The sequence below is a fragment of the Ptychodera flava genome, chromosome 15, assembly GCF_041260155.1.
Source record: "Ptychodera flava strain L36383 chromosome 15, AS_Pfla_20210202, whole genome shotgun sequence".
In the NCBI taxonomy this organism is placed as follows: domain Eukaryota; kingdom Metazoa; phylum Hemichordata; class Enteropneusta; family Ptychoderidae; genus Ptychodera; species Ptychodera flava.
Window position 1 is genome coordinate 6,047,947 of NC_091942.1, and position 72,089 is coordinate 6,120,035.

A 72,089-nucleotide genomic window follows, 5' to 3' on the forward strand; every position below is an offset into this window, starting at 1 on the left:
GCAGAAAAAAATGCTGCGAAAGTAAGTACCTACACGTCTTATAGATGTCAACAGGTATGGATTTTTGTCAAAATATAATAACATTTATCACTTTGTTTTCTATTTTGTCGAATGGAAAAGAGCATACTACATACCGATATTGCCAGAGATCAATCTTTTCCAAAACAAGATGGCTAGCGCTCTTCTGTTTAGCAATACTGCCCACAGGAATAAATGTTTATTTGGATCGGAGATCTCTTTGCCAATATTAGGTTTCTCTTCGTACAACGCCCAATATTCTTCTTCAGTCACTTTTCGAAGGAACGAGTAAACTTTGTCCAGTACCTTCTCCTGAAGGAGGTAAAAAAGTAAGTGACACGAGAGTAAATTAACATGGCATAGTGATAGGACATGAATCAGGACAAGTTATTCACCGATTGTAGCTTTCTGACTTCTGTCTCGAGGTTGTTGAGTGCTAATTCTGATGTCAGCATCACTAAAGTCCTCATTTAGAACCTGTATCACAAAAATTGCCACAAGAATACTTTCGTGTTGGTTTCACGATGTTCATTCATAGCTATGTTAAGCCGGTTTAATTGGAAATATTACTCTGACATATATTAATAGTTTTTAACCGTGTCCTTGTTTCAACAACTGTAAGTTGAAGCAAGCTTTTACAAAATATGGGAGATATGGAAGGAGTATTTGCGAAACTTCGAAGAAATAATGCAAATTTCGGGAAATCTTCAGGAAAATAAGAACATATCCAAATAACAGTTAACTTTTAAAAGATGAATCAACGTTTAGCGTTTGCAATATATGACCGTAAAGTTTTCAAATCAAAAAAGAGTGACACGATAGTAAATGATAACATGGCATAAAGTAACGGGACATACATAATGATGAGGTACTCACTGAGTTTTGGCTTCGAATTTCTAATTTCTTTCTCAAGATTTGCCGAGTGCTAATTCTGATGTCAGCATCGCAAAACACCAGTTCTCCATTTATAACCTGTTTCACACAAGTTGTAAAAGTAATACCTTCGTGTGACTTTCACGATCATCATTGATAGCCATATTTAGCCGTTTTAAATAGAAATTGCTCATACATACATACTTGTTAATCACGTTCTTCTTTCAGCGACTTTGCGTCGAAACAAAAGTTTATAAGAAGTGGAAAATATTGAAAGAGTCTTTGCAAAATATCAAAGCAACCGTACACTTTTTTGTGAAGTCTTCCGTAAAACAATAATATTTCGAAATAATACTTAACTTTTAAAAGACGGATCAGACGCATAGCTTTTGAAATACATGACCGTAACGTTTTCAAATCTGTCCTACAGATTGCTAGTTATAAAAAATTATGTCAAACATGATGATGAGCAATGAATACCTCTTTGTATAAGCTGCAGAGCTTGTTGTAGTCTAAAACTCTGTTCATGTCCACGATATGAAAGAGGAAAAGCTCAACAAAATCTGCCTTGTTCTCAATTAACGCCGACTTCACGATTTCATACGGGTATTTGATGCCCTTTTGAAACAACCATAAAATGATAAATAAAATCATCATGGGTATCTTATGCTATGTTATTCGGTAAATCATAAAATACCGTTAACTTCAACAGAAAATGATTCTTGAAAAAACAGCGAATCTGATGAGCACCTGCAAATCAAATATAAATGTAAGTGCTACTGTTGATATTCTCTAAAAGTTAACAGTACAGTAATAAATATAAGAATGACAGAACTTGCCAACAAGTAGTGTGTTAATTAGGATAGAGTCATCGGTAGATTTTTATCAACCACCAAGGACACTATGAGATAAGATAGCTCACAGAAGATAGAGTCTGATCGAAATTAAAAAAGTTGGTGCTGAAAAGTAAATTTCACTTTTGCTGGTATTTGTATGAGGTTAATAATGGCAAACTTAAACCAAAGTTGAAAGCAAGTGGAAAGGTAATTTCAAAGAATATCGGTTTGACAAAAATCTAAAAAAACAAAAGCAGAAAATCACCCAGAGGTTTACGTTGCAAATAATACTTTTGATGAATATGCGAGGGACCTTGTAAATCATGTAAAAATAAACTTTGATAAGCTGGAAAGGTATAGATTGCTTGGCCGATATTGAGTCTCCATCTTAAAGTATGCAAAAAATAGTCATATACACTAAAGGAACGTCGTCTTCGTTGACACGACAAACTTGTGACATAAGGCTACTAAAGGGAACAACCTTTGAGAATAGGTACACTTGAAATCAGGTGCTTTTAATACAGTATTCCTGGGGTTAGTTACCGAGTTGATGTTGCTTTTTACCTGCCACTCTAGTCTTCTTTTAGGCGTTATGATCTGATCTTTGGCGATATCACATCTATTCAATGCAAGAGCAAACTTTAGTTGTTCTTCAATGTTATCATGTAAAGATGTATCTGTAGTTAAAGCATTAACGTTGTTAGGCAAATTATTCCAAAGTTTGTCGATGACATGAAAATGAAAATATAATGACGGCTAGTTGCCGATGTTATTTAAAATCTGTCGAATATCAAATGCTTTCATTTATCTTCCATTACCAGTTACTTAGTGCTGTACTTCAGCCACCGTTTATATCTAGAGCTTTCAACTGCTATCCTGCCGTGTTTGACACAAGTTTGTATATGTGATTTACATCTAGACTAATGGCAATTTATACCCTTTGTACGTGACAATTCAAACGTTGGTTTGATTGCACTTGTACCGTTAACTTCTTTTACAACTATCGGCGCCCCCTAACAATATTTACGATCGGCTGGGTATATAAAAGTTGGAAGTTATGGATATGTAGAAAACACATCAATACGTAGTACTTTCCTACGGAAGACTATCTGTGTAAATGCTCTTGGCAGCAACCTTATTATCCCGACTTAAATTCAACTTAATTTGTCACGGTTCGACTTTATAAGCGCTGTTTTTGAAAGCCAAATGTTGCCGTACAACATATTCTAAAGAGTACGCCATGGATTTTAACCAATAAACAGTACTAAAAATATTGAACAATTACCAAAAGCTACTGGGCTTCAGGATTGTTTATATTTATTTTAACAGTAATCCGCTCACCTTTTAATACTGCGTGTACGATGGCTTTGTCTAAATCTTTGAAATTCGCATCTCCCATTTGAAATATGGTTATCTGAAAGTAAGCAACTTTTTTATTTCTGTTACTTTGTGTCATGGTGATAACTGTAAATAAAGATATTTCATACATCTCAAGAATAATCCTACGCAATCTGATTATGTGCAAATGGCGCTGTTAGAACCCAGCCTGTCATCTTGTGTGTTGAAGGTGACAGATAATCCGCCTATGTGCATTCTATAGTTAAATGATGTTTACTTTGTGCATCCAATGTTATGAATTATGGAATACAAGTAAACTAAAAATGTTAACTTTTTCCAAAGTTCTTTTTTTGAGATATATGAACTTTTAGACATTTAACTTGAAAACATTACTATTGTCGATTTAGTCATGCACGTTAGCTGTCTATACTATAGTGCATAACCTTTATTTATTTATTACCATGAGAAAAACTATAATCCAGCCTGTCACCTTTAGTGTCGTAGGATTATTGTTAAATTCATCTACCTCATTTAAATAGCGTAGCTTACATTTACACAGTTGAACTCTGGTGTGTTTTGCGTACTCATGCAAGCAACCAACATACACGCAATTCGCTAATGCAGTTTTTGTTGTTGTTTTTATATTCCTCGTCAATAAGAGAAGAGTTGCAATTGACTAATATTTAAGTACAAATCTACAGGCGACAGCTCTGGAGAAATTTGCTGACTTGGCACTGAGGGTTAAGGTTAAACATCTAGTCTTGGAGAATACTAAAGATATTCAATCAATCAATCAATCAATTAATCAAATTGTTTATAAAGCGCCAGTATCCTATGTATCCATAGTTCAGAGGCGCTGAACAGTTACAAAGCAAACGCTTCAGTAAATAAGTAAGTTAAGATTCCTTCTGAAGCTTGTGACTGGGGGTTTCTGTCTAAGTTCAATAGTAAGTTTATTCCACAATCGAGGCGCGGCGCATGAGAATGCTGGTCCACCGAATGATTCAAGATTGTAGCTTGGTTCCTTCAATAGAATTTAGCAGATTACCGCAGAGTCCTTGTAGTTTGCTTTTCCTGGATGAGGTCGGTTATGTAAGTTGGTGCCAGACCGTTGAGCGCTTTGTAGGTTGTATAAAGAACTTTGAATCGTATTCTGGACTGCACTGGCAACCGGAGTTTTCTGAGAATAGGAGTAATATGCTCGCATTTCTTGGTACGGATGATGACCCTAGCAGCGGTAATCTGCGCATGCTGAAGCGGCTTGATGTGATCGTTTGGTAAGCCATATGAAAGTGCATTGCCGTTATCCAGTTTGGATGAAAGTACAGCTTGAACAAGTTTCTGACAAGTATCATTAGTGAGATAATGTCGGAAATGTCCGATTTTTCGATGATGGAAGTAACTGGATCGTGATGTAGTGGATATATGTTTCCGGTAAGAGAGGTGACTGTCGAATTCGATGCCAATATTTCGTGCCGATTCGGCAAGTGAAACAGAACTCGTGACAATTGTGAGGTAAGCAATTTGGTATGGCATACGGCTAAATTTGGAACGAATGAGTAGCACTTCCGTTTTGTCGTCGTTGAGTTTTAGCTTGTTTTGAGTCATCCAGAGCTTGATGTCACATACTGCCTTTTCCATAATATTGAGTGAAGACTGGGTGTCAGATGGTGCAAAAGATAAGTACAATTATATTATACAATTATATTGTCTAATAAGCTGACCAAGTGGGGCGATGAAGATACAGAAGAGTGGAGGACCAAGAACAGATCCTTGTTGGACACCAGATTCAAGACGCTGTGATGTCGATAGTATACCCTTTATATTCACAGACTGAGAGCGATTTGTGATAAACGAGGTAAACCAGTTCAATGTTACACCAGAAATACCAAGGTCAGAGAGTGTGGAAAGAAGAATTACATGATCAATTGAAAACGTTGAAAACAGACGTTTGGAAACCAAGAAAACCACCTATGAACAGCAGCCTTACTGGAGCTGTTGCAACAAAATATTTTCTCGAGCAGAAAAATGTTATTCAAAGATAACGTGATGCATAAATACAAAGTATGATTGTGATTAACTAGAGTGGTGCAGGCCATGAAGGGCAAACAGGAACATCCTTAATCTTAATCTCGATCAACTGCTGCATTATTATCACTTGTAGTACAATATTCTTGGCATCAATTTTCACTCAATGTCTCCACCAATGACGAAAACCGGAAGAATGCACAGAAACTGTTATCATAAACTACTTATGTCCACACAGAGTTAACCTGTATCAACACTTATTCTGTATAATATCGATTTTGCAACACATACCAGTGATTTGTTTTCTGTATAATCGATGATCTTCTTCAACCAATTAAGACACTCCTCAACTTTCTCTTCTTTCCGGAGGTCGTCTATCAGCATTTTATTTATTTCGTTTCTGAACCAATAATCTTCGATAATGAATCTGCTCACGATCAAAAATAAAATCTTTCAAGTTCATCACAATTTTATTGTCAATGAGGCACACATTGATATGTAAACGGACATGCGCATTTCATGTTATTCGTGCAAAAAATTGTTTACTAAAATAGACTTACTTAGGGTCAAAATAGATATAATGTTATGTACACACGAAGAAAACCTTACAGTGCCTACATATACACGTATCCTTTCCTGCTTCTGAGGCACTCCTTAAACAGCCAGATTGGATAGAAATGACAATCTAACTTTGTCGGGGTTTATTTTACGAAATGGTTGACATGTGGAAACAATGCAAGTAACTGCTCTTGAAAATTGATATTTATCTTTTCCTCACACATTTATAAAGACCTGTACCAACATATTCTCTTTGGTGAATGGTTTCTTTACCGCCCAATAAGAGAAATTCTATCTGAATTACTTTCTCAGGGATGTTATCCAGGAAAATCATATTTCGGTGTATACTGTCAGCAGCATCAATGAGGTAACCTTTGTGCATTTCAAACTGCTGTCAATCGCTTCGTGCCACACACAAGGTGCTTATGTTCAAACATTGGTTGTACGCCCCATCACTTACGATACACACAATGCAACAAAATATCCAATAGAATAAAATACATCCCCGAGCAATCGAAAGTAAAACACTGTGCCATACTTATGCCACTGAGATTCGAGTGCGCAGACAACCAGTTTTGTAACCGAAAACAGCTTCCCCTGGACAGGAAGGCGTTGCGCGTGGTGCATCGCTGAATCTTGTACATGATAATCAAAACCACAAATGTAAGACTATGTAATCCACATCCGAACAAACCTAATCTATCTTGTGTCTAATATTTGTAAATTTGATTCTAGTATCTGTATGCCAATAACAAGACGACAAGTTCAGAAGAGACAGGAGGTAGAAATACCCAAAACGGAAGCCGACACAGTCCAGGAAACGATCGCAGCTATATGGTAGACAGAAGGCATGTTGATCACGCAAGAAAATGTGATGTGCACAAAACGTTATATACGTTTAAGGATGCTGTTTCTTCGAATGGAGAATTGTAACAAAAACAATTATTAAACATAGAATCCACATGGATGATGCATACCCATTGAGATCGCGTATAAGCAGGACAGGATCTCATGAGAGAGAGGCAGTACACAACTAATGACGCCATGTTGGAAAAGGACATAAAAATAATAGAAGAATGTTCAAGTCATTGGGCCGGTCCGATTATTCTGGTATAAATTGAAAGCAAAACTTTCAACTGCACTGGTGTTAGCATTCCCAGAACGTAAATGAACCTTACGGCAGATGCAAGTGGTATGGGTGTTGCTGCAGTTTTAGAACAAACTTGATGGTATTTCGAGACCCATAGAATTTGCTAATGCTACTCTCAATAAAGCACAAAGAAATTACGCTTCGCTACAGACTGCAAATGCTATGCGATAGTATGGGGCATAGACACATTTCACAGTTATCTATATGGCAATAAAATGTATATCATGACAGACCACCATGCATTGACTTACATGAAATCAATAAAAGAACCGCGGGGTAGACTAGGAAGATTGTAGTCAGAATTACAAGCATAGACGTATGATATAATATATCGTCCCTGGAAACATTCCACATGCTGATGCACTGTCACGCGCACCATTAGGAGCTGCTACAACTGTACAAGGAAAGTTGTCATATGGCGAGCTAAACTCTTGCAAATTGCAGATGCTGTCACAACCCGAGTACATGGTTTGGTAAGACTTAAACAAAGTTGTCAACCGAAGGAGGGAAAGAAGGTCAAAAAGATAATGAAACTAGCTAAAGGTATCAATATAGCACGACATACTGATCTCCTGTACAGTTGAAAATACAAGATGGGAGGCACAGAATATATACAAGTAGTCTTTTCAGATGCCTGTGCAGTGGAAGTGATGTCGTTGCCACACGACGACGGAAGTCACCCTGGAAATAAATGAACATTAAGTATACTGAAAGAATCGTTTTATTGGCCGAAAATGAATAAATAGTGCGAGAATGGTGCCGTAGCTGTGTCGAGTGTAGCTACAACAGGTTTCGAGTAAAAGGAAAGGCGACGTTGCAGCGTATGACAGAACCCTCATGTCCATTTCAATGGGTCAGTAAAGATATAGTGGGTCTATCTATTTCCGATTAAACCAAGAAGGTGAATAACTGTATCATCGCTATTAATGATGGATTCAGTAAATCTGCATTCCCCCAATCAAGAATATTCTACTGTTGTTGACGACTTTATCAATGATTAGTGCATGATGTTCGGTCCTCCAGAAGTTCTTCATAGTGACCAGTGCAAAAACTATGAAAGTTATAAATACTTGCTGGCAGAGGTTTACAGGATTTTTCACACCACTAAGACTAGTTATGACCCTTCTGGCAATATGCATTAATCACAATCATACCCATTCAGAATTCAATAATATCAGGTAAAAATTCGTAAATACATGGTCAATTGCTACAAACAAAGGCACAAAACAACACAGAACACAAAGTAAAATCTGTGAAACAAAGATATATATGAAACTCTGGAAATAAGACCGAGAGGTGATGTCAGGTGTTTTGAAAATATTAAGCGCATCCTGCCCCGCATGTTGCACCCGCCATATATCAAATTATAAGTCAAATAGGTAGAGGTCACCAACTATAAAGACCAATGCCACTGGTGCTATCCGCGATCATTATCAAAAAGAGACGTCATACTTATCTACCAGCTTGTGATACCTGCAAAAAAGCTGTTGAATGTAGACTCAAATATTTCTCTGGTGTAATTGATTTAAAGTTTGTAAAAGAGATGGCTCTTTCTCTCTGTAAAATCACCATATGAACTGCATGTTCTTGCATATCGAATGAGCTGGGAAATATATAGCCCATAAGCTGGTGAGAGTGGAATATTACTGATGAGGTATTGGAAATTGATGATACTAAAGTTGAAATCATCAAGTTGAAATCATCATGTTGACGCACTCTGAACATGTTTATATAACACGAGTTGGTAAGTTGAAGAAGTACGTCAGTGCTGACCAAGATTATTTTGATAGTCACTTGCCTAAGGTTGTTCATAGTTACAACACAAGGCACCATATTGCGACAGGACTGTCGCCATATTACCTAGTTTCATGGACAGGAAGTCAGAACTGCGCTGCAACCAGTACCAACTGAAAATCCAAACTTCAAAGGGATATCCACAGCTCGGAATAGAACCAGGACACATTCTCAGAAATTAACTGAGGCTAGGTAACTAGCTAGTGAAAGAATAGTCAAGCTGAGAGGTAATCGCTGTGGAAGATCCAATGGAAATACTAGATTTCACAGATATATAAAGTTGGTGAAAAAGTATGATTGCTCTAATGGTAAGAAAGAAAGGTCTATCTCAAAAATTGAGTGCGACATACCTGGGACTGTATATACTGTCATCAAAGTGATAAGTGATGCGCTGTATAGAGAGTTGTTCATCGTGACTACCTTCATTTCTATGTAGTGACAACAGATCAATTATCGTTCTCGGATACCCAAGATAACGACAGCGATAAGGAGTGCAATCGCGACAATCAGCCTGAGAGTGTAGTTGAGAAGATGACTCCAAATTCTGAATCTTAATACGAATCTGAGGATGAAGACACCATAACCACTGATATACCTGGGCATCAGACAGCGACTGAACAGAGGGACACGTTGAGGGAGAGAAGCGGGCCACAGGAGAGAAGCGGGCCACAGGATAATGCTGTTGATACCAGTAACAAAGACAACCATCAGTGAGTGAAAATACTGAGGGAACAGAGTTGCGACGTTCTACCAGACAACGCCGCATGCCGATACGATTTTAGGACTATGTGCTTCAAGACGGGACTGACACTGAGATAACATTTAACTTGGATTTTGTGGGAATATTAGTGTGTAATTAATGGGTTTGTTTTAAGAAAAACTGAAATTTATGAACCATGAACAATAAGGACTAGAGACTCAGATGATGTGTGAACAGAACAGTTTATTTGTTGAATTAGTAGTTGTTCCACATCCGACCATGTGTTAAGGGGGAATTCATGAGATGGTTATGTTGGATTGCGCCCTCCCTGGTAGTTTAGGGTTTCTGGATTTACATGGGGTGCCGGGAAGGTTAGAAAGGGACCGCCTGTTTTGATGTGAGTTCTTTGTATCTTGTTTGATCTGTGTCGTATTAAAAAGCATTATAATTTGGAAAATCAAACCATTCTCTTCGTGAGGCTTCATCGGCAATAAAGACTATATTGATTTCCACACTTTCGACGGCAATATCGACTAATGTATGATCTACTACATCGAGCGTGTAGCCATTAAAAATATCAAGTCCATATTTAGACATCGAATGTCTGTGTTTGATTTGGTTATTAAGACCCCTTAAAAGCTTCTAAAATTAATTAAACTCCAAAAGGTCAGAAAAATAATCACTGTTTCATAGTATGGCATAACAAAACATCGACCTAATTTTCTTCCTACATCTTTGGCCTTCTACGACACGGTATGGTGCGGTAAAACGGTATTACACAACCCTTTGTATGAATAAATTATTAATCAAACACAACTGCATAGCTGTAGCGATAAGCTTAAGTTCACTTTGTTTTTTGATATGCATACTGTTTCCTTTCAACAATATAACAACTGAAAGTCGGAAGAAAACGAGTACTATACAGAACAGTTTAAGAGGGCCACAAACAAACGATGCGAAACGTCAACTTTGAATGAAACTTCCGGTAGTGTAGAACTTATTCAACTGCCGTATAATCTAGTCCGATTTCAGTGAAGTTAGAAAACCAATTTCTGAATACAGCCATTTTAAGTATATGTTTGTCGCACTGTAAATGTGTTTTACCTGTACACTATTTTGATAGTCTTGTATTTACTGCTTATTAGAATATTTTCGTTACTTCACTTTTTAGAACTGCAAATTTATTTTTTTCAATGAACACAGCGGACCTTATTATTTCACTGTTCTAGTTTTGTGACGATATTACAAGAATCAGGACTGTAACTAAGTCATACTGACACCTGTCAAGTTAATGATGTCTCAGGCGAGGGACATAAGCGGTATATTCTTTGAAATGGCTGGCTTTGAACCACTCGACATGGTGTTGCGTAAGGAGACAACAATGATTTGTTTGTATGTTTCTATCACTATAGTTTAACCATGGGGTAAAAAAATGCAACGAACAAGATGCTATGACAGCATTAGAAACTACCATCTCGAAAACTACAATACCCCTTTGTTATCGTCCTCTGATGTTCTACCTTTACAGTATTTATGTTCAAACAATATTGTTCGGATTTGGATTTCCCGGATTAGGTTTTGTCTTAGTTTATGACACTTTCTACCCGATAGGATAACATACGATGACTTGAACGTTAACGGTTGCTAGAGTTTGATTATCCGACATTGTCGTAAATAACAATAAGATGGACGAATTTTGGTTTTGCAGAGGTAAGAATATACGGATATCCACATAACCTAATACCACTTGTAACCTGCACCCATGTTGGTAATATTTTGACGTTTACGACCCTTGCAGAATTGTATTTTGTCCAGCCCATGAAATTACGACAGGATATATGTGATGAATAAGATCATGGTAAATATAAAGGCTGACAAATTGTAGGGCATTTGTCGGTTGTTCTTTTGAGTACCTACTCAGAGTTTTGTTGGGCCATTGATCGACGATGAGCCTCAGCGATAAGATCAGCAGCTCTCCCACTGCCTTTAACGATGACCACCGGAATGCCCTTCATCGATTGACTTGGGGTGGTGTCATCCGTTTGCTCAATGGATTGGTACACGTTTTTCATTGTGCCGTAGCCACCATTTATAACTACCAGAACAACTGGTATTTTAACGTTGTCGGAAGCTGTAATGTAATTTTCATCGTTTTAATTTAATTGAATCAATATGGCTGGATGAAACTCTGATCAATAAATAACCGACGCCATCTTTTCAATAACAAAATTTCAGACTAATAAAGTGTCTCTTGGACTACTACTTATGAAATTTAGGCAATATTTACGGAAATGAAATTCAAATTTTCCCCGAACCAATAGAGTCTGAATTACCGGGTTTTACCAGCACCTTTTTGACATTCATCGCTCTGCTGTTAGTTAAAAGTGTAATACGTTTTCACCACAGACTGACAGTGATAGTAGCTGTTGCAGAGATTGAATAGCCATTCCCTATAGTCCAGTGTTCGCGGTGACTTTTTTCTCCTCGCGTACGGCATACGCATTAGTCTGCTAAAATTGCGTAATGGCTGGATTTGAGTGCGTAATTTCACTTCCGCACTCGATTTATGAAAAAATTGACTGCAAAATACAATGTGCCGTTGAATAAACCTACGCTACATATTCGGATTGTACGATGTAACATTATTTTAATCAAAACAGTTTAACGAACAACTTGAACAATGTTGAAAGGTAACAGCGAAGGGCATACATGCGACCGTCAAAACACATTGGGCAACCCAAAAGTTAGAGTTATGGCAGCTTATCCAGACGGTTTCTGGACGTTTCGGCACCAAGTCGTTTCGGCCCAAGACGTTTCGGCCTGTGAATTTCAGGCCCCAAGTCCGACGTTTCGGCACCGCTGAAGGCTACCTGTGGGAACTAGTGCTGGAGCGTAATGTTACAAATCAAAGTACTAAAAAGTATAGTGTCAACTAACATTCACGTACATGCTTTAATCTTTGTTAGAACATGGGAAGAGACCGTAAGAAAAAACTTCGTATCATTTTGAAATCTGTGACACAAATTTATCGATATCAATAGCCGCCGACACGGCAAAAGTTTGAAAGCGGTGACGAAACAGCACGGCAAAATTCACACAAAATGCACATAAAGTACGGGTCAGAACGCAAAGGTCACGCCTACGAATATGACGGATCAGTCAATTACTGAATAGTTTGAAAAAAAAATCGAAACACAGATGCCGAAACGTCTTGGGTTGCAGTGCCGAAGTGACTTGGGACCGGAAATTGAGAGGCTGAAACGACTTGGGCCGAAACGACTTGGTGCCTGAACGACCAGTTACCATCCAGACACTTCTGCAGTGTTCAAAATTTATCGGGATTCCGACGAGCTCTACCGATGAATCATTTTTTTTCACGGACTCGTAGAGCAAAGTTGAAAGAAAACAGATTTGTCTGCTTCGACGCCATGCTGCATGTGTGCTTGATCAAAATTTGGGAACAGCGAGACGCGATGATCGTGCACGGTCGGCATTTATATAATTTGTCGCAACATTTCTGTCAATCACTCACTTTCAGAATTTTTCGTTCGCCTGAAAATTAGCAACGTAATTCATAGGCACAGCTAACATGATAACGTGCCTAACGTGATGAACGTGTGGACTACGATGCCGATTTTTCAGACAACGCCCAGAGAATCCGAAACTTTCCACACAACATGAGTGATTGACAGAAATGTGTTGCAACAAATTTCGTCTGGTTGTCGCCTAAGCTCAGTCGTGGGGAGTGCTTTCGGTGTTATCCTTTGCGTATAGAAAACGCATAACGATGAAAAAATTGCGTAGAGAGTCAATTTCAATGCGTAAATACGCACGATTTTTGCGTAAACGCGAACTCTGTAGTCTCTTTATTTCAATTACCTCCTTTTCTCGCTATACATTGTAAGAGTTTAGCCCGTAGAGAAGTATCGGCTTCGAAAAACTTCTTGCCATGGTCAACCAGTATGAAGTGAGTGTGGTTACATTCTAGTATAGTCGAATGGACTCCTCCTAAGCTGCCATCTTTATCGGGTTTGAGATCAGACTCAGCATACTTCGCAGGCCAACAACCTTTCTTTAGCTCGCCGGGCGGCTTTTGTTAAGTAAAACAAAGATCAAAGCCATTGAAATAATGTGAAAACTGGTTTGAAAATTCATTGCAAGGTTCAAAACGTATCAACATGCACGTTATCAACATGCTTAACCGTTTCTTGTGAATACACGGCATATCATAGTTGGCATGATATCACTTAAATTAACATTTTGAGAATGATCATTATATTCTTGCAAGATAAATGCAAATTTAGAAATTGTTATTCTAACTGTAAGACCATCATAAAATTTTCATATCCCCTATTGTACAAGGCTTTCGGTAAGTATTCATGCTCAAAAAAACTTGAATAATAATCATTTTATGACTAAAATCATCATGTACTTTTGTCACTGCATTTGTAGTGCAATTATTGTTCTAGCCACGTAAAATTTCATATGTACCTTACAGGTTGAATTTTAAACTTTAATAAGTGACTTACGGACGAGTCTGTCAGTACTTCTTTATTGTTCAAGAGATTCCAGTTGGTAATTCCCAAAGCAACTATCTCGTTCTCCATTGTTGTCCCTTGACTTTCCTCCTTTATTGCTTCGCCGACTAATTTATTGACACCCGATGCAGTTCCATCAGTTACGAGCCATGCTCCTAGCCGGTACCAATCAGACAAAAAGTATTATTGCATGTAACACTAAATTTAAATAAATTTGCCTTTATTCGATAATTTCTTCATACAAATATGCGCAATTACATTCTATGATTCCAGAGGCTGCCGTTTCACGTCACTACAAAATTAAATGGTGGGAATATGACTTTGTTTGGAATGTTTTCTTTCAAGGCACAAGTCTTGGCTTGTCTGAGTCATAGTATCGCCAATGCAGGAAACGTCTTACGAGTTTTCTCCGAAAGAAATTCCAACAACTTTGCTCACGGCGACGCAAAAGAATAAATTTACTTACTTATTTGCCCAACACTTATAACAATTTCGTTTAACTCAGAGAAATCCGTTAAGCCCCTAAAACGGTATAAAACATTCATATTTGTAATGCATCTTCTGCCTAAAGTTCGACTCTCTTAGCTTTAACACTGGTATAGTCTCATCTACCAATTACACTGAATGGGAAGTGAGGAAGGTTGATCCTCTGTGGAGCATCTGTTGCGTTTTATGAAAAACGTGTGGCAACTTACCTGTAGTAAGAGCTGTTTTGAATAATCCCTTACTTAGCAGTATCTTTAACCTGTCGTCCTTTGAGAAGACGTTCTTGTGGCCACCGGTGACAGAAATGACCAGTTTTGGTATACGGATCCGCCATATCTTCAAGAGCAGATCCGCGAGGATGTCAACGTTTGTGTTTTTGTCCACGCGAATATACTATAAAAAGCCGAATTCAACGAAAGATGATTGATAGTGTATGATGAACTCTTCATATGTATGTATGGTAACAGTAAGCATGCATGGTATTACCACAAGAAAAGCATTGTCTGGCAACTTCAAAAGAAAAACTGATTATGCTGTTGCAGTTCACGAAACTTCACCCTAAAATGTTTTTTTAAACACTTTGTCAGCCCTTCAAATTCTCAAAAGATTATCAGTAATTCTTCCATCGGACGTGTTTTTCATGAAGTAAATGATATTAGTTGATAACAACATGACGTGCTATGTCAAGCAAAAATAAGCTTACAGGCAAACATTTGATTTTCCATATTTAGAAGATGGAAAAATACCGATGAGAGTGGCAGAAACTGTAACCTTCTCTGACAGAGCTGAAGCCAGATAACGCCCTCACAAAATCGAATTTCTTCATGAATATATGACAAGTAAACTTGTTAAATAATTACTGCTCGATTGTTTTCATACCGAAATGTGGTTTATAACATTATGACTTGCGTTGTACGATTACTTGATCTTTGTGAAATATAAGTTGAATTTCGAGGTTCAAGCCGCTTTCAAATAGAAATATAACTTAAGTACTATTTAGGGAGCCTTCAGTAATATAGGGGGTTGGCTGGGGAATTCCGTGCTCACCCGTACGATAAAATGTGACCATCTCCCTTTCCTTGTGTCTCAAATGTAACCCCTTCACCTTGTCCGGCATTCTAAAACATAAACATCCCCCAATCACTTCAGTATGCTCCAAAGGAATAACTAAAAAAAGTATCAGCTAATTTACATAACAATAAGTTTAATTGTAATGTAAGTTACAGACGAAAATACAGGGGGGCTGGCGTTTTTGGAGGGAGGGTTGCAATTCATTACGTAGGCATTTTTGAAGGGTCGTGCATTGGTGGGAGGTCACAATATTTTGTGCAACTATAAGGTGGCAATATGTGACTGATATAGTGCTTCACCAAAACATGTCGATCATAATGCACGGGAGTCTATCAGGAAAACTACTGATAATTTCCCACACATAACTAGCTATATCTGTACATTTATATATGTTTGACAATATGTGTAAATATACTTTGCCTGAAATGGGAAGTAAAACGTGCATGTGTGTACAAGAAATAGGATTGTCTGATTTCATTGAAAATGTTGATTTACTATACATGGTAGTCTATGACAAAACTATTAATATTTTTTTCCAATACAAAAATAGGTAAATCTGTGTATGTACGTATGTATGTATGCTTTATCATTCATATTAATGTACTTGATGATACTAGGGTTGTTACAAATGGTTATGTGTGTAAGAAATCGGATTTTGGAATTTCACCGAAATGTTGATGCACCAGACATAGTAGGCTATGATGTAACTATGAACAATTTTTTCCAATAAAAAAATAGGTAAATCTGTGTAGTTATTTACTGTTGATTATTCATATTAATATACTTGATTAGACTAGGACGGTTACAAATGGATGTGTTTGCAAGAAATTGGATTTTGGAATTTCACCGAAATGTTGATTCACTATACATGGTAGTCTATGAGAGAACTATGATCAATTTTTCGCCAAAATAAAACATAAAACTAACAATATCTGTGCATTTATAAACGTTTGATAATTGATATACACTTTGCCATCTGTGCCCATATGTTTTTGTCTCTTGCCTTTCATCAGTTGTAACTGTTCAAAGTGTTTAATGTAGGATGCCACTGCATCTTCTGTGCTTGTCGATAATGTGTATGTATTTAAAAAGAGTAAATGTATTTTGTCGGCAATTTTCTATTTAGGAAATATCAAATGGACATTCAAAGGTTTGGTTGTAAAATGATCTTCTGTCAAAAGTGACCCTCCCCCTAAGATAGGTGTGTAAAAAGTGACCCTCCCCCAATTCCCCCGGTCCAGCCCCTTTGATTACTGAAGACTCCTTTATAACACATATACACATATAGCGAGATTTTCTAAAATTACTAACACATTGCAAATACCCTTATGGAACAACTCACCGGTGCTTTTTTGTTTGTAATGTTGCCAAAGCCAACAAATTCAATCTCTCCAAATGAGTCCGCATCTTCCAGGTCTGTTTCAGCTTTTTCCTGTTCTGTTTCAGCATTTTCCAGTTCTGTTTCAGCATTTTTTTGTTCTGTTTCAGTTTTTGTTTGTCTGATTTTCTTGGCCTTAATAAAATCTGCGACCTCTTCTTGCTTTCATATTGACATAAAGAGTAAAAATGGAGCCACGATGAATAGTTTGCTAATAAAATCCATTATCGATGGTCAGTACATGTTGCCGTATAGTATTTAAGTGCACATTTTGAAGCCTAAAATCGTTTTCTTAAATATATTTTGTGACATTGAAGTTGAATATCCTGACAAAATGACATGTTGTTATACATTTGTTTTATTTTTAGCGTATTGTGATGTGCAATAATTGGTATCAAACTTATGAGGGTTAATTTTAATTTTCTGTAGCATCAAAAGTGAAACCTTAACGTGTTTCCTCATTTTGCATATCATACTCACCCAATTTTTGCTTGAGAGCTCTTCTAACACTACAAAGGGTGCATCAACCTCGTCTTGTAACCGCTGGAGTACTATTTCTTCCCCTTCTCTTCTATCAGATGCATTATATTGACCGGCCATGGTTGTTGAAAAAGATTTGCTTGATTTCCCTCTCACTCTTTTTATCGTACTTGTTGAAGGTATTGTTCATTCGCCTGACAATATAGAGGTTTTAGCTAGTTAAGTTAATACCCAGGTTTTTAGTCGAGAATGTTGCTTTATCTCCAGGAGTGAATAAAAGATTACTTTAAATTGACCTTACTACTAACATGCGAAAATGTCTAACCAGCAGAATGTGCGCCATTTTCACTTTTGAATTTATTTCGTAATTATTGTAGGTTGTAAACGGCAAGCAAGGGTATTTGGTCCCTGGTATAAAACCCCCGGGTTGAAAATTAGCAAACCTTGTGGGAAATAATCACCAAGCGACTGAATACCCGAGTGCACAGTTTATTACCTCATTATTTAAGCAATGGTGTACCCCTCCCGGCCTGTAATGCATGGGCAAAGTCAAACTTTGCACGAAATTGATGTACGAGTAGAAGCCGAGTATTATGGAAACACGATTGGAACTAGTTTGGGATAATTGTATCTTCATATTTTTCAATTTTCTCAAAAATCTTAGCTGCTCTATAGCTGATTGTCTCAATCTTACAAATTACTCATTAAAACAAGTGTGTAACGTAAAAAGAAAAGCAGATGAGCTTACATTTGCAGTTGTTAAAGACCTTCACCATCCAATTATCCCAAATTAGTTCCAATCGCGTTTGGATCGCAAAGTTTGCTTGGGTCAATTATGGGCCAAGAGAGGGTACATTGTTGCTATTATTTTACAACTATCGCAATACCACTGAATACTTAGATCCTGATAACGCAAATAAAAGAAAATGTAAACTGGCTTCGAAGTCAATGTACATCTTCTGGCATGATCGGTCCTGAATATGCATACTATGTACACACTCTACAATGCACTGTACACGCAAATTTCAACATATAAAAACAGGTCGTACATTCATAGTTCGATTTGGAAATAACACTATGTATTTTTGAAGGAAAAGAACAGTGATTGCATCCCTGGAAACATCAACTTTCAATATCATGTCATTAAAAAAGCTGAAACACGTGAAATGCCAGGCATACAAGAAAATGGATTTTTTCATGAATAATAACGTAAAACTCAAAGTCTGATGCAAGCTTGCTACCAGGTATCAGCCGATCGATACGATCATTGTTCTTCGCTAGTATAAGAACAATATCAACAGTTCTATAATGTCATCTAAAAATAATTGAATTTTGGCGAATGAGAAAATTCAATGTAAACGGGTGTGCTTGACAGTTCAGACATTCTGTAGAGGTTTTGGCGGAAACTATTCGAAACCGATAATGAACCTTGTCCCCGATAAACAAGCGGTGTGTAAGAAAAAGTTAGTCAAGATGTTATATCAAAGGAGAGCCAACGATCGTCATGATTGCTGGTTGCAGCTGTACATTTCTGATATTTTCCAGCGAACTGAGTTTTGGTTCACCTATATTAAGTAAGCGAGGCATGTTGCAAACAACGTACAAGTCATACTGTATTCTGCATCGGACAGGAATGCTGAGCGCGAGCGACACCGTACAAAGTAGACAAGTGCATCCATGGGGACTCAAAAATGATGATGAATCGTGGAGAATGGTATTGTTATTTATATTGTGCACCATTGCACAGATTTATAATTATGTACGATATGGTTCTGTCGATAATTTCCCTCGTTTTTAGATGCCCACCCCTTTATCTTGTATTGTAACGCTCGTTGTCAGGCCACAATGCTGGATAATGGGATACATTATGAGTAATAATCTGAGGGAATAGCGTCACTTATTGACAAAGCTATAGTATAAAATATGATAAGCTTAAATGCAAGTGGACCATTTTTAACTTGTTACTTCGGACGCAAGTATGGGATGAGGGGTGTAGTCAGGCCGGCTCAGGAGCTTCAATACTTGTTAGCCTCTTTGTATGCTATGATAGCAATTCACTTCTTGAATACAAAAGTCAGAATTAATGTGATGTTTGTGAGAAAATAGAGAACATTTTGAAGTCAAAATCAACTAGCCACGAAGCCTACTACGTTGTTATGGCCTTATGACTCAGACTGAACTGAACTGGAGTAACTTAATAAAGCAGCCGTAAGGTCATAGAACTGAGTCGCTTCTTTTCACTGCCCATGAATATGTTTAACCTTTTGACAATTTCACGACTTACAGTGTGAATCATCTAATTCAAGAAGCGAGGTGGGAAGTTGTATGCAAATGAGAACAAGTGTAGCGAAGTGTAGCGAAGCTAAATTAACACTACACTTGAAAGCGTAATGTGTTAGGAGTGTTGGTTTATATTTTATAAAGCATTCTGTAAAATTTGTACATCGAGTTTCTTTGATGTATTGTCAAAATAAAGCCATGAATGGCGTACTTGATTGCTTGTCATGGAAGGATATGCCTGTGTAAAGCGGCCCTATTGTCACAAACGCCCGGTCACCTCAGGCCTGGGTCACCCCGGTGACCGGAGGCTGTACGAGGAATCCCCAAGTCACTTCAATGCGCGGCCACGCGATCGCGTATATGAGTTGTGTTTGTTACATCGTACTGCAGCCAAGTCTCACCATTGTAGGGGAGCAGCTGATGATCACGTATTGTCGTCGACTGGCGAAGTCCTCTCTTCCACATAAGTATCTACCTCCATGGTATCAGTATGCTGCCGCTTTAGCTCTGCGTGGCACTGCTGGTGTGGCAGTGTGTGTAACTAACTGCACAGTGGCTCGAGGTCACGTTTTGCCGTCCGACCCACAGGCGTACGGAATGTTTCCTAGATCGTCGTCGGATGGGAAGTGACTGACACTGTACTGTGAGGCCGAAGGCCGAACCTCGGACTGTATATAAGAATACAAGGTATGTCACCGAAAAATCGACCGGTGGCCCGAAACAAATGAAATAAAGCATCTACCTCAAAAAAAATGACATCGACCGGTCGGAAATACCTTCAAACTTTCAAATCTTTACTCTGGTTAGAGAATTCTTTCAAATCTGCCAGTTATGGGCGATAATTGACTGTCCGGCGAATACTCGCACTTGCATTGCCACTCCGCCATTTTGAATAGCTGTTTTACTCCCGAAAGCCTTTGGGAGTGGACGAGTGACCCCATGACCCCACAACCGCTAAATTCAACCGTTAACCGTAAGGTAAATTTCATACTGTCAGTGAATACAACTTCAGCTATCAGGTAACAAGGCAATCAACGCAAACCATGGGAAAATTTATGCTTGTGAATCCCGCCATCTGACATTTGTAAACAAACTCTTCACGGGGTCACTCGTCCACTCGCAAAGGCTTTTGGGAGTAAAACAGCTATATAAAATGGCGGAGTGGCAATGCAAGTGCGAGTATTTGCCGGACAGTCAATTATCATCCATAACTGGCAGATTTGAAAGAATTCTCTAACCAGAGTAAAGATTTGAAAGTTTGAAGGTATTTCCGACCGGTCGATGTAATTTTTTTGAGGTAGATGCTTTATTTCGTTTGTTTCGGGCCACCGGTCGATGTTTCGGTGACATACCTTGTATTCTTATATACAGTCCGAGGTTCGGCCTTCGGCCTCACAGTACAGTGTCAGTCACTTCCCATCTGACGACGATCTAGGAAACATTCCATACGCCTGTGGTCCGACCCAAATACCTCGAGCGCGAGCTACTGTACTGCAGCTTGTCTGTAACACAGACGTTCTGTTGAGTGGGTAGTTTGTAAAAGTGTAGTTTATGCTACGTTCGGACGTTCTGTTCTGTAGCCTTTTCTTCAAATGGTGATAAGGCTACGGAGGAGAACGTCGGAACGTAGCAGAAACTTCACTTTTACAAACTATCCACTCAACAGAACGTCTGTGGTCTGTAAGCCTCAACACGTACAGCATCATAGGGAAAAATTGTGAGACTCGAGCGAGAAAATGACGCTTTCTCGCAATTAGTGAGAATCTGTTCTTATTCTCACCGCTGAATCTTAAAATAATGTTTTTCTACCGTTATTCTTTCTTGTACCCTTATTGTAAATTGTCGAATCCTTGGTATTGTATGCCATCTTCTGCAATCATATATGTATTTCTTACCCAGAATTACTAAAAAATTGCCAGTGAATGAATCATCTTTTGTTATAATTCCTACGATAACATTCTCTGGAAACAATGTTATTGAAAAATTACAATTTTTCAGCAAGAGCGGAATCAAATACCCGGTTTGGGTATGGAGCCGAGCAGAGCTGTGATGGGTACAAAAATCAGGGAAGGTGATTGCAATTGTGAAATTTGCTGATACTTCATAGGACTGGAGATTACCATGATTCATTATGATAATTGTACCGCTGCGATTCCCCAGGGAAGGCAAAAATATCCCCCATGTTTAGAAAGATTCACAGACTGTTTTAAAAATTCTGAAAACATATTTATACTCACTATTCTTCTCTATTCCAACTTTAAATGAGTTGGAAAATTATGCTTGATTAAGATTAAGATCAGTCATGCGTATTTATTACCTGATGTCATATGAATTATTTATAGCTACTGAAACCCTGCAAGGTTCACAAGTCTGTAGGGAATGGCATTCACCCCACTATCTGAGCACCAGCCAACCACCTAGCCTGCCAGTCTGCGAAGTTCATTGCTTCAATGTATTCATTTTTGATATTTACATGCCCACAGACTTGGCGAAAGTCTAAAGAGTGCAAAAATGTTGTCAGTTTTGTATTGGAAAAAAATTGTTCCTTGTTCCTTTGGCAGCCTTGTGTACATACATGAATAGTGCATTTGCTGAAATTCCAAAATTTAATTTCTTGTACACAAATGGCCTTATCACACTTATTTTAACCCTTAATAATGAAATTAATATTATAGAAAAAATGGGAGAAGCCCTGACCATTATCATTAATTTATGGCCAAGGGCAAGAGGAAAGTCCAAATTAACAAGGCTTGGCGAGCATGCTTATTTTGGCTTTCAGTCTTGCCAAAGCCTATAGATAAATGTTAATGGTCAGAGCAGAGTCTGTTATTTCCATGATATTATCAACCTGCTGCGAGGGCACATAAACCCATGTATTCAGGCACAATATCTTCATGGTTATAAATGCTGTATCACATTTAGTTACATACGTATATATGCAGGACATTTTCAAACAATTTTACCATTATCAACCAGCATCGAAAGGATTTTAACAAAAGTCAAAATAGAAGTGTGCACATGTTTATTTTACATCTATCATTAAGTGTCTACTTGGATGTTAAAAGCGTTGAAGGGCTTCACTTGCCCGGGTAACCATTAAAACCGGTCAGTACATTATGTTCACCGACCCGCTAACTCCCCGGATGTTCCTTTTCAAATAAATTCACTGATTTGCACCCACATCAAGGCATGTAATAAGACTAATAAGCATTGATGCACAGTCATGCCCACCCTAAAAATTTGGCAAATCTGGAGATTTTTTAAAAAGTGTATAATTTGGCCCACAAGCACTTCATTTTGTTTTTGTGATTGATTATGATCATTGTACAATTGACAATTTACATTTTTGCTGAAAAGTTTCAATGTTAGCATTATTATTCATATTCACGGACATAAAAGCAAACCATGATTACTGTGTATTTGTGGCATGGTAATACATAATGAATGAGTGTATGATTTTACTAATCTTTTGACACATATCCATGATTATAAAGTTGAATATCCATTGTACAGACAGTGAGAAATAGGACTATCTCAAGATTCTAATTGTATTCATTGACATTTGTCTACAGCTGTTAGTATACCTCATGACCTCATGTAACCTGGTCGTAAAGCCTCAGAGGTATATGTATGTGGAACGTAGAAGGAACAAGAATCAAAAGATTGACAACTGATCTTTTACAAATCCTTCATCAGGTAAGATTTGTTTTAAATTTTTAGTCATTTTTATCACAACTGGAAGTTGTGATATAGAGGTGGTTTCAACCGGTGTTTGATGTCGTCCATTTCCGTAAACAACAAAAAGTCAAAAACTGCTGAACAGACTGCGTTGATATTTGATACCGATACATAGACTGGTTCCAAGGTTCCAATTCCGAAAAATGGAGCCAAACGGAGTGCCGGTTAGATAGTTTTGGGAAATTTCTAACCCCCCTTTTTATCTAATTGATTTTAGGGGTCTTTCATATATGCAGTTTTGGAATGTACACCAATCCTGCATTGTGGACTGTTTTATGAGTTGTGAACAGAAATGAGGTTTTGATGAATGTTAGAAATATGCAGGATGGCTCATTCGAAGTATAAGAGATTTCTATGGTCTTTTGGGCATCAAAAGCATTAAAAAAAACATATTTCATAGTTTAGATTCTCACTTTTGAGATGACCCTAGGCATTTGTTAAGTAAACATCCTTGAGTCAATATACAGACTTTGACATTCCAGAGATTAAGTATCCACAACCTCACATGTTACAGTCTTTCACTACAATGGTATGGCCCGAACCCATTGTTATCAATGGAGAGTGTGGACCTGTCTACAGGAATTGGGGTGAACAGGTTAGACAATGACGTTACAAGTTGTAGGTTAGTTATCAAGGTAGCACCAGCATAGAGTCCTGAGCATCTGTCCATGTGTTCTCACAGCAAATTACAGGGAAAAAAATTATTTGAGAAGTTTCTCTCCTTTAAATAGAAGTATATTACAATTTAAACCTGTCATGGATAGATTGCTCTCAAATGATCTGAAACACAGTTATTGCCCATTAGCAACAAATCTATAGCAAGATTTATGTAAAGTTCATGAACTTACACAAGGTATTAGACAAAAGATGACCATGACTTTGCTACTTTCAACATTTATTTCAATCAGATTTCCCCAGCTTAGTGTATAATTTTGTAATCTTAATTACTGTCAACTTAGCTTTACTAACTTATTCATACCTCATTATTCTTACACTACTGTTATACCTTATAACCACAAAATTTCAAGAGATGCATATATGATTGTCACTTAACAAACAATTTACAAATATGTCTCCTGCTTTTTCTCCATATACATATACCGTTACATGTCTCTTTTCTCATAAAAATGAGCTTAAAATCGCAATGTGAAAAATAGTCTTTCAGCTATATGTTGCTCATTGACTTCGTGGTCTGTCTAATTCACAGTGAGTGTGGTTGTTGATAAATGCCGATAATACTAGGCGGTCATAATGTCCAAGCGCCATTGGCGGTATTTTTAACATAATGACCATAGGTCACTTTCACATCTGGAAGTTGTGATATAGGGTTAGCTTCAACCGGTGGTGGACAGTGTCCATTTTCCGTAAACGACAAAAAGTCAAAAACCGCTGAACAGACTGCATTGATATTTGGTAGAGATATTCAGACTAATTCCAAGGTTCCGATTCCGAAAATGGAGCCAAACGGAGCAGCAGTTAGATAGTTTTGGGAAATTTCTAACCCCCCCTTTAACTAATTGATTTTAGGGGTCTTTCATATATGTAGTTTTGGAATGTACACCAATCCTGCATTGTGGACTATTTAATGAGTTGTTGAACAGAAATGAGGTTTTGATGAATGTTACAAATATGCAGGATGGCTGATTCAAAGTATCAGAGATTTTCATGCGCTTTTGGTGATAAAATTGATAAAAAACAGCATATTTAATGTTTTAGATCTCTCACATTTGTTATGACCCTTAACATTACAGACTTGATGACATAACCCGCTGCTGGACCTGTTTACTGGCGCATTGATTTGAAGACAAAGATCGTTTTATTTTGTAATAAGGACGTGTGATTTCGTAAAACATAGTCTATTAGCCTGGAAATGTGATTTTTGCGAATATTGCTTACCCCACTGACAAACAGTGTGGTTTAAAAATGGCTGGAATTCGCTACTTCGGGACTTTGTTTTCTGTGTGCATTTACTGACAAACTCCAAACCCGCAGCACCTACCCATTCAGTATTTCATGTACAGGTGTACCCAGAGATAGAGTAGTTTCACAATGTGCCAGTTGTGATCAAGTGCCATTGGCGCTATTTTTTATTTTTAATTTCCTGCACATCTTGTTCATTATCAGTTAAGCTTTTCGCATGCTCGGTTATATTTGGCGGAGTTGTAGTTCTTTCTTCAACATCAACTCCCTTGACGCTCTGTACATAACTTATATAATACATATTAGAATATGTGTCTGTACTGTAGTCTCCTTGGCAAAAAAATCAACAGGAAAAAATTGAGCAAGTGCAAATGAAATTCATGAAGTTCCTTTGTTTCAAACATAGCATCCTAACAGCTGAAATAATTATGAAGAATTCTGCAAGCGTTTTAACCTTTAGCCTCTTTATCATTGAAGATTGTTTTTATATACTATATTTTTATATGAATATTTTAATAATATGTATGATTGTCCCCAATCATGTTTCATGTTAATTTTGATGTTCCTCAGTAAACTACAAATACTAGAACTCGCACTGTTTTTTAGACTCACAGTATAAAACTCAATGGTTTTAGGTACGTGGCTCTTCAAAGATGTATGGCTACTTTGATGTGTGCATTTCCAACCCTGCCATTGACAACACTTTATCTTGTCAAAGTTTCAGATGCCTGGTCAGAATGTCATGCCTAAATTTGTACATATTTTTAATAGTTTCACATAGTTTGTTGTGTGTTGTTTATTGTTTTATTGTACTTCATGCATTCATATTTTTATGTATATTTTATGGAGCCTGTTCCAGGTCTTCCCTTGAAATAAATGTATAAATGAATTTATTGCTACTTGCTTGAATGCACGTCTTGACCTACATTATAGTTTTCTTTAAAAAGGTGCACAATCATCAGTGATTACAATGGGTTTGGTGCAAAGTTATACCAGTGATGAAAGGTTTAATTAAAATTACAGAAGTCATAAACAATCAAGTTTTCTTATCTTAATGAATATAAAAAGCCATGTTTTAGAATGAACTGATGTGTAAAGTAATGTCAGTAATGTGCAGGAGATAATATTTACATTACATCCTTGTTAATGTTTTCTTTTCACCCAGTCAGATTCGAGATCCCTTACTGAGGCAGTGCGTCCCATTGTCATTGGATACTGGTCTGACAACCTGGTGAAAAACAACATAGTGACAATACCATCCTCCATTGCAAAGCAAATACACAGTGTGTGGCTATGCAAACAGCCAACACTGAACAGAGATGGTGGTGTTGTCATCAATGCAGTGCAAAAACCCATGGAATTGAGGGAGTTTTTCATCAATATATTTACTTTCCTAAGGCAGTGGGTCCTTGCTGTGGCACAGGTTTGTACTTACATATATCCTGTTCAGTGTTTCCACTGGCTAAATTTACCACTAAGCCATTCTGGCTAATTGAGACCAACATTGACTAGCTAGAACTATAGCCATCCAATTACATATAATTTCATCTGTGATTTTGGCCAACTGACAGCTGTATACTCAGGTCCTATCAGTTGCTACAGTAACAATATGACATTAAACTGGTCCCATAATCATTTCCATTCAAAGTAATACATTACCAGGTCCATGGGACATTTGTGATTTTCAAATTTAAGTAGGACCATCCTGAACCACAGATAGTTAGTGGCAATGAAAATAAACAACTATTTTTTATGGAACAAACTGCTTTCTTTATAAGATTCACAACAAATTTTATTTCCCGTGTGCTTCACACTTATGTGACTTGCACTTTTGTAAATGTATCAAGACGTATCATAAGTATTGCATTATTTACAGGGTAACTTCAAGATGTTTCCTTTCTACCCTTTCCCTTCTGCCTCAGTCATCAAGTGCTTTCAGTTCTCCAATCACAGAGTCTAATTTTTAAACCAACTGTTCACTTTGAGAAGGTGTACTGCAGATAATTACATTTTGTACACTAGGTGTAAACAGTCGCCGCTTTCTATGGTAGTCCAAACAATGAATGCTTTAATTTCAAAATCAACTGGGTGTATAGGAATAAATTGCGAGACTGGAGAGAGAAAGTGACGCTTTTCCCGCAATTTGTGAGAATCTCTTGTCAATTCTCACAGCTACCAGTGAGAATTCAAAAGTTCTCACCGATGAGTAGTGAGAAATGTACTCTTTGGTGAGATAATAGATTCTCACCAGTTAGAATGGAAATTCTCACTAAGCACTGTGAGAATGGTAATTTTTAAGGTGAGAATGAACCAGACTCACCATTCATTGGTGAGAATCAGACTTGTTGTTCACAGGTGTGAAACAATCTGGTTAATTCTCGCAAGTGAACAATGAGTCTGGTTGATTCTCACCAGTGAATGATTAGTCTGGTTGATTCTCACTGTAAAAATTCCCTTACCAAAATTCACCCTACATTTTGCCTACTTTATGTAGCCCGTGAAGTGTACATATTTCTGAAAACTATGTACATGTATTATCTTTGTACAGAATCAGTAAAGAAAAAAGATACATGTTTTGCACATAGAGTGTACCTATATAGTACACAGAATCCAATGTGATGCTACTTAAAGCTATCCAATATTGGAACGCTTTTGTATACGTAGAGCGTACTTAATCTTAGGGAACCTTTGTGAAAAAAGTATGCATGGAGTGTACTTGTTGTGGAGGGGTAAAAAAGTGTACACAGGGCGTACTTGATTTCGTCGAGCATAAACAAGTACACATAATTGTTATGTAGGTCATTTCCCCCCACACTCATCATGACCTGAGTTCAATTAGTCTAGAACATTCTCAAGGTCACTACCCTCAATGACCTCACAACCTTGAATTCAATTAGTCATGTTTGGAATGTTCTGGAAAGTTGATTAGTTGTGTAAGGGAGATAATTTTAGAACAGTAATTAGCATGTCAATAAAAGTTCTAGATTGTTCTTATAGGCCTTTATAAAAGGGACGTGCTCAGCTTCCAGTCAGACTTTTGGGATCCTGTCTCTTGTGTGTTTGTGTTACTAAACTCCAGCAGTAGTCATTCTCAAGACTTTTCAAGACCTTCACTGTCAACGCTGGATTTATACTGTGGACTTTGTGCAGCTTCAAGCCTGCAAGCCAAAGGACTGTTCATTCATCCGACTGACTGTTACAACTCTGAGACTGGAGCTTTGCCGTCCCAGCTGAGATAAGTAGTCTGTACACTTTTAAAGCTTGTACTCTATCCCTGACTTAGCAATTAGTTTTATTTTCGTAATAATTTTGTTTAAACGTTAACTGCTGAGTTCACCCTTTTGTTCGTTTTCTCTGCACTAACAAATTGGGGGCTTGTCCGGGATACGAATATTTTGAGCCGTTTGACAACATTTTGCCTACCTTTTCAAAACTACTTTACACTGTGAACTCAGCGAAATTCAATCATGGCGGAATTCAAGCCAGACGAATTTATGGATGACCTCGATCAGGACACATTTGATTCCCTCAGAAAAGACAACCTCATAGCACTGGCAAATTTCCTTAAAGTAGATGTCAAAAGATCTATGCGCAAGCGAGAAATACAGTTCAAGATTGCAAAACATTTAGTTAAATCAGGCCATTTTGAGGAGTCTGCCTTAAAAGATTATGAGCCCGAGTCTACCTCTGAACTCAGAAAATTAGAATTAGAAATACAGGCAGATTTGGAGCTTAAGAATTGGAATTAGAAAAGGAAATGAAAGAAAAAGAATTGCAAATGGAAGAAGACAGAAAGAAAAAGAAAGGCAGGAAAGATTAGAAATGGAAGAAAGACAGAGAGAAAAAGAATTGCGATTAGAAGAACAGCGATTACAGGTAGAAATAAAACGTTTAGAGCTTGGACAGTCAGGAAAATTCTTCCCTTCAGACAAGTTTGACATCACTAAGCATTTCAGGTTAGTTCCCCCTTTCCAAGAAAAGGATGTTGACAAATATTTTCTCCATTTTGAGAAAATTGCTCAGAGTCTGAACTGGCCTAAGGAGTCCTGGTCTATGCTTTTGCAGAGTGCTTTGGTGGGTAAAGCCAGAGAAATTTACATTCAGTTGTCAGTAGAGCAGGCTTCAAATTATGATTCTGTGAAGGAATTAATTCTCAAGGGTTATGAGTTGGTGCCTGAAGCTTACCGTCAGAAATTTAGGGATTGTGAGAAGGTGAAGGATCAAACTTATGTTGAATTTGCTCGAACAAAAGAACAACTGTTTGATCGTTGGTGCTCTTCTGAAAAGGTCAGTCAGAATTATGACAAATTACGACAACTTGTTTTGATTGAGGAATTTAAAAGGTGCATCCGGAGTGACATCAAGACGTTTATCAATGAACAAAAGGCAGATACATTGGAGGTTGCTGCACGTTTGGCCGATGATTATTCATTGACCCACAAATCTTCATTTCACAGCAATCATCCCAGTCTTTTCCATACAGAAACAATGCAGGTAAATTTAACTCGTCCTTTTCATCCAAGAATTTCTCAAAGGAGAGTAGAAAATCAAATGACAACAGTTCACAGAGTTCAAATAACACTCCCACATCATCAGATCCCAAGTCTCAATCTCCTTCTGACAAACAGTTCGGTACACTTTCTTGTAATTATTGTAAGAAAGACGGCCATTTAATGTCAGAGTGTTTCAAATTGAAAAGAAAACGTGAAGGTCAAAGTGGTCAAAGTGGATCTAAGCCCACCGGCTTTATTTCTTCATCAACTCAATTAGAGTCTAATAATGTGTGTAACACATTTTCTGAGGTTAAATCCCTCTCAACCCCAATTAATGAGGTCAAGGTCAATTCTTCTCAAGATAGCATTATGGGTATTTTCGAACCATTTTATTCATGATGGTTTTATATCACTTTCTAGTGATTTTTCTTCCGCTACCCCTGTCAAAATTTAAGAGATACCGGGGCTTCCCAGTCTCTTTTGTTGGCAGATACCCTGCCGTTTTCTGAAAAGTCATTTTCAGGTTCTAAAGTTCTTATTAAGGGGGTAGATTGCAATGACTTTATTCCTGTTCCTCTCCATAATGTCTATTTGTCTTCGGACTTTGTTTCTGGACCTGTGGCTTTAGGTATTAGGCCTTTTTTGCCTTTTGAAGGGATTCACCTTCTTCTTGGAAACGACCTTGCTGGGGACAAGGTCATTACTAATCCACTTGTGACTGATAATCCTAGTTTAGATCAAAATCCAGAGCCAATAGAGGAAGACATTCCCGGCCTTTTCCTTCCTGTGCAATTACTCGAGCCATGTCAAAGAAAACTTCCGAGAATCAAAATACTCTCAAAAATAATGTCACAGATGTTGACTTAAATGACACCTTTCTCAGTCAGGTGTTTGACACGGATCATTCCGTTATCCCTCGTGGATTTGAAACTTCCAGTAAAACTTCTGCTGACCAAAGTCAGACATTTTCTAGATCAAATCTCATTGCAGAACAACACAAAGACCCAGATATTTTGTGTTTGTTTTGACAGGGTAGATGATGAAGGTAAAACTTCAGATAGCTCTGTTTCCTATTATACAAAATCTGGTATTCTCATGCGTAATGGAGACCTCCAGATGTTTTAGTTGATGACGATTGGGCTATAAAACATCAAATTGTGGTTCCAAAGCCCTATCGTGCTGAAATATTGCGCCTGGCCCATGAAACGCCCTGGGCTGGTCACTTAGGAGTCAGGAAAACTTATCATAAAATTCTCAGTCACTTTTATTGGCCTAATCTCAGGCAGGATGTAGCACATTTCTGTAAACTTGTCACACATGTCAAATGGTAGGAAAGCCGAATCAAACCATTCCAAAGGCCCCTTTACAGCCAATTCCTGCATTTCAAGAACCATTTAGTAGGATACTAATAGACTGTGTTGGGCCCCTACCAAAACAAGATCAGGAAATGAGTACATGCTGACAATAATGTGTACATCAACTCGGTTCCCAGAAGCCATACCACTGAGAAATATAAAGACAAAGACTATAGTGAAAGCTTTAGTCAAATTTTTCACTTTATTTGGCCTCCCTAAATGTGTCCAGTCCGATCAAGGCTCCAACTTTATGTCCGGAATTTTCCAACAAGTAATGGATCAGCTAGGCATTAAACAGTATAGGTCATCCGCCTATCACCCAGAAAGTCAGGGTGCTCTTGAGCGATTTCATCAAACTTTGAAAAACATGATTAGGACCTACTGTTTTGACACAGAGAAGCAGTGGGATGAAGGAATTCATTTTCTGCTCTTTGCTGTCAGAGAGTCAATTCAAGAGTCTCTTGGTTTTAGCCCATTTGAGCTTGTATTTGGACATACAGTCCATGGCCCACTTAAGCTCGTTAAAGAGAAATTCCTATCAGACGATGATGATTGTCTGAATATTTTGCAATATGTGTCAGATTTTCGTACAAAACTCTCTAAAGCATGTGAATTAGCCAGAGAAAATCTTGAGTCATCTCAGCAGTCAATGAAAACCAAATATGATAAAAGCACCTCAAAACGGAAGTTTGAACCAGGTCAAAAGTTCTTGTTCTACTTCCGGTTCCTGGCAAACCACTCCATGCTCGTTACTTTGGGCCATACCTAATTGATAAGAAATTGAGTGATTTAAATTACATCATAATAACACCTGACAGGCGAAAACAAAAACAGCTATGTCACATAAATATGCTTAAGCCATATTTGGATAGGGATAATCCTACTATAACTCAGCCTGTCAGTGCAGTCAGTTCAAACCATTATGAAGATAGTGATACTGAAACTGACTTAAGTGAAAATACTCTAAACTCAAAGCTGGGCTCGGTCAAGCTTCAGAACTCAGAAATCCTGGAGAAGCTGGAGTCTACAAGTTGGCACACCTCCAGCCAGAACAACAACAACAGGTGAAAGAACTGCTCCACGAATATAAACACCTGTTTCAAGATGTTCCAACGAGGACAAACGTCATCTATCACGACGTTGATGTTGGGACAGTAAGCCTGTAAAACAACATCCATACAGACTGAATCCAACAAAAGCAAAATATCTCCAGGAAGAAGTCAAATACCTGCTGGACAATGACTTTATTGAACCCAGTAAAAGTAACTGGAGTTCGCCGTGTATACTTGTTCCCAAATCAGATCACAGTTATCGTATGTGCACGGACTTTAGGAAGGTCAACACTTTAACAAAGACAGACACTTTCCCAATCCCGAGGATTGATGACTGCATCGACCGAGTGGGAAAGCCAAGTATGTGACGAAATTTGACCTACTGAAGGGATTTTGGCAAGTCCCTCTGACGGCTCGTGCTCGTGAAATATCCGCCTTTGTTACACCAGACGGATTGTTCCAGTACAAGGTGATGCCATTCGGAATGAAGAACTCTCCGGCAACGTTCCAACGGATGATCAACGACGTCATATCCGGGCTAGACGGGTGTGCAGCCTACGTTGACGACGTCGTCCTGTATAGTGACACCTGGGAGGAACACATCAAGCTCATGCGGAAGTTCTTTGAGAGACTGAGCAAAGCAATGTTGACTGTCAACCTTGCCAAATCTGAGTTTGGTTGGGCAAGGGTAACTTACCTCGGACATACTGTAGGACAGGGTGAGGTAAAACCTGTTGATGCCAAAATCAGTGCCATTTCAAGTTTTCCCATACCAAACTGCAAACGACAACTGATGCGCTTTCTCGGTATGGCTGGTTACTACAGAAAATTCTGTCCAAATTTCTCCACAATTACTGAGCCTTTGACTAACTTACTTAAAAAGAAAGTAAAGTTTGTTTGGTCAGAGCAATGCCAACAGGCATTTGATACACTTAAAGCCATACTGCAAAGTGCCCCAGTGTTGTCTGCACCAGATTTCACTTTGCCATTCAAATTAGCTGTAGATGCTAGTGATACGGCTGCTGGTGCTGTTTTATTGCAAGAGGATAGTCATGGGATAGATCATCCTGTTTGCTACTTTTAACGCAAATTTAACAAACCCCAGAGAAACTACCTTACAATTGAAAAACAGTATTTATCTTTGATATTAGCTTTACAGCGTTTTGAAGTTTATGTTACTTCTTCAAATCAGTCAATAGTGGTTTATATTGCTCACAGCCGTCTAGTTTTTCTACAGAAATTAAAAGGCAAAATCATAGATGTCTAAGATGAGTTTAATGTTACAGGAGTTTAATCTTGACATTAGACATATCAAAGGCAGAGACAATTTAATTGCAGACTGTCTCTCTCGTATTTAGAGTTTATTGTTGTTCACTTTCAAGAAATTTTACTTTAGAGTACAACAAAATTTGAGTACTTAAATCCTTTTCAAGATTACATTTGTAAAAGAAAGATTTTTCTTTGAAAAATTTTCTTTTTTTGAAGAGGGGGTGTGTTATGTAGGTCATTTCCCCCACACTCATCATGACCTGAGTTCAATTAGTCTAGAACATTCTCAAGGTCACTACCCTCAATGACCTCACAACCTTGAATTCAATTAGTCATGTTTGGAATGTTCTGGAAAGTTGATTAGTTGTGTAAGGGAGATAATTTTAGAACAGTAATTAGCATGTCAATAAAATTCTAGATTGTTCTTATAGGCCTTTATAAAAGGGACGTGCTCAGCTTCCAGTCAGACTTTTGGGATCCTGTCTCTTGTGTGTTACTAAACTCCAGCAGTAGTCATTCTCAAGACTTTTCAAGACCTTCACTGTCAACGCTGGATTTATACTGTGGACTTTGTGCAGCTTCAAGCCTGCAAGCCAAAGGACTGTTCATTCATCCGACTGACTGTTACAACTCTGAGACTGGAGCTTTGCCGTCCCAGCTGAGATAAGTAGTCTGTACACTTTTAAAGCTTGTACTCTATCCCTGACTTAGCAATTAGTTTTATTTTCGTAATAAATTTTGTTTAAACGTTAACTGCTGAGTTCACCCTTTTGTTCGTCTTCTCTGCACGTAACATAATGTATATGCTAGTCATCCATTATCACATCGACTGCGGGGGTGGGGGGGTGGGGTGGGGGGTGGTGTGTGTGTGATCGATAGGGGTTACTCATTCATGCAGTATTGATAAGTTACCTTAGTCTCTTGATGTTGATTGTCAACAGCAACACTCACCTCATTTTCCTGTCTCTTATTCAAAGCACACACTGAAACAATCATATTGCTTAATTAACAACAGCGATCATTCTTTAATAACAGTGTGAAAGATATAAACAACAACAATGCATATTTTGAAAGATGACGTTACCATTACTGTTGTGTGCGTTCAAATATTTGTGTCCAAAAATTCTAACTCTTGTATTTTTAGAAAATTTGTGATGAGCAATTTAGGATATTGTAAGTGACAGACTAACTTATAAACCAATACATTTAAATATTTGCCATTAATTTTAGCACTTATCGGCACTTGTGTAATAAAAAAAATCTTCAAATAAGCATTAATATTTCAAACAGCAGAGTTAAAAATATCATTATAAATGACAATTTCACCAAAAAACTTGAATGTACAAAATGGTGTGAAAAAATCAGTATGACACTGTTGAAGCTGGAGCAAGAAATAAAATTCTTGTGTTCAATTCAGCAGTTTGAAACAAAGAGGTAAAATACAGTTTCTCAGAAGTTTGTTTTATCGGCATGAGTACTGTATTTTGACAACATTATCAAAGTACTGTCAGAAGTGAAAAGGTTTTACAAAATATCCAAACTTGCATTGTTCAGCATGTTGACAAATAGTAAAATTGCTTAATGTACATGTACTGTCCTGAGTGATGTCACACTTCATTATAAGGTAAATGTACATATCTTTTCTGTAAAATAGTGAAATGTGAAAACAGCAGTCCAGTAAAAATGATTGCACAGTTTGAGATGGTTTGTTCTAAGGATAGGTTTCACTGTACTTGCATTGTGAAAAATGTAATGATGAAATGTTCTCTGAGTATGAAGTCTCTGTTGCGTTGAAACAAGTTTGACAGATTCATGGAATGCTTCACTCACTGTTAGTTATATCAGTCAATATCAGTATCCATTTGTACACCAGAATGCTCAGGAAATGTATTGCCATGGATACTGCCATCTCCATCGTCACTTCTGCTTCCATCAGTATCTGTTGATCAATAGTTAGATAACAATAGTCAGCATGGACTTCATGTGAGCAAAAATACAAAATATGTTAATTTCACATAAAGTTACACTCATTGCACTATGTGAGGTGCTTGTAGGGAAAGAGAAAGGAATATATGAAACTTACCAATAATTGCAGAAACAGTATTAGGATCAATGCTTTCACGACAGTTAGCTCCCTTCAAGTTTTTTTCGAACCAGATCCTTTGTTTTGTAGAAGCATTGCAGCAGGAAGAGTGCTGCCTTGGTCCCAGACTCTTTCAGTGTATTCCTTTATTCCTTGCATTGTTCATCTGCTGTTCATAAGTAAATACTCTTGAACCAGGTATAACTGCCAGCATCTTCATTGTAAGAAATATTGAATGCAATAAAAATAAAATTAGTATGTGACCTTGTTTATTACAATATTTGTGTAATCAAAGTACTTGACAACTTTCACAAAAATGCAGTTTCTAAAAATATAAACATTCACTATGAAGAACTTCATCAGTAAACCTGTACTGCTCAGAATGGCACAGGCAGGTAAAATGTTTGCTACCAAATAGAAAAATAAGTTCTGTCTTTAAAAGCAATTACAGTATTTGCAGTGTACTCTTTCATAAATTTCACATTTATTAATATAAGTTGATTTAACGAAAATATGATGATGGAGCTGCATGGTCCATTGATAACATGTTTTCTGGGTCTGTCATGCTGTGGCCATGCAATCCACCGGTCACAAATGATTGGTTGAAGATGCACGTGATATGGGCTAGCTCGGAATTAACGGACAATCACTGATATCGTGGAATTTGACTGGTCTGTTATTACGTAACCCTTCCTTACATTGTGGAGACAATGATACAAATTTTCTAACTTATAATCATGGTTCAGTGCGGATATTATACCTCAATGTCTTTCAAAAATGTATGGGAATTAGGTCTGATCATAAGTTAAGATACAAAGATTGTCGGGTTTTGGCCGGTTTTGTGTATCCATGAACCAAGGTCAAAATGCATACAAAATGCCTACCAGTGCATACGATGAATAACGATGACTCGAAATATTGCACGACTGAAACCATAAAACTTCATATTGAATACTTACCATGGTCACAAAAGTGAGTAGATACTTTCTTGCCTCTTGATTTTCCCATTGTTTGACGATTTATAGTTCGCTAGAATGAGTTTTTGCGGACGATACGGTTACACTGCTCTCAGCTGCTGTTGATTGAAATCCAGTCTCACAATCTACCCGCCGGGACAATTTGCGCGTGCGCAGTACCGCCAGAATTAAAACATTGCGTGTCATTGGTTAGATTCGTAATGCAGTGATAAGGTCTTTAGATAATTTCAAACTAAGTGAATCACCTGTTTTTATAGTTTAAACTAACAAATGAACAAAAATTATCTCTCAAATTGGTTCCCAAGCTAAAACTATTATGACAGTTGGATGTTGAACGAAGTGACACTGACCCTTGACCTTTGTGAGAGCCAACGGCAATGCGTGTTGCATACGGTACTATTCATCATACAAACATGGCGGACGCAGTAAACAACAAGGAACGATATCGTCGATCAACTACAAGAAAAACGATCACTGTTTTACCTTTGCCATTTGAAAAGCCCACATAAAGGATTACAACGAATGACAAGATGGCGATGGAACAGCAACGATGACATAGTGTTTCGCAAGCTCAGAAGCAGCCATCGGTGACAACGTGTCTCTTCATATCGAAGCTTCAATATGGTTCAGAAACAGCTGGTGATCGTACGCGTTGTACGCGTGGCACAGTGCAGTGATACGCCTTCGTCGTCACCTCGAAACGGCATTTGCAGCGATGTGCATACCGAAATTCCACATAACGAAATGATAACCAGTTATTACGAGTTTATGATGGTATAACAGCAAACATTGACAACAACTCTGAACTAGATGATTGCGAGAGTGAAGTGGTCGGAGAGGCAAATGCAGAACCGGAACGCGGAAGTACTGGTGCATGGTGACTACCGATAGTGGAGCATCTTTCAACGCCATTGATTCTCACGTAAGTAGTCCAATATTTTGATATGTTGCATATTCTTTTGCGTGATTAAAAATAACTATTCACATCCTAAATTCTTTAAATCAATTGCTCAGTCACCCCTCACTTTTAATACTTTCCCATCTACTTTCCATACACTGTGTTTTCTCAGCAAAAATTAAAAAGGTATTGAACTGTAGATGCGTGTGTTATTTGCCCTAAATTATTTATGTTCGGACAGCATAGTTTGTTTCTAAATGCGTGAATGGACTGAATTTGATAGAGCCAATTGCAAAAATCAACCATCTACTGCACAGAGTATTGATCGACATAATTCCATGACCATAGGTTGGTTTTTACATGACATACAGGCTTCTTTAAAACCATGTTGCTTTGTCAGTATGTAGCTCAAAATTACATAACCAATGATTGAAGATTTTCAATTTAGACATTGTTATTTGCCAATGTACAGAATGTAGAAATAGGAAAATCTGCCTTGCAGTAAAAAGGACACAATTTAAGGTAGCTTTCCACCTTTGCAACGACCTATTTTCAAACGTGAATTTTGCCATCAAGATGTGTACTTTTACCCAAGTATTATATATCACCTGAAAGCTATTTCTATGAATTTTTTGGTTTGATCAAGAAAACCAGTGTGCGATGAATTTGTTTGAAGATATTAGTGAAAGTGTAAAGAACATGGGTGGTCTCACGTAAAAAAGTTTAAGTCTGATCGGTGAGGGGCTATTGTTCAGGTGTTAACGGGCAATTGCTCTTCAGAATACTGGCTACAAAACCGTGTCTCAGATTTTTGAAAAAGGCCTTAGTTTTTTCACATCGTTGCGTCAAAGTTTATCCACCGATTAGTCTAACAATGCCGCCTAATTAAGCAGCAATAACTCGACTTTAAAAATCTTCATAAAAAAACTGAGACACGGTTTTGGAGACAACCTACTTGACAAACGTCTGTGAAAATCTGGTGAACTTCCGTTCACGCGTTCTCGAGTTAAACTCTTTTGAACGTGCTGCAATGTGACAAAATGCCGAACTGAGAAAAAGGCGATTTAGTAAATTGGTTCGATTTTTCCCTTTTGAATGGCCATAAACAATGTACTCAACCGACAAAACACTAAAACCAGATAGTGAAATCAAAGAGTTCAACTTCAACAGTATATTCACTCGTTGAAATCAGTGTCAACGGTCGAAATGAGGCTAAAAAGGGTGATTTTCGGTAGCGATGTACTCTTTTTAGAGCGCAATCTACACAGTAGCTGATGAGTAAATAAACTTGGGGAGTGCCAGGGAAGGGATTATGCATAATCTGTTGACTGATTAGTTGTAAGGTTTAGATAGAGTATTAACTGTTCGACCTAACTGTCGGAACTGCTGCGGCATCTCGATGCCGTCTACACGAGCGCTTCGACTAATTACCTCCATGACAAGCGTACACTATAGTGTAAGTTTATGGCAGCTTTCGATTCGACCTCGGAAACGACTCACGGCTGCGGAATGAAAGCGAGCCCGATGAGTGAGATAGCGAATACAATATTGGCTGACAAAAAACAATATCTGCGTTTGTATGTGGATGTAGATTTGCGGTGTCTGTGATCATGAAAATAAAAAAGAACAGCTCCATGCTGTGATTCATTACGGTTAGAGTAACCGAGGATTCAGTGAGCAGCCATGTTTCAGATCTTCACGCGCCTTGAAAACCGATTAACACTAATCAAACTACGAGCATTTCTGAGACAATAGTTCGTCCTCACTCTGTACAGCATTTCTGTGGGTGAAGACCCTTTCTGGAGTCATTTATGCTAAAATGAACCAATCGCATGTCGGCGGCATAAAAATCAAAGGAGAGAAGGTTAGAAAACATGAACATAGAGAAAAGTACGTCACTTCATCAAGCGCAAGTTGCATGCGATAGACCGCTCGTCAAGCGATAAGATAACTCTCTGCTGTCGTTCGTATCCAACATGAGTACCATCGATTCCAGGCGAAATGCTGTCATTCAAGCATTCCAAAGTTGTGGGTAAGTACAAATATATGATATCAGACCCGTCTTCATTACATGTAAATCTCAGGATAAGGATGGTGTTTTGCACTGTATTCAAGTAGCCCGTAAGCGTCTCATTCGATGGTTTACAGACCAATGATGACATGGTGATTACGTTATTACGTTGTGACGGTCAAATTCATATTGGAATTTGTGTTCGGTCCTGCAGCATTTTGGCTACTCTCATGATAACTGATAACAATGTTGTCGTGTCCATTCCCATAAAATCATTTGATTCTCATTCGTCCGGTGTACGATGAACATTTGAAAGTCGATGTGGCGACGTATGTTTTTACCTTGTCAAGGTCGGTTTCTCATTTAGTGGTAGGGTGGTTGCATTGTACGATTATTGGGAAATAGCGCGGTCCGGAAACGAAATGAGACAAGGAAAAACGGGACCGCGGGATTGAAATGACTTCGACATTATCAGTTCACTGCCATTGTGCCAAACCGTCTGCAGGAGCAGGAATTGTTTTGTGGCGTGTGATTTCGTTTCTTCGCTTCGATAAAGTTTGTATGTGCGATGTGTGATAGTGAGCATGCGTGAGTGAGTGCTTCACGAACTCTACAACGTGTGGAGCGGTCTCAGTCAGAAAAATGTAACAACTTAGCCGGCTATGTGGGGATTTAGCCGTGCGGGTCTCTCTGTGGCCTCTCCGCTAGGCGACTGATGACGTGTGTTGTGGGTTCGAACCCGATTGAAAACTAGCCGTATATTCTGCATCGCTACGTATTTTGCCTTGGGAAAATTTGCTGTCGCTGTCTTGAAGCTCATGCAATTTGTTTCCACCTTGTATTTTCTAATCCCAAGTAGTTCCAGTGCCGCAGTTTCTGATATTTCATTTTTATTCATAAATTGTTCAACTTACTCAGTATTCTCATCGAACGGACAATGTCGGGTTTCTTGACCTTTCGGCGCAAAGTCGTTTCGGCCGCACAATTTCCGACCCCAAGACGTTTAGGCACCGCGACCAAAGACGTTTCGGCACTACCTGGCTGGGCAACTCGTGTCGAAATGTCTTCTGCCCGAAAGAAGCCGAAAGAGGCCGAAACTTCTTGGTGTCGAAACGACGGCCATGTCTTTCTCCCGTAACCATCAAATTGATAAACGCAATTCCAAAAATATCCCTTGAGACGCTTTGTCCGCCAAGTGTACTCTGAACATAATATTGCCAATCGACATGGTAAGGTATCTTACGTTGTTTACTTGGCAATGATGTGTTTTTAGTAGTAACAAGTGGCCTCATTGTACTATTATTGGTACGTTTGTGCACGGTCGGGACCGTTGTTTGGGTATTGACAAACTAACTGTTGGAAATAGAGCGGAAATAAACGACTTGGGCCGTAACGTTTCGGTACCGAAACACCTAGAAACCGTAAATATGTGCACCAAAGTATTGAAAGGTTATCGGTGTACAAAGTATGAACGCAAAATTCTATATGTCTTGAACGATTTGTGATGAAGTAGACTTGGACACTCTCGACTAATTTCGAAAAAGTTCGATGCAAACGTAATTGAGTAAATAGTGTGCATGTAGGTTTCAAGGCCAATCAACGTATCACGGAGTTGGGCTGACTGTGAGGTCATAGTGAATGACAACCTCCTCGGTTATGAGAAAGCAGTTGATAGAGCATTTGAGATCAGAGATTGAGATTGATAACAAAAAAGGATTCGATCATAGCATTCATACAAAACTCTAACTTTCCTTTGTGTAGATCAGAACTCGGCAGGATCTTTTGCGATAGAGTGGAAACTCTTGTCGAAGACAGAAAGCAGAAAGGGATTACCGAAAAGCGAATCCGTTGGATACTGTATTGTCACTGGGCTCATGCATTATATGTAAGTATACACTGACCTTATCGGAGGTCAATTACTTTCAAATTAGATCTCCAAACTATCAGTTTATCAACACATTTTACGTGCTTCTGTTGTTGTAAAATGTTATTGAAATCGCTATGACTACATTTTCGTATTCTTTGGAATTTCAGGCTATAGAGTGTGGTCCAGAAAATGCACAGTATGGATTTCCACCAGTGATACTGGTATACCTTCGTTCCTTACTCCCAAGAAATGTGAAAGGCGAGATATTTGAGGTATGTAAATGATCTACAGTTAGAGAACAGTGGTTCGAAGTTTTCTGTACATTTAGCGTGTCATCAAATTGCTGCGATCTCAACACAAAATAATACATCGAAAGAAAACAGTGTTGTGCCAAAACAAAAGCTTTATTTTCTGTTTCTTTGGAAGTCATGTTGATTGAAAATAGGAAAAAGCTTCACGAATAAATTTTAGTAATGTACAGGACACTGAAGTATACATAGTCATATTACAAACTGTTCCCTTGTTGAACAACAAAACAAAAGAAACTTTCAATTGTGACATGCCATTGATGTTCAGTTCAGATCTCCTAAGTGAGCTCCAACAACCTATTCTTATGGAAAATTACTTCACCATGATATGACAACGTCAATTTGTTATGCAAACAAATGTTAATGACACCTTATCCTGACAATATTAATACAATTTCTGATTATGTTTTGGTACTCTCATTTCAGAAAGCGTATGAAGTGACCATCGAGGAATTCGTACAAGCAGTGACAAGAAGGCTGTAAAGAAAAAGGCATTTTCGTTTTGTTTTCATGGTGTTACACGTGTAAACATTTGTCACCGTGTGAAAACGGTGTTAGTAATAAAATATTATTTTTATAATCCAAATGTGCATGTTTGTTGTCGTCAGAGTATATCAACCTAGAATTGGCCCAACTCCATTTGTAAGAACGAAATAAAAGAATAAGTGAGCAAGACATTTATATAAATCTTTCATTTACATTCACCAATTACACAAGAATGTTTACAATTCCAATTGTAAGACAAAAAAGCAAAATTCACAGATCTATCGTAGCCATTGCTACATCAATATACATACATTTACATAGTACTCAACAAAGTATCATCCGCATTGCAACTGTCACATAATGAACACAGGGGGATGGCTTCTGTCTATGGTCACACACAGCAGTGTCAACAGTCCAATGCCATTGTATAAAGCCCACAACCACGAAATTAATTTGTACACGTGTTGCGGCTGTGTCCCTTCATTGGCTGCAAGCAGGTTTTGCATCGTCGTTTGGCTTTCTTTGCTGAAGCCCTATCAAACTCCCCAGAAGCATATGTTTCACCCTCTGCGTACTCAAATCTATCCAGTTTCTGTAGCCGCTTCCTTTTAAGTTCCTTCCTCCTTGCTTTATACTCCCTGGTGGCCTTGAGTTTCGCTTCTCTACTTCTAATTCTGTCAAGTGACAACCAAAGTGATTGTGACACTGGGTTCACCTCCAGTCCTGTGGCCTCGAACAGGGCCTTGTTGAACTGCTCAACTCCACTATTGAAGTGAGCCACAGCCAAATTGGATCCGAGGTTGATTTCCATCAGCCCATGGTTCTGTTCCTTTGGCAGAACAGACCATAACACATGGTGCAGGCTTTCGTTTGCATTCTGTGTGTAACACATTTTTGCCCCTTCAAGTAAAGCCGGGTTTGAAAGCCTGTCGATGACTGGTTGTACAGCATTCAGAACAGCCGCTGGAAGTGGATTCTTCAAAGGTCTGTACGTCTTTTTGCCCGTTGCCTTGTCCTGCTGCCACTTACACCAGCTCTCTTCACCTGTTGGACAGTTGTCGTGACGTGGCTCGTCTTGGGTGCTTGCATAGTGATGAAGAATGGCTTGTGTTTGTTTGCTCATTTCTTCAACATTGCCTGATAAAATGAAAAATGAAGTCTGTCTTATCAGCAAAATAGTTATCCAGCAAAAGTACAATACTAACATGCACCATATATTGCATGCCATACAACCCTATCCCCACAGAGTTAACATAGTGACCTAGCCATTTTTAATTTCCAAAATTCAAGGTAATTTGTTTCTCTTGTACCAAACTTTTCACGGTGACCTCTGTTTTTTATCGTAATTTGGTGAGAGAATGAATGACAATTTCCTCTAGAGAATTTTTTTTTCAGTTCCGAGGCGATTACCACCTGAAAAATTAATCTTATCAGTGCAACTGATATCCAGTCAAATTAGTTTGGCTTTTTATTTTTTATTTTCAATCTACTCCTTGTTACTTCAATAGTTCAAGTGTACATACATTTATTGATGATGGACAACTGCATACCTTTATTACTCCGCAGAGCGATCCCGTAGAAGACTTGGAAGGCATTGATGAGGTGATTCGTCAAACGATTCCTTCCCGTCAAGGCACGCCCATCCTCTAGTTTTTTGCCTGCAACAAGAAAGAGAACACAGTGCAGTTTCAGTGATGTATGCATCAAAGAAGGCGACAAATGTAACTCACATAGAGAAGTGATGTGTCACAGAAACCCAAATAATATTAGTTTAGATAAACCATATCATAAAAACCAGATCCAGCATTTCATGTGGTAATACGATACTAAATATTGATCATCTGTTCGTTAATTGTGATGTAAACCTAGTAAGACAGCAAATACAGCAGAGTTGTTGAAAATGAATTACAGACTACATATAAAACACGGAAATTGACTCCTCATTTGTAAAAAGGGGATGACACATGTGGACAATCAAAGTTATCTGTGTAATAAATATGCACAATAGTTATAGTTTTACAAGAAAATATAATTATAAAATGTAATTTTTTAAAGCTTTAAACTTTGAAAGATTATATTACCTTTATGCTCCTCCACCAGCTTCCTCAGGTGTGTCCCCATCCTTTTCTGTATGTGTCCTACACAATCCTGCTTTTCGACAGTAATATTTTCGTTTTGGTATGTGTATTTCACTGCAGCATATGCCGAACTGTCTCCGTCTCCGATGTATTGGGTATATCTGTAGAGAACAGAACATCGTTTTCTACACATTAAAAATCCCAACAAAACTTACTTGTCAAAGTCTGTAATATCACTAATGTAACTGCCTTGAAACACGTGGGACTGATTGATAATTTGATACAGGATTTACAACATTTCAGCCAACATTATGTATGTCATCATTATTTGTCATAAATGCTACCTATCTCAATGACTGTATTGACTTTATTTCTTACCTAACGTTGTACTTTTGCAGTGACCTTTCAAATAAAACTCTGGCTCCGGCCTCCTCCATACTCTTGGCTGAACCTTCGTGGTTGATTTGGCAATTCGGCTCGTGTTCTATAAACCAGGCAACGTACTCTCTATCTTTAGCTTTGCCCTCCCATTTGTCGCACTCTCTGCATTTCGACGACAGGAAATGCTTGTCCAATACTTTGCCTGCAAAAGACAGCAACAACTTATGATGACAACCAGATAACTCTATGATCCACACCAGTTAGGAAAAATGTTGTAGGTTTTCAGAGGACCGATAGCTATGATGTTGATGAATATTTACTGGGATCGCGATTTAATTATTGGCCGGAAATCATTACAGTAGTACCAGTTAGTAGTCAGTTCATCCCTGAAATCTTCATCCCTACAAATGATTAGTTGACTTACGGTGAACCGAAATGGCTCCCCGAAGTTATCAACGTCTGCTCCATTTTCATCACGAAGCAGGCGAGGAACGTTATCATAATCCGTTTGGAAGTTCTAAATTCTTCCGCTCCACTGTTTATAATTTCACAAACAATAACTACGCGTTGAAGAAGACATGATATATTATATTACAAAAGGGTGTTAATCACGGGTACTTTGATAGCCTGATTTTATTTATCAAAGTGTGACGCTTCGAAGATTAGTTGTTTAGATAAGACCCAGGTGGACCGTCTTTGGATTTTGACCGTGGGAAAACGAATCGTATTCAAGCGTTGTAACATTACCTTTACGTTAGAACACGGTCCCTCCATTGTTGAGGGACCTTGGTTGAAAGTTGAATATGAATACAATGATGTCCGATTATGAGTTAAATGGACATGAGAAATATAAATTTAAAATTCAAAAAAGACATCATACAAATTAGCAAATTTTGTCGAAAGCGATTGATCTGTTTTTCACAAGACGTGAAGCAGACCACTGTGTGTATGTAATCACACGTCACCGGACACTGACGTCAATCCTCGTCACGACCGTCACGATCGCGGTGATCGCTCATGAACATGTGCCAAGAAGTCGTGATTTCGAAAGTGTACGTGTATTTTTAGGGAGTTATCATGTGTGAAAGACAGGTAAAAACGAACTTGAAAAAAGCAGTAGCAACAAAAAACGAACGAAATAATTGTGTACCGACGCAAGCATGCATAAGTTATGACTCGATAAGTAAGGAAGACAGAGCGTTTCAAGCATGTTTGCTAACTGTAACGCCGATTGAATTTTCTAGAAGTGGAATCAATTTCGTCAACTGTGGAAGATTTACCATGATATATAGCCATCTCCCCTTTACTTGTATGCACTCATTTTAACCGTTTCCCCACGTAAACATGAAATCGATACCACTGCCCACAAATTCCCAGGATTTGTGGAATCATTCCCCCTTCACAATTATGCAAGCTTACCTGTATCAATGGATATGACGGAAACAAACCCATACAATGAGTTGAATCCGCGTGATATCCAAGCGCCATCCACCGAGACACCTATATTCATAGTCTCCTCCAACGATGCAATTTCACCACTATCCATTTTCAGTTTCCGGACGTCGTGGACTGCTCGCTGCAACCTATCTGCGACGACTTGACTACTTGTTTCTGCGAGTGAGGACGTCTTCTCAAGCCATGGGGAATTGCTCACTGGCAGAGGAAGTCCTGTGTAACTACAAAATTTAACACAGGCACGTCTTCCTCTCCCGATCGATCGCATGCCTAGAATCGTTTTCTTGTTGATGTCGAAGCTTCTGCCGGACTTTCGCGAGGAGTTGAATTTGTGTGTCATTTGTGTAGAGCGAAGACATTGCATGTTTGTACAAGACGCACAAACGTGACTTCCCCATCCTTGTGTCGACAACTCTTCGATCTTGATCTTGCCTGTTTTGCACCAACTGCAGAGAGATGTGGCCTACAGAACATCGTTTAATTTTACGATATCGAAGATACGTAAAATTTCTTCACCTGCCTCGGAAGAGCCGCGGTTGTCGTCGAGGGGTGTCTCGAAATACTGGGTGTCATCGGTATCGCTACAAATGCTCTCATCAGACAAATCATCGAGCATTTGGTTGTAGTATGACCCCTTGTCTGACATTCGCAGGCCGTCTTTTATGTTGGTCGACATCGTTTTGGCTGTTGTTGACTTTCGAGGACCCCTTTTCCGCTTTCTTCCTTTCATGGTGCTGTCTCTGTCTGTAGCTTGAATGTTGAAGATGCGAAGGGTGCCTGTTGCGGTATTCAAGTGTTCCCGCTGTCACTAAGGCCGCCAGTGGAACGTACCATTTATGTATACGGGACGGCCTCGTCAAAGATGTTTAACATTACGAAACTTATCCACCACTCCTGGTGCTTTTACAAAAGCACAAAAATGTCCCAGATAAAACATTTAGTGTATGGGCAATTTGTGTAATCTGAAATTGTACCGTCAACAATGTCATAAGTCTGACCTTCTCCGATTGTGTCGATAAATTGTGATCTTTTGGGAGCGGCCACCCCTATGAGAAAAACGTTAAGACCCACCTTTCGACGTCTAATTGCCAGGTACACTCTATGGTCTTGACCCACGCAGTGAACGGTAGGTGCTAATGGTATTTTCACAGCGGATGTTGTCTAAGTGCATGTGAATACTGTGACGCTGCTTGCTGAGCGTAATCCCCTTGTCAATCAAGACTTAACGGTAGTCTCAAACGCCAAAATGTACACCTGTGCCTCTCGGTCATTTTTATTCCAAAATTTCACCGAAAAACAGGAACTTCACGACCAAGATATTCTACACACAGGAAGATCAATATTATAGGAATACTTTTCGGTGATAAAAAAAAAATCGTGTTTTTGACTCAAAATACCAAAACAAAGGCGGAAAGCTACCTTAAGAGAAGTCATATTTTGTTTAATAGTGTTATTGTAAAGCTTATTGAATAGCGTTGATCGCGATTTCGGGTTTGTTACTAAATATAGCTGCACGCGCGCGACTTTCGGACAAATATGCTGAAATTCGGACAAATTTTGTCGTTGTATGCGCGGCTGTTGTTGCAGCTTGTAGTCTCAGTCATCAATTCATACGAATAAGTGTGACGCTACATAACCATGCTAACACTCGCAGGTTTTATTTTCGTTGTTTATGCGGAAAATGCAGACAAATGTTTATTTATGCATATTAATGAGAGAGAACAGTGACATCATTTGCGATCAGCGCTATTACACAACTGTTCATGCATATTAAAATATATACAACTACTGCATACAGTGAACATAGGATACTATTGGGGGGCATTTATAATAATATGAAGCTTTGCAGAACATGCAGTATACAGATAATTTATTGCTTTATATTCTTTATTGTAGAGGAGAAGGCAAACATAGTGGTCTGCAATATTTAAGACACTACAGAATCATACCAAACACATACAAGATGTTCTGGACGAAAAGCTGTACAAGAAGCATCTTCAAGCAGATGGATTCTTCATCCAAACTGATGATGAAAAGAAAAACCAGGAGCTACATGTCTCTTTTCAAATCAACTTTGATGGTGTAGCACTTTTCTGTTCATAAAAATTCAGTGTTTGGCCTGTTTACATTGTTGTGAATGATCTCCCTCAAGAAAGGTATGGAATGCTACTGAATTTACGGGTAATATCCTGAGTACAGGCTATTTCTGCTTGACCACGTTACTTACAATTTTTTTTCATTGTGTACAACAAGTATGAAGGTAAAGTGCATACTTTATTGTCCCAATCCAGTTTCTGTTCAGATGTGTGTGTTTGCAAAAGGGTAGAACATCTTGCTGTCATAAATCAATTTGAAGAGATGAAAGAAAAAATTGTGACTGACAGTCTTTTCACTGTTCCATTCCACATATTTAACTTTACATAAAGAAAAACAAGCAGTTGTGGCCATCCCTGTAAGCCAAATTTTATGAGGTAATGGTTTCTGTTGCTACACTCAACAAAGATTGTAACTTTGTTTGTCACGTTCCTAATACATTTGAAAAAGACTGATTTGGACCATGCAATGTGCCTGATTTAAAATTAAATAAAGATGAATTTACTGTATATTAAATATTTTGTAGATGCAGTTTTATTTAATATCAGTGTTTCATCTAGGATGGCATCAACAGGGGGGGTCCCCCTTTACCAGAAAATTTAGGGGGGATTTCACCAGTTCATGCATGTGTTTTACCTGTATCTCTAAGGTGTGACTGGCGCCATTTCATGGGGGCAGGTCCCCCCTTGACAAATTACTGGGGGTGCCAACATGTCAGCTGAGGGGAATCCCCCTGTCCCCCTCTCTAGATGAAACACTGTAAAAAATTCATGCATGATTGCAACAATGATATAGTTTTTGAAGTGCAGTTCTTGTGTAAGAAGAACACAAACTTAGAACACTTTGTCATCATGCTATTTCATAGTTATGCGAAGGCAAGTTGTGTCAGCTCTATATGTAGTCTCCTGGATGAAATGGTTGAGCATTAAAGAACATGTGAATACCACAAGTTGGCACAAGCAATGTGTGAAATAGATGTTGCTGTCTCAATCTGTGGCAATTTCTCTCCCTGATTTCAGAAGTCAGTTAGCCATCCAGTCGGAGTGTACACTTGAAGCGTACCCACACTATCCAAATATCTGACTTAGACTCTGCTGTAAATTTTCTTCGCAATTTCTGACTCAGACTGCAGTTATCTGCTTAGAGTGCACAGTTAAGTTTAGACTCTGTAATGATGAACTCTGGCACAGACCATGGCTATTGCAAAGTTATGTAGGTTTCGCATAGCCTTGGAACTGTTGACAATTCTAACCGTACACTCTCATGAAGATTTGCAGCACAATTGTAGGGACTGAGCGTACTCGGACACTACAAACTACTTCTTGGGGCAGCTTCGTTCAAATTTTTTCTTACCTGAGGCATGTGCAGTAGGATTCAAGTATATGCATTTACTACAAATTTTTCCAAAATGATACTTTTCACAGGGTCTGAGTATACATTACATCTACTTTCCAGTATGTTTTTTTGGTAAGGGTTACCATTCTCACAGTGCTTAGAGAGAATTTCCATTCCCATCGGTGAGAATCTATTATCTCATCAAGAAGTGCATTTCTCAGTGCTCAATGGTGAGAATTAAACTATTCTCACCGATAGCAGTGAGAATGGCATTAAGAGATTCTCACCAATTGTGAGAAAGCGTCACTCTCGTTCCAGTCTCACAGTTTTTTTGCTATAATGGCCACTTGATGTCTTACAGAAAAAAAACTGATTCTTCTCTTATTCAAACACTAGCCATGGAAATTCAGCAAACTATTCCTGGTACACTTTCATTTTTTGTAACTAGTCCTACCCTGCAACTCTGCGGACAACCTGTGCAATTATCGTTTTTGCTTACTTGTAATCGAACACGACTTAGCATGTCGCAGTGTGCTGCTTGTTGTTCAGCATGGTAAACATTCAACTGGACAATATCCTGGGCAATATCTTCATGCAAATATTATGACCTATGCCTATCCACAATACAGTGTTACTGACAGTACTGGTACACATCATGACAGAAGGTGACCGCTGCCTATCCACAAATACATGTACACGGTATGGAAGATGAGCCAGGCCTACATGCACACGATATGGAATATGTCCCAGGCCTATCCTCAATCCAAATGCATTCACATGGTATGGAAGATGGCACAGACATATCCAAAATACACATAATATATGCAACGGAAGATGACCTAGGCCAATCCACAATACGCATACATGCACACAGTATGTACATGTAAGATGACTCAGGCCTACGTAGAATACATAATGGGAGATGACCAATGTCTATCATCAATACAAACAGTCTGTACCTGTATTGTATTCAGGATAGGCCTGTATCATCTTCAATAATGTGTATCTGTATTTGTATTCATGATAGGCCTGGGTCATGCATCTTCAACAATTAATGTTTACCTGTATTTTATTGTATTGTATTCAGGATAGGCCTGGGTCATCTTCAACAATGTTTACCTGTATTTTATTGTATTGTATTGTATTGTATTGTATTGTATTGTATTGTATTCAGGAAAGGCTTGGGTCATCTTCAATAAAAACACTGTACCTGTATTTGTGATTGTATTCAGGATAGGCCTGGGTCATCTTCAATAATGTGTACCTGTATTTGTATTCTGGATTGCCCAGGATCATCTCCATAGCGTGTACATGTATTTGTTGATGGTTGACCGGGGTCACCTGCGATGCTGAGTAATTGTATTGTGGATAGACCTGGGTCATCTTATTTAGAATGTTTACAAGTGTGTAATGCTTATCATCATTAGGGTTAAGGACATTATGAGTGTTTGAAATTCATTAACATCCCATCATCAAATGTATTTTAATCATTCAGGTTATCATTGTCATTTAAAGAGTTAGTAATCATGAGTCTATCTGTTTACAATTCAGGATCAGCAGTGAATGCTGCAATGTCAAGGATGAGAAATACCATTGCCTTGACAAAGAGCAGTAAAGAACAAAGTGGAGGGCTTTGAATAGGACTTTGCCATGACATTTACAATGAAAGATGAATGGAAATGATCAAACAACAGGTAAGTTTTTTCCTTTTCAGTCCTTACTCCCAAGTATATATACACTGGTTGTTGCAAAGATGTGCTGGAACTGGTATCTTGTAACTTGCACAAAGTGTTTTATATTAGTTGTCTTTATATAGCTAGCATGTTGACGATTACAAGAATACTAATTAGAAACACAGGTTCACTGATACATTTCTGTATTTTAATTGACATTGCCAGCAGCAACTATGTAGGTGCATCAGCTTAACACTAATCCATCCAGATACTATACACAGCATACATGTTACAGCAATTCTCATTCTTAAACTGCGCAGGACATTGGTTGAGCAAGAAGAAAACGGTGTGGTTGAGATGTCTACGTTAGAGAAATATGTATATAGCGGAGAGAAAAATAAATTTATTTGTTTTTTTTTACACAAGAATTTTAACACACAAATAAACTAACTTTTTGTGAAGAGAAATTATATGTTTTATGTTCCATGATTGGTCCATGATTGTCTTCCATGAGTTTATTATTATTACTATGTTAGGGAACAGGTGTGTATATCCATGCAGAAGAGGAAGCAAGATAAATCCAAAACAGACTTTAAGGCAGCATTTTACCACGCAAAGAAAGGAACCAGCTACCAGGGACAGTTGTCTCAAGATGAAGACAGTGGGATTGCACCTCCATTTGGTAGAGGATTTCCTATTAGTCAGTATGGTGGACAGACGTGAACCCTTACACTGCTCAGCACACAGATTGTATGTACATGTATGTTAGGATCAAAAACTCCTAAACCACTACACCTACCACAGACAAACAGTGGGCAACTTAACAGATATAACCCGCAATACTAAGCATCATCATATTACAGCTTGTACACAGAACTGTTAAAGGTAGTCCAGCTCAAAGAGAGGAAAAATTCAACTTTCAGAGCACTGAGAAAACACAATTATTATTTCATGCCTCGCCTCAGTATCATGGTGATCTCAGTAGTATAATAACAAACCTGTAGGTAATTGTCACTTGTGATGATTGTTTATAAACATTCCATTATCACTTTTTCTGCTCCAGAGGTGTACATGTCAATCAGGACCCAGATTTACATATACTGGTCAATAACATTGCAATGTGCACATGTATGATATATATAGGTACTTTGTTTCCCAGTAAGCTTTCAGAAGAAGAACAAGAAACTAGAGTTGATATTAAAAAAATTATGAAAAATTCATCAAAAGATACAGCTACACTGCAGCCCAAATTTCATTGGGAGCTGTCATTGTTTACAGCCTGGGGGGGGGATGTTGGAGGAATTTTGTCGGAAACTCTAAAATTTCAAGTACCCGCCCCCCAAACCATGATGAATTTGAGTAACCCCCTCTCTCTTACATGGAAATTTTGACTGACCCCCCCCACACTCACTTTTGAAAACTTAAATTTCAATACATGTATTTCTATAATTTACATAAATACAGCAGTAGTAAAGACCATTCAAATCCTAGTGTACCCTGCTAGATAATCATTGGTTATCTCATGACGGTTGAAAAAGGTGAAACCAACAAAATGAAATTCAAAGTCACAACAAAACAAAGATGTCAAAGGTCACACTATAACCAGTATACAACTACATACAGTATTGTTTAATATGGATGGGTATCATAACAGGGTCCTCACTGGGATATCTGATAGGGTAGACTTTGAAAGTACTGATTGAAGAACATGCGGAAGGCTGATGGGGAAAGTGTCCGACGGGCTTGCTGCTCTCCCTTGCATGGAAAAATTTGAGAAATTGTAGTGTGCATTGGTGCAGTTTGGCGTAATCTCAGGGGTGTTTTCAGTGTGTAAGTTTACTGAGTAAAAATTTGTAGAAATTGATGTGTGAAGTGGTGCAATCTGAGAGGTACGTGTTTCAATACATTTTGCACCAAAAATTGAGTAACCGCCTTCTTTCTCTCAACATTTTGAATAACCCCCCCCCTTATAGCTTTCAATATTTTGAGTGACCCCCTTCACATTCCTCTGCCCCCCCCCCCCCCCCCCCCCCAGGCTGTAAACAATGATGGCTTCCAAGGAGATATATCTTCAAGCTTGTGCGATATGGATTTCAGGCAATGTCAACTTGTGGACAGGGTACAGAGATTTATGTTGCAGATTATTGCAAATTGGACTAACTCGTGAATACAGTACATGAAGTCCCATTCCATTATCAAGAGCAAAAGCTCAAAACTACATCTGAAACTTGCTTTGGAGATCAAAACTATTGCTTGCAATAAGTAAAAATTCATGTTATCAGAAAATCACAAGCACACCTTTAGCAGTCTGACAAGCTTATGAAAAATAGATATTTACAAGTATATATGTTATCAGTACTTGTTTACTTGTATTCCAAGGAATATAACTTTAAAAAGAACAGACATGGAATCAAATGGTTAAATTCTATTTTAGCTCTGCAGTTAGTGTGAATGAGCTTATTTTTAGCTACTATAGTCTATAGAAGCTATTGGGATGGGTATCCGTCCGGCGTCTGTCTGTATGTATGTATGTATGTATGTATGTATGTATGTATGTATGTATGTATGTATGTATATGTATGTATGTCCAATTGTGAGGCGTCCGTCCTCTCAAATATCTTGAGAACCGCCATACTTACTGATTTGATATTTGTTGTGTAGATGATTTATATGATTTTGAGAAACCAATTTTTTCAATTTTTTGATATTGTTGAAAATATCCAAATTAGTGCCAAAAAAGGCGTTTTTGGTAAAAATCTTCTTCTTCATAACCGCTGGTCAGACAGCTTTATTATTTGGTATACAGATCCCAAGGGATAGCCCAACTTAGATTTGTTCAAATTGTGATGATATGTGCAAATCTGTATTTTTAAGGAATTTTTTTGTCATTTTTGGTCAAAACTTTATTTCATCAAAATCGCTCATCTGACAGCTTTGATATTTGGTATACAGGTTCCTACAGATAAACTTAATATGATATATTGAATATATGACGAAATCTGCATTTTGTTTTTTGGTGCTATTTTTGCCATTTTGGTCAAAAATGTGTTTCTCAAAAACTACTTGTCTGATGCCTTTGATATTAGGTATACAGGTTCCTAGGGGTTGTCTTAGTGTGATATATGAAATTTGATGAAATCTTCAATTTTCGTATTTTTTGGTCAATTTTTGCCATTTTTGGTCAAAATATTTGTGTTTCAAAAGTTACTCATCTGATAGCTTTGATATTTGGCAGACATGTTCTTAGGGATGATCTTAATGTGACATTGTGAATTTTTACAGCTGTCCTGAAATGAGCTAGCAAAGATTTCCACCCTCTTCATCAATAAGTGTCAGAAATAGTCTCTACACTCTACATAACACAGTTGAGCTCTATCCGCTGCCATTCACTTGCTTACAAATGAGAACTTTTAATGCTACCAATATGTCACAAACCATTAAAAGAGAGTTTCCATGTTGTTTAGAAATGAATGTATTCATGACATCAATTGTCAATTGGAAAAAGCCCTCCACTACATTTCTTCCTCAGTGACTTTGCTGTGCTTCACTCACTCAGTGACCCCCCCCCCCCCCCCCCCCCTATTTTAACCATCATAGATCACAGTGTCCCACCTTTCCAAATCCTTGGAAAAACACTCACTGAAACCGACAGGTACATACCAACAAATTTGTCACACATAGTTATTCTCTGGACTCCACAGCAGGGCTCTGTCAGTCACTAGGTCACTTTACAACCAACTTTACAACATAACAACCAATACTTTGAATAGGTCTAGTGGACCCCAGTTCAGTTGGTTAAAAGCAACATATTTGAGAATAGAAAACTTTGTGAACCTGTTTTATGCAGCTATAGTATGATGCATCATTTTCCTCAGAATATTTCAGATTATGTACAATGGTCAGTCTTAGGCTTTATGTTCCCATTGGTATGCCTGTAAAAATATGCAGCCAAGTATTAAAGCTGTGTATTGTGAAATTCTCTTGTTACACAGTAAAGACTTTTATCACAATACTGCATGCTGATTTACATGGGATAATGATCTCATCCCCAATTGGCAGGATTGACATTGTATCAGCTGTACACTGATGTACATGTATACTTGAAACTTCCTCACGTATGTAAGATTTAATTGATTCCTCCAGTAGTTCAAATTACATTGCATTTGTAACCTTTGTAATTAAGGAAAATATATGTTAGTTTTTTCCAAGGCCTGCATATGTAAGAACACTTGGTTGATTGTGTATCACTCTTTTACAATGTAATACAGATATTTTAATGGTAAATAAAACCTAACAAGCTTTTATACAGCATAACATGTATTTCTGTCTCTGTCATATCGTAGGATGATCTACCGGGTATGTGTTTCTCTAGTGTTTTTTAAAATGTATTGGAATATATTCAAATAGATGTAAGCCATCTTGAATATCACATTCATACACTGTGCCAAATGGCAAGTTGATCAATCTTGAATCCCACCAATTTCAATGTGTCAGAGATATTATGCATATTTTATCATAGAAAGCATTAATGTTTTCAAGAAAAATTAAGTAAACGTTTACGTGTCATGAAAATGTATATTCTCCAAAAAAAATATCAGTTATCTTTCTATGTACAGTAAAACTATATTTTCTATATGATATTTTTTCAAAGAAATATCACATATTAGAGGTCTTGTTGCATTGTGTACACACATTTAGTCCCCACAGAGGTAAGTTCAGTGAGGGACTTATGGTTGCATGAGTCTGTGCATTTGTGCATGCAGGTATCTCAGACATGCCTGAGCCAATTCTTTTCATACTTGGTACAAGGACATAAAACTATGAAATACATATGCAAAACCATTGTTTTTGGCGTGGCGTGAATAATTAGTACTAAATTGCATGATTAGTGAATTTTGAAAAAGCTAGGTTTCTAGAAATAGTCGGGTCGGAAGGTAGGGTTCCCATGCACCCCATGGATGTATTTTTTTAACCTACATTTTTGTAATCCTTAGGGTCTATATTTGATGAATTTTGATGTTCCCAAAATCAAATCGTGTCCCATGGGGTTCATTTGGCGCCATCTTTGCCGCCATCTTGGCCGCCATCTTGGATTTCAACGATGGGGTAGGGGTCACGTATCTACCGCTCGACGGAAACAGAAACAATAAAATACTATAAACGTTACATTTTTAGAAAGCCAAGATCATGGCCTTTTCATTGATATATAACTTAATAGGGATTAATTAATATTCGAACGTCGATTAGACTTTATATCGGCCATTGGCCGTAAATCGTAAATTTGCTAAATTTCACACCCAATAATTAAGTTCCCGTTCCTCCAAACAATTTTTCATAAGGTATTTATATATTTTTTGGAAGAACTCAGTGCAATAAACAAGAAAAACAACATTAAAAGTATGTGTCTTGAGATTTAGTGGGTGCATGAGCTTGTTTTCTTATTACGCGGTATGCCACATATCCGTGTGTAACATAAGGGGTAGGGGTAATGTTTCCCTTTCTGTTTCGAATCATGAATGATGAAACCATAAAAATGTTACATTTTTTTGAAAGTGCTGGATCAGAAATTTCTAAAATATATAGATTTATGGGGAAAAATTGCATATGTAAAAAGTTACAAAGCTTAAACCTTTCGGTTTGTGTCGATTTTAAGTGATTTTTTAAGAACGAAATTACAACATATGGGGTAGGGGTAATGTTTCCCTTTCTGCCTCGAACCATGAATTACGAAACCATATAAATGTTATACTGTTTGAAAGCTCTGAAATTGGCCTTCCCAAACATGTATAGTTTTATTGGAAAAGTCCATATTTTAAAGTTACAAAGCTTATGCCTTTCAGTTTGTGTAAATTTTAAGTGATTTTTTAAGGACGAAATTACAACATATGGGGTAGGGGTAATGTTTCCCTTTCTGCCTCGAACCATGAATTATGAAACCATATAAATGTTATACTGTTTGAAAGCTCTGAAATTGGCCTTTCCAAACATGTATAGTTTTATTGGGAAAAGTCCATATTTTAAAGTTACAAAGCTTAAACCTTTCAGTTTGTGTCAATTTTAAGTCATTTTTTAAACAAAATTTAATATAAGGGGTAGGGTAATGTTTCCCGTTCTGCCTTGAACCATGAATTATGAAACCATATAAACGTTATACCGTTTGAAAGCTCTGAAATTGGCCTTTCCAAACATGTATAGTTTTATTGGGAAAAGTCCATATTTTAAAGTTACAAAGCTTATGCCTTTCAGTTTGTGTCAATTTTAAGTGATTTTTTAAACAAAATTATAATATAAGGGGTAGGGGTAATGTTTCCCGTTCTGCCTTGAACCATGAATTATGAAACCATATAAATGTTATACTGTTTGAAAGCTCTGAAATTGGCCTTTCCAAACATGTATAGTTTTATTGGGGAAAGTTGCATATTTGAAAGTTACAAAGCTTAAGCCTTCAGTTTGTGTCAATTTTAAGTGATTTTTTGAACAAAATTATAATATAAAGGGGTAGGGGTAATGTTTCCCGTTCTGCCTTGAACCATGAATTATGAAACCATATAATGTTATACTGTTTGAAAGCTCTGAAATTGGCCTTTCCAAACATGTATAGTTTTTATTGGGGAAAATTGCATATTTGAAAGTTACAAAGCTTAAGCCGTGCAGTTTGTGTCAATTTTAAGTGATTTTTTTGAACAATATGCACAAAACAGTTAGTCCGTTGGCCAGGTATCGAAATCATCCCCTCTAAGGCATTTTACCCACTATGATTTTCTGTTAGCTAGTATTCTCAGCTGTCATAATCTGCTTATTTTCCATTTAACTGATGGTGTGTGAGAGTGTAACGACTTGTTTGTGAAGGGCTGTCACGCCCTCAGTAGTAAAATAGGAATGGGTTAGGGGTAACATATTTACCGCTAGTCGGAAAAAAAACAAAAAGTACCATAAACAATACATTCTTAGAAAGCCCAGATATAAGCTTTTTACTTTTTGATAATTATTCGACTTTAGATGGCGCCAATATTCCGTATGTACATGGCGGTCAGCAGCTGAATCATTCACATAACGAACGTTGATATGGCCTGAAACTTCGGTAAATTCATTCAAGCAAACTCTTGTTTGATTAAGTTGATAGTTTTCCTTTCTTTTTATTTCGAGTATTTGCCATGGCATGACTGAAACGAACCTTGAAACGAAGGCTGTACGTATCTATATTAGCCGAGCCTGAGCGTGATCTGAGAGCAAACAGATCCGCAGATAATGCGAACGATCGCAACCGTTACCAACAGACTCATTATGCAGAGCCATGCCCCAAAACGCCCAACCAAACTTGGCACTAATCATGATCCCAGTCCATTTCGAGCCGGGCTTTAAGGGAAGTGCGGTGGCCTTTGAAAGACCCTTTGGTTTGGTTTTGTACCGTAGTATAGGAAGAAAACCCGACCTGTCGTCGTTGCTGTGAATGTTTGTGTTGTTTTAGCCTCTTTTTTTGCCTATTTGAAGAATCGTCTTTGCAGCCTTCCATCCTGCGTTCTGTGTAGCGAGTGTCTTCGATCGCTCTCTTAAGTTTGTGATGTACAACTGTCTTGAGTCCCGGTGCTTTATTGGGTGTAGAGGTAAATAGTTAGAGATCAGGGTGATAAATTGGTTGCCGCAGTGTCTTTCCAGGTGTTGCCACTTTTGAAGGAATTCAACACTCGGTATTTTGGCCTGGTAAGTATTCTTTAAGGTGTACCTGTAGGCTACGTGGTACTGAATAGGGGCCACTTAGGTTTCAACACATTCGATACTCTTGGCTTTCGCTTATACCCCGTTGTATGAGTAACTGGGATCGGAAATGGGAAAGGCTTAATTAATATCCATCTTTGCTAATATTAATTCTCGTTTGGCTTACAGATGGCCACCTCTACTTGTTTCGGTGAAAATTTGACTTTCAATTGGACAAAACATTGAGTATGACTTTCTTCTGTGTGTTATTTAGGCCTATGAAAAATATGAAAATTGCATACATATTGTTGTCAAATATCTCAAATCTTAGATTGTAAGAGATAGGCTTAGGCTTCCCTGTAATCATACAAATGAGTTAAATGGGAATTTATTGGAGTAGATTACAGTAATCGAAGAGAATGGTTGACACTATAGAAAGACTTATCTCGGATTGCGGGGACCTAACTATAAAAGAACAGCACAGAATACTTGCCGGATGTATTGACTGTTCATGTATAGTACAGGCTAGTACAACATGGAATGTAAAACACAAATCAAAGAAGTGGCAAATTTTCTCAACTTTTCACAAAGTTTATATTCCATCATTACTATCAGGATTAGGATTTTCCCAATCTATAAATAAGCTATTACTTGATTACACCTTGATTCAGCATGACTAACATTTTGCATTTGCCACGCAACCAGCCATGCCCGTCCCTGGGATCGCGAACAATGCCTTTAACGAAGCTTTTGAACGCTTTTTGTGAATTGTGTAAGAATGTCCTCTCTGTGGAGTATAATGTGTGAAGCCGTTGTCTAGCTCGCTTGACTCTGATGATTATGTTGACTTATTTTTTCTCAGCTGCTGGTGGCTGATCTAGCTCGAAAGTTAGATCAATCTAGTCTCTCTGATTCGATCATGCTGGTGGGAATGGTATCTTCAAGCATTGACCCTAAAACGTCCGTTTGTAGGGTCTTTGCTTCAAAGACGTCAGGGTCTAACATTGGTTAAATGTCATCCATGATAAGAAACTAATGATAGATTCACTCACAAGGCATTTTAAACATTGAGGTGTCAATGGGAATATAAGCCTTTTTAGTCATTTTCTGAGGTTTGTCTAGCCTTCTTATTGCTTGGTGTAGAGAGTGTTTGTTCGCCTTCTGTTTACTATTTAGTTGCGTAATTTGAATGCGTTCTGTGACATTTGGCTTTTCGGGTTTTAGTTCCAGAATTATTTTGCTATTGAATTTTAGTACCCAGTCGAAAATGTAATCCTCATTGGGAGTATATAGTGTTCTGCGTTGTAAAATAATTTCGAAAAATTGGTTATGATCTCTGTTTTCTGGTAAGGAAGGTAAAGTGTTGTCGATCCATCTTATCTTATTATGGAGAAGCTATATTGTGGATTAATGGTGATTGGTTTTCAGCGATAAAAGATTCTCTCGTGTTCCCGTGTGGTATTAAAAGTAACACTATTAATAGTGAGCTCTGATTTGCCAGACGGTCACGTGACTGTGCATGTATTTACGATATACTGTAAAGTTGGCCATTCCTATCTCCAAGTGGGTTTCTTTCACATTGTTTGTATTTTCATCACAAGTTTCAATATACTGATATAATATAGCGATAAACAACCCCTATAAGTTGGGTACACCACTCGAGCTCGGTTTTGACCATTTCACTCCTTATACACACGACTGAAGTTCGTGCGTATATGTTGTTTACCGGTCGAAACCGTGTGGTATCCTTTCAAAGTGGTGCTTTATTGCTTATATATCTCTAGCGATACAATTAAAGAAAAGGGATTGATTGTTGCTGCTGTCATATCAACTTTGCATGACGACTATGACATACCAATTTAGTGTTTGTGGGTTTGGAATATATAATTTTTGACATATTATAGCTGTTAACTTTCTTTCCCTAATTTGAGTTATTGAAATGAGTAAAACGTCTTTTATTAACCACCATTTTAGCTTTTTAGTGCTATTAATGCCTATAGAGTATTTTTCTATGTTCCTTTAACAAGTAAATGTCAGTAAAGTAACACAAACTTTTGAGTTTAGGCATTGTCACTGCATAATTTTTGAGTTTACCCCTCAAGCCATATCTTGTTGGAAAAACAACTGCGTTAGTGTTTAAGAGATATGATATTTATGTGGCTTCCTTATTCGCTGCGCTTGGTAGGAGAGGAAACATTACCCATACCCCTATCCCTTAAATGTATATTATAGAGGGATGTACGGCATACCATATATTAGGTAAACAATCGACGCACCCCATAAGTCTCAAGAAGATACACTCTTTTAATGTTTTTTACTTCTCTATTGCATTAAGTTCTTTCAAATGATATATAAATACCTTGTAAAAATTGTTTGGAGGAACATGAACTTAATTATTGGGTTTGAAATTAAGCAAATTTTACAATTTACATTTCATGTCCGATATAAAATCTAATCGATGTTTGAATATCGATTTATCCCCATTTAGTTGTATACCAATGGTAAGGGGATTATCTGGCTTTCTAAGAATGTATTGTTATGGTATTTTTTGTTTTTGTTTCCGACTAGCGGTAAATATGTTACCCCTAACCCATTCCTATTTTACTACTGAGGGCGTGACAGCCCTTCACAAACAAGTCGTTACACTCTCACACACCATCAGTTAAATGGAAAATAAGCAGATTATGACAGCTGAGAATACTAGCTAACAGAAAATCATAGTGGGTAAAATGCCTTAGAGAGGATGATTTCGATACCTGGCCAACGGACTAACTGTTTTGTGCATATTGTTCAAAAAATCACTTAAATTGACACAAACTGAAAGGCTTAAGCTTTGTAACTTTCAAATATGCAACTTTTCCCAATAAAACTATACATGTTTGGAAAGGCCAATTTCAGAGCTTTCAAACAGTATAACATTTATATGGTTTCATAATTCATGGTTCAAGGCAGAACGGGAAACATTACCCCTACCCTTTATATTATAATTTTGTTTAAAAAATCACTTAAAATTGACACAAACTGAAAGGCATAAGCTTTGTAACTTTAAAATATGGACTTTTCCCAATAAAACTATACATGTTTGGAAAGGCCCATTTCAGAGCTTTCAAACAGTATAACATTTATATGGTTTCATAATTCATAATTCGAGGCAGAAAGGGAAACATTACCCCTACCCCATATGTTGTAATTTCGTTCTTAAAAATGACTTAAAATTGACACAAACTGAAAGGTTTAAGCTTTGTAACAACAAAATATGGACTTTTCCCAATGAAACTATACATGTTTGGGAAGGCAATTTCAGAGCTTTCAAACAGTATAACATTTATATGGTTTCATAATTCATGGTTCAAGGCAGAAAGGGAAACATTACCCCTACCCCATATGTTGTAATTTCGTTCTTAAAAAATCACCTAAAATTGACACAAACTGAAAGGCATAAGCTTTGTAACTTTAAAATATGGACTTTTCCCAATAAAACTATACATGTTTGGAAAGGCCAATTTCAGAGCTTTCAAACAGTGTAACATTTATATGGTTTCGTAATTCATGATTCGAGGCAGAAAGGGAAACATTACCCCTACCCCATATGTTGTAATTTCGTTCTTAAAAAATCACTTAAAATCGACACAAACCGAAAGGTTTAAGCTTTGTAACTTTTAAATATGCAACTTTTCCCCATAAATCTATATATTTTTAGAAAGGTCTGATGCAGCAATTTCAAAAAATGTAACATTTTTATGGTTTCATCATTCATGATTCGAAACAGAAAGGGAAACATTACCCCTACCCCTTATGTTACACACGGATATGTGGCATACCGTGTAATAAGAAACAAGCTCATGCACCCACTAAATCTCAAGACACATACTTTTAATCTTGTTTTTCTTGTTTATTGCACTGAGTTCTTCCAAAAAATATATAAATACCTTATGAAAAATTGTTTGGAGGAACGGGAACTTAATTATTGGGTGTGAAATTTAGCAAATTTTACGATTTACGGCCAATGGCCGATATAAAGTCTAATCGACGTTCGAATATTAATTAATCCCTATTAAGTTATATATCAATGAAAAGGCCATGATCTTGGCTTTCTAAAAATGTAACGTTTATAGTATTTTATTGTTTCTGTTTCCGTCGAGCGGTAGATACGTGACCCCTACCCCATTGTTGAAATCCAAGATGGCGGCCAAGATGGCGGCAAAGATGGCGCCAAATGAACCCCATGGGACACGATTTGATTTTGGGAACATCAAAATTCATTAAATATAGACCCTAAGGATTACAAAAATGTAGGTTAAAAAAATACATCATGGGTGCATGGAACCCTACCTTCCGACTAGACTAAAAGACTGTTGATGAAATTTAGTACTGGTGTTGGTCACACAACTCTGATAACAGACAAAGATTTACATCAGTATTTTGTCAATTTATTGCTAATTTGCATATTTAATGAATATTTATGATAAGTGTAATGTAAGGAATCCTGCATCAAATTTGACTAATGTGGTACAGATGTTGATCTCCCAGGACCACCATAGTGTGCAATGGCATTTAGCAGTGTTAAGTCAATAATTGCTAATTTGCATATTTGATGAATTTTCATAATTAAGATGTGTATAGAAATTCTGCAAAGTTTACAAAATCTAGTCCTGTAATAGTGTGCAAAGACATTTATCAGTATCATGATATTAAGGTCTAATTTGCATATTTAATGAAATTTACTTATAAGCGTAATACGTTAAGAAATACTGCATCAAATTTGATAACACGTCATAGCACAGTTCCTAAAAAATGATGTACAGATGTAGATCTTTCAGTGTGGAATTTCACTTGTTGAATTTTTCAATGGAAACAGGCAACTTTATTGCAATTTCTCTAAGATTTTCAGAAAGCCATGGTTTTCAGGAAACAGAAGCATTTTTACCTCACATTTGGTATATGTACAAAATCAGTGAGAGGCTATCTTATAAGATGAATCAGTTCATTTGCATATCTGTGTATGTATGTATGTATGTATGTCTGTATGTGTGTTTGTGTGCGTGCGTGTGTGTGTGCGTGTGTGTGTGTATGTATGTCAATTAAGATTAGAAACTCCTAAACCGCAGCACCTACCATCTTAGCATTTCAAGTACAGGTGCACCCAGGGGTGTAGTTGAGAATATGTTCAAATGTCGGTGCCAAAAATGCAAATTAGGGGAATAAAGGAAAAATGCGGCAGCTTGCTAAAACTCTGTAACCTTAGGTCATATTGGGTTGAAACGTGGTGTACGCAGGTTCCTTAAGGTATACTAAGTAAGTTACAGAGTAAGGAGTGTACAAATTGAGGTGAAATATGTATGTTTGCATTTTTTGGGTTAGTAGTCCCCACGGACGAAGTCCGGGGGACTTATAGATTGGGTCATGTCTGTCCGTCAGTCTGTCAGTGCGTCCGTCCGTACGTCTGTGCGTCCGTCTGTTAACGCAGATATCTCAGACATGCCCTGGTCAATTTCTTTCAAACTTTGCACAAGGACAGTACCCTACCCCATACAGATGCACGTCGATTTGTTTCACAATGCGATCAAATTTGGCCGTGTTAGAGGACTTTTTTGTTTAAAACTCCATTTCTCATCGTATTCATATTGCAAAAAGGATGGAGTGACACAGTTTTTAGTCCCCCTGGATGAAGTCAAGGGGGCTTATAGATTGGGTCATGTCAGTCCGTTCCTCCATCTGTTCGTCCATCCGTTCACGTAGATATCTCAGGATATTTTGACAAAATGTCACGTGACCTCAGTGACCTTTGACCTGAAATATACATATTTGTCCATAACTTAGTAACCACAAGTGCTACACCCTTCATATATGGTGTGATGGGACACCTTATGACGCCACCTATTGTACCTCATTAATTATGTGCATATCTAATTTTGAGCGAGCCAATAGAGCTGGATGTCTGATTTTTGGTATAAAGGATAACTTAGCAATACAATTTTTTTGACAAAATGTCATGTGACCTCAATGACCTTTGACCTGAAATATACATATTTGTCCATAACTCAGTAACCACACGTGGTACACCCTTCATATTTGGTATGATGGAGACCTTATGACGCCACATACTGTACCTCATTAATTATGCACATATCTAATTCTGGGCAAGCGAATAGAGCTAGAGGTCTGATTTTTGGCATGTAGGGATTAATTAGCAATACAATTTTTTTTGAAAATGTCACGTGACCTCGATGACCTTTGACCTTGATTATATATACATATATATATATATATATATATATATATATATATATATATATATATACAAGTTCTATACCCTCCAATTTTGATAGGATGTTAGACCTTCAGATGTCACATCTTGTACCTCATTTATTATGCACATATGTATTTCTTGGCTGGCCAATACAGCTAGAGGTCTGATCTTTTTTCCCGATTTAGAACCACAACTTAGACATGCCTCATGTGTTTCAAATTGGGAACAACGACATAGACCTATGTGCCCATAGATCTCAACATATACACTCCAGTGATACTTCTTAATGACCACATTTCCCTGCCCCATCAAGACTAATACTCCTATTACAAGTGGGGACTATGTCATTGTCAATGACTTGCTTTTTTTCAGTGTTTAGTCAAAAAATTTTCCCTGAGACGGCTTGTCCGATTGCTTTGAAAGTTGGTATCCATGTTCCATGGGATGACTATAGTCAAGTTTATCCAAATTGTAGTGAAATTCTCTTGTTGGTAATATTTGGGCATTTTCTCAAAATTTTTGGTCAAAAAACTACTCATATGATAGCTTTGATATTTGGTATAATGGTTCATAAGCTTAATCGAAATGTGATGTATTGAAAGTCTGATGATATCCACAATTTTGTATTTTGGGAAAATTTTTGTCATTTTTGGTTTAAATAATTGTTTCTCAAAAAGTACTCGTCTGGTAACTTTGATATTCAGTAGACATATTCCCATGGATGATCTTATTTAATATGTCAAAATTATGATGACATATGTAATCAAGTATTTTTGCAGCTATTTTTGCCATTTTTGGTCAGGCTAGCCTGGCATGGTTGTCAAAGATGTCCTCCTTCATCAACACATATGTCACAAAAAGTTCTCTATATAACATAAGAGGCTCTAGCTTCAGAGAAATATCTTCAATTTTGTGTTTTTGTGAAGTTTTTTTTCGGAATTTTTGACGGGAAAAAATACAGAAATAGTTCCTTGTATTGATTGGAAATTAGGTTTGTAAATCCCTACAAATGTTGTCATACATACATTGCATGTTAGAATGAGATAAACAATTCTGATATTTTTATTATTTTTTTCTTTGTCGATCTTGGTAAAAATATCCCTACAACAATCACTTCCGATGCTGGTTGAAATTTGGCATGAAAGTTCCATTGAGTTCAGTACCATTATATATTCAGATTGTGATGACGTGAACAAAATTAATAAATACTGTGAAAAACCTTGTTCTTATTTTATACCTTCAGGAACATAGAGTATACAATGTGGTTATTTAGTAAGCATTTTCTATGGTAATTTAAAACTGTATTTGGTATTGAAATAGCAAAGCTGAAGGTGATTTTAGCAGGTTTGGTCTCCAACAAGTATATTCCATAGGCTTTTCAATTCTCTCTCTCTCTCTCTCTCTCTCCTCTCTCTCTCTCTCTCTCTCTCTCTCTCTCTCTCTCTCTCTCTCTCTCTCTCTCTCTCTCTCTCTCTCTCTTCCTCTCTCCTCTCTCTCTCTCTCTCCTCTCTCTCTCTCTCTCTCTCTCTCTCTCTCAGGGATGACGAGATCGATGTTTATGTGTATCAAGGTTGTAATAGTTTACATATTTTACATTTTCTGCCATTTGAAATCATAATTTACATCAGAGACTTCCGAGTGCAAAAATAAGGAAAATACAAAATTTGACTTTATTTATATAAAATACGAAAGTTAACAATAACAAATGAAATCTAATCGAAGCCTTTTTTCTTAAACTTATCATTTACAAAACTACGTAACTGCGCTTTGAACTGTGGCAAACTTTCGGTATTCCTATATAGACGAAGGAATACTATATCCAATTGTAGAAGTACAAACTACATATCTAGCTGCTGTCTGAAAAGTTGGAATGTACAAATCAGCATTGCCAGAACTTCGAGTATTGAAATGATACATCTAAAAACGTGGAAACTGTAAATAATCAGGTGAAAAACCATTCATTATTTTAAATGTCTGAACAGCGACAAAATAATTAATAAGTAAATCCATAGATAGCCCATTGACGTGAAAGAAGGAAGCGAGAAGACACCGTAACATGTACTACCAATATAACCCTCCCAGCTCTCTTCTCAAGTTTGTATAACAGTACGTCGTTTATTTCTCATACTGTAACAGTACAACAATAAGTAAGTACAGTAGGAAATTAAAAGTTGCATTAGTCCATCTTTCTCCTATTCCATCTGCACCTGCTTATGGTGTGTACGTGTCTCAACTTCTCAGGTATTGTAGGGCTTGTGATTCCTACACTGATTTTCAACTGAGACACAGCTCATTGGCATCAAAATTACTGAGACAAGGATACACAACAAAAAGACTCGTTAGGACTTTCAAAAAGTTCTACGGTCGATATGACGACATTGTGGCCAAATATGACACCTCGGTCACACAAATGATTAACGACAGCATTCCCGGCTTTGACTTATTACAGTGATTCATATCCTGTATCTTTTCATACAATATTTAGACAATTTTGGGACCAATCCTGACGGGTGTAGCATGCTAGCAGGGTACGCTTACCCATTCCGGACACCTGGTACCACCACTAATTATCAGTGGTTCAGGATGGTCCTACTTAAATTTGTAAATCACAATTGTCCCATGGACCTGGTAATATATTTATACTGTAATCAGATTACCCTCTTTAAATAAAGTGTAATAATAATAATGAAAATAATATGAATTGGTACAGACTCATGTAATAAGGGCTGTGAGAGGGAGTAATTGGTTTCAAGTCATATAAACAAGATCCAAAGTTTGTGAGATTTCTCACCCTTATATCGTCTGCTTATCTATCAGTTACTAAATTTATCTGTTTTAAAAGCCTCACATATCATCGGGAGTTTCATATCAGTACATGCACAGTGTCGATTGATTACGTCATAAAGTAGGCGTCATAATGTTACACCTATCCGTCCGGTGCGTGCATGTTTAGAAAACATTCAAGTGCCCTTTTCCCATCAATAATTTAAAATTATTTGAACTTTGGCACACATATAAATGGTTCGTAAAGATTGCCAATCATCAGCCGATATCTACGATCGTTCTCACTTATTTTGTAATTTCCTTGAAGGACGAACGAGTATTCCATGGGATGAAAACAAAGAACTCGCCGAAGTCGATAAATCTGTAAGGAACCTGATAATTGTCGGTCACGTGACACGCCATCACAGTTATCTTCAACACGAAAATCTGCCCGGGAAATTAACAACGTCTTTCATGAGTGTTTTGAATCCCCACAGGCGTTGGAGCTACATTTTACAGTATTTATTATAATTTGCCATGTTCTGTTTGTTTTCCGGTTTTCTCATCCTACTTACAAGTCATGTTAAAATATTGGTATTCAGCCTGTCATCAGAGACTTTACGTATACTATGTCATATCCGATATTATTTTGAATTCCGACTACTGAGTTTGGTCTGGCCTAGGAAAGAATGAAGTTGTCAACCATAGTGCAAGGGTAACCCTTTGTATTGCGACACACTCTACGAGATATAGATATGACAAAAGTAATAAAAAATATTTAAAAAGTTAAATTGTCCCCTTTATTCACTACGAAGAATGGCCATTACAACATGATTTCATCAAAGTCATTATGGATAAGATTCAAACCTACTTGATATTTGACTCTTCATAAATTGAATTACTAAGTGTTTATGTGTAGAATGTTCATTTCCTTTACACAAAGCACAGCATTTTGAACATTTATTAAGGTTTGGTATGTGTTCAAATGTCCCAGGAGGCTACATATTACAATTACTCGGTGCAAAGACGAGGGACTGTAACCCGGACCCGGAGATGTGGTATTTGTGCGCTTTCATGTAAACGCTCAGAACTCATCTTCGCATGAGCGCTGGTCATAAGTCTATGAAGTGTAGTACGCGTTAAACTTTGACCTATTAAATCGTTGACCCTTGAGAAAACACGAGGGTCTACGATTAGAACCGCTGGATTACTTAACCACCTAATTCGTTCAAGTTTAATGTTTTCGTGTCTACAAATCTCTATCATTGTTTCAACGTAGAGGAAGTTAGTTCCACGCACATGAAATTAATGTACAAAATGTTTTGTCTGCATTATTCGTCCAATTCGTACACGGACATTGGTATAAACACTTACATGTAAAGACCCAACAGCAGCGACCTTTGCTTTGTTTTGATAATTTTTAGATCAAATCAAAATTAGTCAATGTACTTACTGAAAGATTTGTGCATATAAGTCATTAACTGGAATTGTTTTGCACTGGGGTTTGGACAAAGTAAAGATAAACCGACGCTCTAATCAATACGACCACGTCTTTACAAAATATGTCGAAGATCGATGGAAATGGTCCTACCCGAAACACGATTGGAACTAATTTGGGATAATTGGAATCTCATATTTTTCAAATTTCTCAAAAGTGTTAGGTGCCCTATAGCTGAATGTTGCAATCTATCAAATTGCGCATAAAGAGAAGTTTGTAACTTAAATAGAAAATCAGATGAGCTTACATTTGCGGGTTAAAATGACCTTACTTCCCTACCCAGTTATCTCAAATTAGTTCCAATCGTGTTCCGCATAAAAACCTTCAAATAAACAACATATTGCCATCATTTGAACACGTGGCATGGAATGCCCATAACTTACATGCTGTATTCTATGCCATTTGCTGTATGACCAGTTTCTTTAAATAAAGTGATAAATTTCAAAATAAAGGAATAATGTTACAATTCGAAGACTATCTTGGAAAGATGTTTTGATGTGAATTGATTAAAGGAGGATGCAGCTCTTGAGCCTCTTAACGATTCGTGCGAGCCAACCGACGATCAGAGAGTTAGGTGCATTTTGTAAGGGATGACCACAGGATTGGTGAGTGGTCGTGGTCCGAAAGATCAGGGCTGCATCGATTGCCAGGCTCTGAGCAACAAATTGTTGGTATACTTACGCCCTCGAATGCCAATATTTCTTAACCTTTCGTTTAACACGGCAGCATTGTACATGCCTTCTTTTTCTCGCATTCTCAAATATCAAAGCCTCTCCATTTTCACGGTAACGCTTGTCGCTGTTGCTATCGGTGACTTCGCGACGAAATATTATTATTGCGACTCAAAATGTGCCCTGCAGGAAGAAGTACACTCCTGTCAGCTATCTTACTGAAACAATCATCGCTATTGGGTGTCAATTTATGTTTGGGCTGGATTTTTATGGATTATGTTTGAAGCATTCGAAAAGCCGATCAAACACAAAATTTTCGAACAATTTGAAGAGGGAGATTAAAACCCGTACAGCACAATGCAATATGCAGCGAATTTCTGAATTTGCGATGAACACGAGCTATGCCTATTCGTCATAAAGGTCTCTCGTCAATTTCGCAAGTTGACGATCTTTTCTTCCATCGAGCAAGCGGGCGAGGGACTGTGTTCTCCGCAGTGTGTGTCAACTTAAATATGTTTATTTTTGCGTAGCTAATGAAATGATGGCTTATTATCCTTATAAGTATCAATACATGTTTTCCTTGAGGTACTTTTGAATTGCGATATAGCTTGTGTGAACTTTATGTCATTCAGCCTTAGCATCAGATTAGAATTCATAAACCCTGACTTCACCTTTGCGTATAGGTGTGGGATTATGAACTAATTACGTAAACAGGTAAGCCAAGCACTCCGATACGCAGCAATCTGAAGTCTATGCCATTGGGTTGAATCAGCGGCCACAAAAAAGGACTCTTGTTCTTTTTAAGAAAAAAATTTGAAAAATATTTAACAAAAGAAACTTACTTTTCCCAAAACACCATACCTCACTCCTTCCACGTAATAAAAATGTTATACATCTATGACGACTCCAAATAACTCCATATGAAGAAAACGTTATGTAATCTATCGTGTTCCATTATGCAGTTGACGTACACGTACTGATTAATCAAGGATTTTACAGACAGACCCTCCAAGAAGAATTAAAAAATTAAGAATCGGCATTTCACATGTGCGGCATGAAACCTAGATACAATACAATATTTTGAAACCCGATTGATGAAACAATTGCAAGGTACATAGGATACAAAGTGAATGTGCTTTATAGAGATGCGCAATCCATTCAAATGATCCTCTTGTGTAGTGTTTCCATGCTGACAGATCTCCATGTTGACGTTTGCCATAATTATCTTATCGATCACACTGCAGCTACATCGCATATCGAAGGCGGAAACTGCGCTTGTGTTTCAGTTCATCAATGATATTTGTCAACCATCGCTTTACTTTACATGTAGCAAGTGAGCATAGCGGACGACTATACGATGAGAAAAGAAGGAAACACATTTAACTCACCAACTTCCAAATTGTCTCAGATGTTATCAACACACTTGAATCGGTGGTTCTATCTCTCAGTCACATGACATGCAATGTGGACTAAAGTACATACTCTCTCACTGCCCCTCGCTGGCTTCACCTCAGACCATACATAATACCGCCCTCAGCAGTAGACCTGAGCAAAGCTCAGCTCAGCGACCAGGCGAAGCCGGCGAGCTCGCTATTGCATGGTTGGCTCGGTGAGCATCTCTTGTTAGAAAGACTGTTGAGGGCGCATAACTGCGTAGCGAACGAAGGGGCTGTGAGAGAGTCTATAAAGTACACTGCTTTGCTATCATATATTATTTAATGTTTTAATTTGATAAAAGTTCTATCATCGATTACTATAAAAGCTATTATTTTTTGATAATTTACAGTCTGTTAAACTGTTCAACACGTTTTACGCTAGCTAGTGTTTCCTGGGAATTCTTATTTGAAATTTAATAAGGGTAAATATCTGTACTTAATTTTGTGAATTTCGAGAAGCGTCATTTGCTTTGCATGATGATGAACCATTAAGTCTATGTTGAAGAAATTTCTTACGAGACATAGTACAAATGAACCGATTGATCTTTTTAGAGATGGTCATGGAGGTACCTCCATACGATGGACAAGCATGGTTTTTGCACGTTCTGGGAATAAGAGTTGACATATTTGCTCAAAAGTCTTACGAGGGCGCTGTAGTCTGACTTCAAACTGGCGTACTGCCGTTAAATGCCCAGTAAGACTTGAAGCAGAGGGATGCATCATGAAGACATTCATATGATGATATGATTTTACTGATTTTTTTGTTTCTCTTCTT

The 72,089-nt window shown here is 37.7% G+C and overlaps 3 protein-coding genes and 2 long non-coding RNA genes across 10 annotated transcripts; 3 read left to right on the plus strand and 2 right to left on the minus strand.

Annotated features, from left to right (window-relative positions):
* The first annotated feature begins 23,118 nt into the window (after positions 1-23,118).
* LOC139151012 (uncharacterized) lies at positions 23,119-27,186 on the plus strand. Of its 2 annotated transcripts, none has more exons than XR_011556319.1 (3): positions 23,119-23,224; positions 26,352-26,609; positions 27,063-27,186. XR_011556319.1 is itself a non-coding variant. In XM_070723530.1 (3 exons), the coding sequence occupies exons 1-3, from the start codon at positions 23,159-23,161 to the stop codon at positions 27,151-27,153; spliced, it is 369 nt and encodes a 122-aa protein (XP_070579631.1). In that variant the 5' UTR covers positions 23,119-23,158; the 3' UTR covers positions 27,154-27,186. The 2 variants fall into 2 exon arrangements, 1 of the variants encoding a protein (XP_070579631.1); XM_070723530.1 differs by having other exon boundaries at positions 27,109-27,186.
* Positions 27,187-34,359: 7,173 nt separating this feature from the next.
* On the minus strand, positions 34,360-37,246 carry LOC139151016 (uncharacterized). Its single transcript, XR_011556320.1, has 3 exons — positions 36,398-37,246; positions 35,439-35,652; positions 34,360-35,294 (listed from the first exon to the last, which is right to left on the minus strand). It is a non-coding gene; the product is annotated as an uncharacterized lncRNA (long non-coding RNA).
* LOC139151017 (uncharacterized) lies at positions 37,198-53,442 on the plus strand. Of its 4 annotated transcripts, none has more exons than XR_011556322.1 (3): positions 37,198-37,337; positions 50,880-51,022; positions 51,538-53,442. It is a non-coding gene; the product is annotated as an uncharacterized lncRNA (long non-coding RNA). The 4 variants fall into 4 exon arrangements; XR_011556324.1 differs by lacking the exon at positions 37,198-37,337 and adding an exon at positions 49,975-50,108; XR_011556323.1 differs by lacking the exon at positions 37,198-37,337 and adding an exon at positions 49,983-50,201.
* On the plus strand, positions 39,160-42,077 carry LOC139151015 (uncharacterized). 2 transcript variants are annotated; one of them, XM_070723532.1, is made up of 4 exons: positions 39,160-39,345; positions 41,086-41,209; positions 41,359-41,463; positions 41,926-42,077. In XM_070723532.1, exons 1-4 carry the CDS (start codon positions 39,290-39,292, stop codon positions 41,980-41,982), a joined length of 342 nt encoding a protein of 113 aa, XP_070579633.1. In that variant the 5' UTR covers positions 39,160-39,289; the 3' UTR covers positions 41,983-42,077. The 2 variants fall into 2 exon arrangements, with proteins under 2 accessions (XP_070579633.1, XP_070579634.1); XM_070723533.1 differs by lacking the exon at positions 39,160-39,345 and adding an exon at positions 40,426-40,558.
* Positions 40,439-47,323, minus strand: LOC139151013 (uncharacterized). The gene is made up of 5 exons (XM_070723531.1): positions 45,864-47,323; positions 44,442-44,646; positions 44,067-44,224; positions 43,536-43,643; positions 40,439-43,122 (listed from the first exon to the last, which is right to left on the minus strand). The coding sequence occupies exons 1-5, from the start codon at positions 46,261-46,263 to the stop codon at positions 42,434-42,436; spliced, it is 1,560 nt and encodes a 519-aa protein (XP_070579632.1). The 5' UTR covers positions 46,264-47,323; the 3' UTR covers positions 40,439-42,433.
* Positions 53,443-72,089: the final 18,647 nt, after the last annotated feature.

Bases quoted from the DNA above. Each gene is read 5' to 3' on its own strand.
- LOC139151012 (XM_070723530.1), top strand. From the start codon at position 23,159: ATGTGGAACGTAGAAGGAACAAGAATCAAAAGATTGACAACTGATCTT. The intron at 23,225-26,351 runs GTAAGATTTGTT...CTTTTCACCCAG, and splicing joins TTTTACAAATCCTTCATCAG to TCAGATTCGAGATCCCTTAC. The intron at 26,610-27,108 runs GTTTGTACTTAC...CTTCTGCCTCAG, and splicing joins GGGTCCTTGCTGTGGCACAG to TCATCAAGTGCTTTCAGTTC.
- LOC139151015 (XM_070723532.1), top strand. From the start codon at position 39,290: ATGAGTACCATCGATTCCAGGCGAAATGCTGTCATTCAAGCATTCCAA. The intron at 39,346-41,085 runs GTAAGTACAAAT...TCCTTTGTGTAG, and splicing joins CAAGCATTCCAAAGTTGTGG to ATCAGAACTCGGCAGGATCT. The intron at 41,464-41,925 runs GTATGTAAATGA...CTCTCATTTCAG, and splicing joins TGAAAGGCGAGATATTTGAG to AAAGCGTATGAAGTGACCAT.
- LOC139151013 (XM_070723531.1), bottom strand. From the start codon at position 46,263: ATGCAATGTCTTCGCTCTACACAAATGACACACAAATTCAACTCCTCG. The intron at 44,647-45,863 runs GTAAGCTTGCAT...TGTCTTTTGCAG, and splicing joins CGTCATATCCATTGATACAG to GCAAAGTATTGGACAAGCAT. The intron at 43,123-43,535 runs GTATGCAGTTGT...TCATTTTATCAG, and splicing joins CGCTCTGCGGAGTAATAAAG to GCAATGTTGAAGAAATGAGC.